The 72,089-nt window shown below is 38.5% G+C and overlaps 2 protein-coding genes across 2 annotated transcripts; both read right to left on the bottom strand.

Annotated features, from left to right (window-relative positions):
* Window positions 1-36,385: 36,385 nt before the first annotated feature.
* Window positions 36,386-36,727, bottom strand: LOC138875180 (17.3 kDa class II heat shock protein). The gene has a single exon (XM_070154004.1). It carries the CDS (start codon window positions 36,725-36,727, stop codon window positions 36,386-36,388), a length of 342 nt encoding a protein of 113 aa, XP_070010105.1.
* A 4,240-nt stretch (window positions 36,728-40,967) lies between these two features.
* LOC138874599 (17.3 kDa class II heat shock protein-like) lies at window positions 40,968-41,817 on the bottom strand. Its single transcript, XM_070153327.1, has one exon. The coding sequence runs from the start codon at window positions 41,643-41,645 to the stop codon at window positions 41,172-41,174; it is 474 nt and encodes a 157-aa protein (XP_070009428.1). The 5' UTR covers window positions 41,646-41,817; the 3' UTR covers window positions 40,968-41,171.
* Window positions 41,818-72,089: the final 30,272 nt, after the last annotated feature.

Raw genomic sequence — 72,089 nt, 5'->3', positions numbered from 1 at the left:
CCTTTGAAAATGCTTTATGATTCTTCTCATGACTTATTAACATGAGGTTTATAAAAGAGGGCCCTTTTATATATATCGACACTTAATGAAGAAGACGTCTCAACTTCATAATGGTGTTACAATACGATGAAAGAAATAGGAATACACATGTTTTGTTTGAAACAACTTTGACAAGTTTTTATTCATGGACTTGGACAAGCTTTTGAATATTACATGTATTAAAATACATCTATAACTTTCTCGTAACTGTTTTTCTTGTAACAGATTTTTACAAAATAAATATAAAATAAACAAGGTTTTTCTTCATAACCCGTTTTAGTACATAGTCATGACCCTATCTTCATGTATTAAGAAGGGTTTGAGAGGTGACTCCGTTGTTCTCATGAGTTTGAGAGGTGACTCGGTTGTTCTCATGGGAAAAAACACTATGATGATATAAATCTCCCTTTGTTCTATTGGGAAAGAACACTATAATGAATGCTGAAAACTCCATAACTTTTGCTCAACACTTGTCACTTTGTAGCTTCATTTTTCTCTTAAATCTTGCTCAATCTTGTTCGATTTTCGTTCAATTTTCGTATTTGTTTTTTTTTGCACGTATCTGTGTATATGTAGTCCCCCAAGTGTTTGAGTGGTGAAGTATGAAGCCTCGAGCACTTGTTTGTTTCTCTCAATTTTGGTCCTTTTCCTGAAACAGAAAAACATACGGGACTCGGAGGTGCGATTAGAGATGAAGACTGCCTAACCCGTGTATATTTCCATCAGATTAATTTGTATCCCTGGGCTGGGAATTTTAGAATATTCCATTTTGTCGTGCAGGTCGTGACTCATCATTTGGTACGAGTTAGGGTTTTTGTCTAGCATCTAAAATCGTTAGTAAATTTTAACAATTCAAAGAAAAATTCTAATACTACGATACCTGATCGTAGGTACTTTCTCAGAAATAATATCGCTTTAGGTGGACAGCATTCCAATGCGAGGGTAGAACCTTGTCATCCATTGTCTCCAACTCGTATGCTCCTTTTCCCGCAATGTCACGAACTCTGTAAGGTCCTTCCCATGTTGGACTTAGCTTTCCTGAATTAGCAGTTTTTGTAGATTGGAACACCTTTTTAAGCACGAAGTCCCCAATTTTAAAGAATCTGAGGCGTGCTTTCCTGTTATAATACCGTTCAATTACTTGCTTTTGTGCTTCCATCCTTATTAGTGCAGCTTCTCTTCTTCCTTCGAGCAAATCAAGATTCACCCGCATCTCTTCATCATTTGATTCCTCCGTTGCTTGAACGTACTGTGTGCTCGGTTCTCCTATTTCAACTGGAATTAAAGCCTCCGCACCACAAACCATTGAAAAGGGTGTTTCTCCCGTGCTTGTTTTTGTCGTTATATGATAAGCCCATAATACTCCAGGTAATACCTCAGGCCAATTACCTTTTGAATCTTGTAACCTTTTCTTCAAATTGTTGATAATGACCTTGTTTGTGGATTCTGCTTGTCCATTACCCACTGGATGGTATGGTGTAGATGTTATCCTTTTAATTTGCCAACTTTGAAAAAATTCAGTGATTTGAGTTCCTATGAATTGCGGACCGTTGTCACACACGATTTCCTTTGGTGCTCCAAAATGGCATATTATATTTCTCCAAATGAAGTCTTTAACTTCCTTCTCTCGTACCTGTTTAAATGCTCCCGCTTCTACCCATTTAGTAAAATAATCTGTAAGTACAAGTAGAAATTTCACCTGACTTTTGCTTGTGGCAATGGTCCTACGATATCCATTCCCCATTTCATAAAGGGCCACGGGTCTATAACAGGGTGCAGTAGCTCAGCTGGTCTATGCATATTATTGCCGTATCTTTGACATTTATCACACTTGGACATGAAACCGTTTGCTTCTTCTTCCATTTTAGGCCAATAATACCCTGCTCGAATCAGCATTTTTACCAACGACCTTCCTCCTGCGGGATTTCCACAATGTCCTTCGTGTACTTCTCTCATCACATATTCTGTTTGGGAAGGTCCGAGACACCTTGCTAATGGCCCACCGAATATCTTTCAATAAAGATTCCCTTGATGTAAACAGTAACGAGCAGCTTTTTTGCGAAGTGCATAAGGTTTTCTTTTGTCAGCAGGCATGGTTCCGCGCTGTAGAAAAGCAATAATTTTGTTTCTCCAATCCCATGTTAAATGATTAAAATTTACCTCGTTCTTATCAGGTTTGAGAACGGAATGAAATAAATGTACGACTGTAGCATTTGCGTCGTTTGCTATGTTTGCTGCAGATACAAGATTAGCTAAAGCATCTGCCTCCACATTCTCATCTCTTGGGATCTGCACTACTTTCCAAGTTTGTAATTGCTTTATTAGTTCTCGTACCTTTTCGAGATATTCTTGCATTCGTGTCTCCCTGGCTGTATAAGTCCCCAGCATTTGATTGACCACGAGTTGAGAATCACTCTTGATTATAATCTGTGTTATGCCGAGTTCTCGTGCCAATTCTAGACCTGCAACTACAGCCTCATACTTTGCTTCATTATTAGTTATAGAATGACATTTTATAGTCTGTCTAATAGCCTCACCCGTAGGTGGTATGAGAACTACCCCTAGGCCTACTCCTTTTATATTAAACGAACTATCAGTGAATAAAATCCAAGTCCCCGGGTTTGCACCATTAAAAACTTGTAATTCTTTTTCTGCTTCTAAATGCATCCCTTGGCTAAAATCAGCTACGAATTCGGCTAATACTTGAGATTTTATTACAGTCCTAGGTTGATAAATGATTTTGTATTCCCTTAATTCTATAGCCCATTTTGCTAACCTCCCTGACAATTCATGTTTATGCAGAATGTTTCGTAATGGAAAAGCAGTAACTACAATAATGGGATGACATTGAAAATAAGGTCTTAATTTTCTAGTTGACATGATCAAAGCTAATGCTAACTTTTCTAGTTGTGGATATCGTGTTTCAGCATCTAATAAAGACTTGCTTACATAATAGATAAGAGATTGTTTACCTTGGTCCTCACGGACTAAAACAGCACTTACCACGACTTCTGACATGGCCAAATAGATGAGTAGTTTTTCTCTTTCTTTTGGTTTTGCCAATAGTGGTGGATTTGACAAGTAAGCTTTTAAATTTCTAAGGGCTTGTTGGCAATCTTCGTTCAATTCAAAATGAACTTGCTTTTTGAGTGGGGAGAAAAATTTAAAGCATTTTTTTGAAGATTTGGGAATAAATCTTCCCAAGACCGCAATTCTTCCTGAGGCAACCCCAAATGCACATTTCTCTGGATTTACCTCAATACCACGGTTGGAAACGAGAAACCCCAAAAAATTTCCTGAGGCAACCCCAAATGCACATTTCTCTGGATTGAGTTTCATATTAAATTTTCTTAAAATTTCAAATGTAACAGATAAATGAGAAATATGATCACGAGAATGTTGAGTTTTGACGAGCATATCGTCTATATATACCTCCATGGTTTTTCCTAAATGTTCTTGGAACATTTTGGTGACCAACCTTTGATAGGTTGCTCCAACATTTTTGAGACCAAAGGACATTACTTTATAACAGTAAGTCCCCCTGTCTGTGATGAAAGAAGTTTTTTCTTCATCACTGGGGTCCATTTTAATTTGGTTGTACCCCGAATATGCATCTAAAAACTCAAAAGTTCATGTCTTGCAGTTGCATCAATTAACTGATCTATATGCGGTAGAGGGAAAGAATCTTTTGGGTAGGCTTTGTTAAGATCTTTATAATTCATGCAAACCCGCCACTTACCGTTTTTCTTAGGTACAACAACTGTGTTTGCTAACCAATTAGGATACTTTACCTCGCGTATTGACCCAATTTTTAATAGCTTTTGGACCTCATCTTGAATCACCTGATTTTTGAAAGCTCCTTGCTTTCTTTTCTTTTGCTTTACTGGTGTGAAGGATGGGTCTTCATTTAGTTTGTGAGTCATCACATCCGGTGGTATCCCTGTCATATCAGCATGGGACCAAGCAAAACAGTCCACGTCAGCTTTTAAAAATTCAATCAACATACCTCGCATGTCTGAGCTTAAATTGGCTCCAACATAAACCTTCCGTTCAGGCCATTGCTCAAATAATATCACAGCCTCGAGCTCTTCAATTGTTGTTTTGATATCTTCATTCTCTTCAGGTTCCTGAATTGTATCAGGTCTCGAATCTAAATCTGTCTTTTCTTGTTCGATTGAGGTTTGATCCTTGATACCTTCAACTGTTTCCTGTAATTGCTATTTTTCTTTATTTACGGTGCTCGTATCTGTTACAGCGTTGATACTTCTGGTTGTCTGCTGATTCCCACGAATTTGGTAAATTCCCCACGGTGATAGGAATTTAATAACTTGATGTAGAGTTGATGGGACAGCATCCATATCATGAATCCAAGGTCTCCCCACGATCATATTGTAAGTCATTTCCATATCTACTACCTGAAATTTAGTTTCTTTAACAACACCTATAGCAAAAGTTGTTAGAATTACTTCTCCTTTTGTTACCACACTTGAATTGTCGAACCTGGATAGGGTATGCGCCTTAGGTATCATTTTGTCTTAAGCTTGCATTTCACGTAATACCCTTAATAGTACAATATTCACGGAACTTCCTGGATCAATCAAAACTCGTTTTACATTAGTATCATATACAAGTAAAGATATTACCAGTACGTCGTTATGTGGGGTCATTATTCCTTTGGTATCTGCATCATCGAAAGAAATACTTTCGTTTTCTAAAACTTGTCGTACCCGCTTCCCGTGTGTTATCGTTACTTTACAAACCTTGTTGGAAGTCGTATAAGTTACATCGTGAATATCTTCACCCCCACTTATAACATTCACGGTTCTCTTGGGTGAAGGGGGTTTTGGTGGCTCCTGCCTATTTTTCATATAGGCTTGCTTACCTTTCTCACTAAATAACTCAGTGAGATACTCTTGTTTCAATAGATGATCCACTTCACTTTGTAAGAATCTACATTCTAAAGTTTTATGCCCGTGATCATTGTGGAATTCGCACCAATGGTCTGGATTGCGTCTATTTGGATTTAACCGCATCTCTTTTGGCCATCGTACCTTATCTCCTATGCTCCTCAAAACAACTACGAACTCGGAGGTAGTGACATTAAAGTTATATCCGCCGAACCTTGCCTTTAAACTACTGTTATTATCACGTGACTCTTGTCTGTTTCGGTCATTTCTGAACCTTGATGAAGAACCAGATTCCCTGTTCCTCGATTTTTGATCATATCGTTGACTATCCTGCTTTGATCGTGAGTCTTTCCCTGCAGGTCCCATATATGGATCGTACCTGTTTTTACCTGATCTTTTTTCGGTTTCTGATCTCCTGGAATTGCTCCTCTCTTCATGACGAAACTGAGGTACGGTATCTTCCTCAATTCGCAACTTCGTACTATACCTGTTATAAACGTCATTCCACGTGGTTGCAGGAAACTCTCGAAGGCTTTCTTTAAGTCTTCTCGTGGCTTCTGAGCTTTTGTCATTTAAGTTGCTTGCAAAAGCTATTGCAGCCCAGTTATCAGGTACACGAGGTAAAGTCATTCTTTTACGTTGGAATCTATCAACAAAATCCCTGAGCAACTCGGAATCCCCTTGCTTGATTTTGAAAATATCCTCCATTCTTTTCTTAACTTTTTGAGCTCACGAGTGTGCTTTAATAAAAGAATCTGCAAGCTCAACAAAAGAATTAATAGAATTTTTGGGTAAAAGAGAATACCAGGTTAATGCACCCTTGGTGAGTGTTTCTCCAAATTTCTTGACCAGTACTGATTCAATTTCTTGTTTGGTCAAGTCATTGCCTTTCACGCCTGTTGTAAATGCAGTTACGTGATCATGTGGGTAGTTGTGCCATCATATTTCGAGATGTCTGGCATTTTGAACTTTTTAGGGATTGGAAGGGGAGCAGCACTTGGTTTCCAAGTTTGTTGTGAGTATTTATCCACATCCACTCCTTTAATTACAGGGGAAACTCCAGGTATTTACTCAATGCGCTCATTTTGTTCCTTAAGCTGTTTCTGCAAAGTTAATACTAAATTTTGCAAATGAGAATTATTTGAATTACCTGGTTCACCTTCCTGTGGTTCACTGGGGGTTCCTCCATCTCTAGAATTAACAAGGCCAGAATGAGGATTCTCCAATGTATTATTATTAGGTGTAGGTGTGGGTGGTGCAACAGGTAATCGACTAACTAGAGCCTGAAGAGCTTTGTTAACCCGTGCATCAATTACTTTTTGTAAAGCTTCATCCACCCCTTCAAAATGTTCAGATTGCTCTTGTTGATCAGCACGAGATTCAGGAGCGGGAGTGCCTTCACGAGATTGACGTGGTGAATTTTGAGGGGAGGGAACCACGTCGATGTTCTGTAAATCTCCTTGATTTTGATGGATTTGATTTTTATGGTTTCCCAAGGTGTTTTCACTATTATTGTTGTTTGACATGATGATAACAACGGCTGGAATGTAGCTTAAAAGAGAAGATTATCAGATTCCCGGTAACGGAACCAATTTGTTTAACTAAAAATTTGAGTCTTTGGTCAAAGCTTTAGAAATATAGAGAAATTCGGGTTACTGATAATCTAGAGACGAAAATAATAAAAGACTTTAGAGAATAATAAGTAATTTTGTATTTCAGTGTAATCTCAATAATATTTCTTGTCCTTACAGATGTTGAGTCTTTCTCCTTTTATAGTTGATTCTAGGAGAAGATGTAATGTCTTTGTCTTAATGAGGCAATTATGAGCAATAAATGACATTTAAAAGAAACGCTACACAATCATTTCTATTTAATTCAGATTCTCTAACGTATTTGATATTTAATGTTGTATTTAGATTCTTTTACGTCATCAGATTCGTATCTTCAACTTTTTCCGATCTTTGATCTTTAAATGACTCGAATAGGTATGAGACTCGTACCTACTTTAGTAACGGTCCACACCTATGTTGCTTTCTTTTCCCCATATCTGTTGTCGCCCGTGCCTCTTGGCTATTTATTGCGTTTTGACCTTTTGACCAGTCCACGTGTCATGACACGTTATCTTCAATATTCAGACACAGTTTTTTCCCAGTACAGTTACTGTAGAGAACATTTGCAGTTCTTCATGAAATTAGGTGTGAGGAGTTGTTGAATGAGGAGCTAGAAAAGGTGAAGTTCTAATCATGCAAGAGTTGGAGAGTTGGTCTCTCCTGTGAAACTCAAGAAGAAGAGGGAGCTACTATGGATAATAGGTAGCTCATATTTGATAGGTAAGAGATGAACTTCTCACTTCCTAGGTAACTATTAGAAGTTTTGTAGGTGCTTTAAATTTTAATGAATGGTCATGTATTTCGTTGATTGGGGTATCAAAATTTTAGTTTATGAGACAAGCTGATGGATACTTTTTGGTTTCACATGTATTGGAATATCAACCTCATAACTTATAGAAGAGTATGTCAGACAAATGAATGGTTCACATTTCTGACCTTCGGGATAGAACACAAATTGAAGTGAGATATGTTTAAGTGGTACTTTTTATGTTTTATCATTTAGTATCTTAAATACAATGAAATTGATCCAAGAAGAAAGTTCTTGACCTAAATGTCGACATAGGCCAAAGGAGGTAGTGACAAGATGCAATGTAATGCAAACGTCCCTTATGCCAAATTGCCAATTATCTGGGGTTCAGGGACCTAACAGGCAGTGAGGAGTATGCAATTTATATGTTGTATTTTTGCCTTCTGAATTCTTTTTTCGCTGTAATATTAGAGCTTCTTGCAAAATTTTATGTGTGCGGCTGAAGGAGGTGCTGATATTGATGCATATACTGAGGAAAAGTACGTGCACTGGTATAAATTGGTACTGTCGTATTATACGGTGAGGGAACTTGGTTTCCTTGCTTGTCGCTCTCTATTTCCATGATATAAAACTATAAATCAAATATTTTGGTTTTTTCTTGATGATATGTAATTTCTGAAATTATGTTGTTTTATTATATGTTAGTGCCGGATATGAATCCGTTCAAAGGTTTATGCAACACCGATGTCATTAAGATGCATGATCTGGTTGATTGGGAATTGTGGATGACTCATATTAAGAGGCAAGAAATGATCTTTTCGTTTCCTCAGTAAACTGTTAGAAGTTTTTTTTCTGTTACTTTATTTTTCATATATTTGGTCATGATATTTTATTAACTGTGTTTTAGTGAATATTGTATATAAATATAAAAGAAGTGGATGGTACCTATTCGTTTCGGGCACATTGTTATATTACTCATGAAGAATTGGCTGCAAGAAAAAATAATATAACTTAAGAGATCTTTGCCAGACAGTTATCTTTTCTTCATGTTTAAGTAATAATATTTTCTTCTCTTTGTTTCTCTACCGTTCTGAAAAGATCAATGTGCACAACATAGAAGATATGATCCTCATTTTTTTTCATGACTTAATTTGTATTAACATGTTTTGGTTTGTGTAAAGAGTAATTCTAAGATTGAGAGATAAAGTCTCTCTCACCCCACAACCATTTACTTTTCAAAAGGAAAAAAAGACTTCTATTCTGGTTATATCTGAGCACATATTTTTCAGGTGTTTAATTTAGTTAAGAATGCAATGTATAACAAGTCGAGCAAATGCAGATGGAAGTCGACTTTGAAAACAACTACTTAATTTCCATATTTCATAAAAAATATATAGGTAGAGTGCTTATAGCCTTATGGTGGACTAGAACTACAGAAATTTGGGTTTGATGTATTTTCAGGAACAACAAATGGTAATGTATGTGCATAGAAAATCAAATATGTACAAAGAGTTGAACTGTTAGATACTGATAGCTGCCTCTTTTGGTGGTAAGTTCGTGGCCTCCCAACTGGTTTGGCGGATTTAATAGAAGCAATTGGTTCGAGGACTGAATTTCTTGGAAGTTGCCATCATATTCAATATTTGAGACATTCTCACACAATCATTATTTATTGCTTCTACAGGTGTCTACACTGCCGTTATCATCGAAGACTGCAAAGAAAACTGATCATAGCATTATGAATGCATCACATGTTGTCTCTATGTAAATAATATTCTCATTGATGTAAAGAATTTGTCATCTTCAACCATGCAACATCCAAGAATGGATATTTTGTTTCTATATGGATGTAAATAGTTGTGACGATCAGGCCAGCCGTCTCATGAGTTACCGCTCTGTTTTTTCCATTTCTGCTTCTTATTATTTTGTTTATCAGTTCTATATGTAATCGGGTTGGTTGGCTCGAGTTCAGAAAGGATTTGGTAAAGTTTGAGACACTTAGTCTCTTTTGAGGAAGCTTAAGTTAGAAAAGTCAATCGGATGTTGACTTACGTGTTAGAGGGCTCGGATGTGAGTTCTGATGGTTCGGATAGCTTCGGGAGGTGATTTGGAACTTAGGAACGTGATCGAAGTGTGTTTTGGAGGTCCGAAGTAGATTTAGGCTTGAATTGACGAAATTGGATTTTTGGCGTTTTCCAGTTGATAGGTGAGATTTTGATATAAGGGTCGGAATGGAATTTCGGGAGTTGCAGTAGTTCCGTTGTGTCATTTGGGATGTGTGTGAAAAATTTCAGGTCATTCAGACGTGGTTTGATATACTTTTTGATCAAAAGCATAATTCGGAAGATTTTGTAAACTTAGGCTTGAATCCGATGTGTTTTGGTTGATTCGATGTTGTTTGAGGTATTTTGAAGATTGGTACAAGTTTGGATGGTGGTATGTGACTTGTTTGTGCCTTTGGTTGAGGTCCCGGGGGCCTCTGGGTGATTTCGGGTAGTTGTCGAAAAGAATGGCAATTTGAGATGGTAGCTGAAGTTGTAGAGTGATATCATAATCGCATCTGCGGTTGGAGGCCGCAGGTGCGACCCCCGCTGATGCGGAAAGGAGTCGCAGAAGCGGAATGAGGCTAGGAAGGCTGTGACCGCAGAAGCGGTTGTGTAATCACACCTACGATGGCGCAGGTGCGGAGTGTGCATCGCAGATGCGGAATTTAAGACTTAAGTGAAAAATCGCAGAAGCGGTTCATTGGCTAAGTTCTCTATTTTTGTAGACGGGAAGTGAGCTAGGACAGTGAATTCAAGGGTAAATTGAAGAGAATCAGTTGTGTAAGTTCCCTAAGCTTCATTACTTGAGTTTATGATCATTTTTCTATTGGTTAATCATGATATTAGGGGAGATTAAGGGTTAAAATTGGGGAAACTATGGCTTGGTATTGGAGCCTAGACTTGAGGATTTGAGGGGCCATTTGGGGTCGGATTTTGGGACTTCTGATATGTACGAACTCGTGAGGAGATAAAGAATCTATTGATGTAAATTTTATCGAATTCCGAGACGTGGGCTCGGGTGTTGGGTTTTGGTAATTTCGGGATTTGTGTTGTAAACTGATAATTTTCGCATGGGCTTCATTCCCTTAGCATATTTAACGTCGTGATTCTGATTTTGGATAGATTCGGCGCGAGTTGAGGCCGATTCGAGGGGCAAAGGCATCGCGGGCTAGAGTTTGGACCGGATTGAGGTGAGTAATGATTGTAAATGTTGTCCTGAGGGTATGAAACCCCGGATTGCACATCGTGGTGCTATATTGAGGTGACTCACACGCTAGATGATGAGCGTGTGGTCGCGCACCATTGGGGATTATGACTTAGTCCATCTCGAATGACTGTTTTACCGCGTATTTGATTGAAAACTATTTGTTATCATCATATTTTGGGATGAATGCCATATTTGGGCCTCGTGCCAACTATTTGGACTCTTAGGGGATTTTTACTGATATTTTCTCACTGATTTGATTTTATACTTGTACTCAGTCATGGTATATTCTACTGTTTTCATAACTCAGCCATGTCTACTCTACTTTAACACTTAAAATGATATTTTAAATGATATTTTGGGCTGAGCTTCATATTTTACTGTTGCCCGAGTGGCTTGTGAGGTTCTAACTGAGTAAGGCCGAGAGCCTATGTTGTAAGGAAATACTGATTATGACTATGAGGCCGAGGGCCTGAGATTTGTACGCCACGAGGTGGCTTGTTGATATGAGGCCGAGAGCTTATACGATTATGCCACGAGATGGCTTGATATTGCGCTTGGGCCGTAAGGGGCCCCTCCAGGAGTCTGCACACCCCTAGTGAGCGCGGGTACCCATTGTTATGTGAGATATAGCCCGAGGGGCTGGTATTGTTTATGATATTGCCCGAGGAGCGGTTTTTTGTTGACATTGTGTCGAGGGGCGGTTCTTTATGAGTTTACCTTTGCTAGTTGTCTGTCACTTACTTGCTTAATTGTTAAAAAGGCATTTTTAAGAAGTTTAAACTAAGCTAAAGTGACTTCACATATTTTTATTGCTTCATTGTTTTTACTGGCTTTTACTGCTTCTTTATAGCCTGTTGACGTGCCTTTGCATGGTTTCTTATTACTCAGTCTGCATTTATTATTATTACTCACTGAGTTGGAGTACTCACTTTACTCCCTGCACCCCGTGTACAGATTCAGGCGCATCAGGTCCTGCTTATGAGGGTTGAGAACTGTCCAGCAAATTTCAGAGATTCACTAGGTAGCTGCCTAGCGATTCGCAGCCCAATGCTTCCCCCTCTATCTTATTTCCTTCTGTTTTAGTTATGTAATAATGGAGTAGACTTGTTCATACTTGTAGTATTATTTTAGATGCTCATGACTGGTGACACCCTATGTCGGGCTATATCTTTTTTCCGCAAACTATATTATTTACCTTATTTTGGGATTTATGATTATGATTAAAACTTAGTTTTATTACTTAATTTCTTAAAAAATGAATTGGGAACGTGTCGGCTGACCTTGTCTTCACGAGAGGCGCCATCATGACCGGGTTCGGGTCTAGGGTCATGACAAGTTGGTATCAGAGCCTAGGTTACATAGGTCTCACGAGTCATGAGCAGGTTAAGTAGAGTTTCGCGAATTAGTATGGAGACATATGTATTTATCCTTGAGAGGCTGAAGAACCTTTAGGAAAAGCTTCACATTCTTGAAATTCTTGTCGTGCGAATTTGTTGATCCGAGAGCTAAACTTCTATTATTCTATTCTCTCACATATGGTGAGGACACGCGCTACCGATCAGGATGGATGACCACCAACTGTGGTCACTAGAGGCCGAGTACGCGGTCGTGGTCGCGGTAGGGGCAGGGGTGTGGCCCGTACAGCAGCTAGGGCAGCACTTGCAGATCCACCAGCCGCCCCAGTTCAGGATTGGTCCCAGTTGTGGACGCTCCAGCTCAGGCACCAATCATGCCCATTGTGATTCCGGGTCTTCAGGAGGCCTTGGCTCAGATTCTATCAGTATGCACTGGCATAGCTCAAGCGGTCTTAGTTACTACAGTCGCAGCTACTTCTCAGGTCGGGGGAGGAATCAGACTCCCGCCGCTCGCACACCTGAGCAGGTCATGCAGGGACTTCAAACACCGGGGGTATATCTAGCCTAGCCGGTTGCAGCTGCTCAAGATTATGTAGTTCCTGCCATGCCAGAGGACGAGCAACGTAGGTTGTAGAGGTTTGGCAGACTTCAGCCTCCAACTTTTAGTGGTGCAGAGGGCGAGGATGCCCAAGGTTTCTTGGATAAGTGTCAGAGGATGCTTCGTACAGCGGGTATTATAGAGACCAACGGGGTCGCTTTCACTACTTATCAGTTTTATACAGCTGCCTTCACTTGGTGGGAGGCTTTTGAGAGACGTAGGCCTGTTAGAGCAGCACCCTTTACCTGGCAGCAGTTCTTCGTTCTCTTTCTGGAGAAGTATATGCCGCAATCTCGTAGAGAGGAGCTGCGCAGGCAGTTTGAGTGGTTGCATCAGGGAGAGATGACTGTGCAGTATGAGATGAGGTTCTCCGAGTTAGCTCGTCATGCTATTTGGTTGGTTCTGACAGATAGAGATAGGATTAGGAGGTTTATTGATGGCCTCATTTATCAGCTTCGTATTCTTATGGCCAGAGAGAGGATGACTGGTTCTACTTTTGAGGAGGTTGTAGACATTGCTTGAGAGATTGAGTCAGTTCGTCGTCAGGAGAGGGAGGCCAAGAGGCCTCGAGGATCTGGTAGTTATAGTGGTGCTCCTTCGAGAGGTCAGTTTCAGCACGGCAGAGGCCATCCATTCAGGCATGCTCAGCCAGGTTGCCCAGGTTATCGTGGGGCGTTATTGGGTCATGTTCTCACAGTTCTCATCAGGGCCAGTCTGCCCTTCCAGCTTAGAGTTCGTACCGTGCTCCATCAGTTCAGGGCTCTTCTATGCCAGGTGCATCTGCTAGTCATTCTGGTGCTAGGGGTTCCCTTCAGTCCCCATCTCCAGCACCTGAGAGTTGTTATGAGTGTATAGAGATGGATCATACGTGGAGGCAGTGTCCTCGTCGCCTTACGGGTTCATCTTAGTAGAGGAGTCAGCCATCGACTTCAGCGCCAGTTACTTCACCATCACCCACCCAGCTAGCTAGGGGTGGAAGTCAGTCAGCTAGGGGTCGCCCTAGAGGGGGAAGTCGATCAGGTGGTGGTCAGGCCCATTTTTATGCACTTCCAGCTAGACCCTATTTATTGCTTCTGATGTTGTTATTACAGGTATTGTTTCAGTTTGCTAGATGCCTCTATATTATTTGATCCCGGTTCCACCTTTTCTTATGTGTCATCATACTTTGCTCGTTATTTGGATATGCCTCGTGAGTCCCTTGTTTCACATGTTCATGTATCTACTCTGGTGGGTGATACTGTTGTTGTAGACCGTGTGTATCGGTCGTGTGTGGTGACTATTGAGGGTCTGGAGACTCAAGAGGATCTATTGTTATTATGTATGGTAGACTTCGATGTCACTTTGGGCATGGACTGGTTATCTCCGTGTAGTGCTATCCTGGACTGTCATGCTAAGACAATGACATTGGCTATACCGGGTGTGCCACGGATTGAGTGGCGAGGTTTGACTGATTATGTTCCCAGTAGGGTTATTTCATTCTTGAAGGCCCAGCGTATGGTTGGGAAGGGTTGCCTTGCGTATCTAGCCTTTGTGAGGGATGTCGGTGCAGAGACTCCCAATATTGATTATGTTCCTGTTATGAGGGATTTTCCCTATGTGTTTCCTACTGACCTGTCGGGCATGTCGTCGGATAGGGACATTGACTTTGGTATTGACCTAGTGCCGGGCACTCAGCCCATTTCTATTCCGCTGTATCGTATGGCACCAGCGGAGCTGAAGGAGTTAAAGGAGCAGCTTCAGGAACTCCTTGATAAGGGGTTCATTCGGCCTAGTATTTCACCTTGGAGTGCGGTGGTTCTATTTGTGAAGAAGGATGGCACTATGAGGATGTGCATTGATTATAGGTAGTTGAACAAAGTAATAGTTAAGAACAAGTATCCTTTGTCTCGCATTGATGATTTATTCGACCAGCTTCAGGGAGCGAGAGTGTTCTCTAAGATTGATCTCTGTTCAGGTTATCACCGGTTGAAGATCAGGGACTCGAATATTCTTAAGACAGCTTTCAGGACCTGATATGGTTATTATGAATTCTTGGTGATGTCTTTTGGGCTGACCAATGCCCTAACAGAGTTCATGCATTTGATGAACAGCGTGTTCCGGCCTTATTTCGACTCGTTTGTCATAGTCTTCATTGATGATATTCTGGTGTATTCGCGTAGTCAGGAGGAGCACACAGAGTATTTGAGAGTTGTGTTACAGAGATTGAAGGGGGAGAAGCTTTATGCAAAATTCTCCAAGTGTGAGTTTTGGCTTAGTTCAGTGGCTTTCTTGGGGCACGTGGTGTCCAACGAGGATATTCAGGTTGATCCGAAGAAGATAGAGGCGGTTCAGAGTTAGCCCAGACCGTCCTCAGCCATAGAGATTCGCAGCTTTCTTGGTTTGGCGGGTTATTATCGCCGGTTTGTTCAGGGATTCTCATCTATCACATCACCCTTGACCAAGTTGACTTAGAAGGGTGTTTCATTTGTATGGTCGGATTAGTGTGAGGAGAGCTTTCAGAAGCTCAAGACAGCCTTGACCACAGCTCCAGTGTTAGTTTTGCCATCAGCTTCAGGTTTTTATACCGTGTATTGTGATTCTTCGAGAGTTGGTATTGGGTGCGTATTGATGCAGGGGGTAGAGTTATTGCTTATGTTTCAAGTCGGTAGAAGCCCCATGAGAAGAAATACCTTGTTCATGATTTGGAGTTGGTTGCCATAGTTCACGCGCTGAAGATTTGGAGGCATTATTTGTATGGCGTGTCTTGTGAGGTGTTTAATAATCATCGTAGCCTCCATCACTTGTTCAAACAGAAGGATTTCAATTTGAGGCAACGGAGATGGTTGGAGTTGCTAAAGAATTATGATATTACTATCGTGTACCATCCGGGGAAGGCCAATGTGGTAGTCGATGCTTTAAGCCGAAAGGCAGTGAGTATGGGGAGTTTGGCATATATTCTAGTTGGGGGGAGACCTCTTGCAATTGATGTTCAGGCCTTGGCCAATCGGTTCATGAGATTGGATATTTCGGAGCCCAATCGGATATTGACTTGTGTGGTTTCTCGGTCTTCCTTATATGATTGCATCAGAGAGCGCCAGTATGATGATCCACATTTGCTTGTCCTTAAGGACATAGTTCAGCACGATGATGCTAGAGATGTGACTACTGGCGATGATGGGGTGTTGAGGATGTAGGACCGGATTTGTATGCCCAATGTGGATGGGCTTCAGGAGTTGATTCTGGAGGAGGCATATAGCTCGCGATATTCCATTCATCCAGGTGCCACAAAGATGTATCAGGATCTAAGACAGCATTATTGGTGGAGGAGAATGAAGAAAGACATTGTGGGATTAGTAGCTCAGTGTCTCAATTGCCAGTAGGTGAAATACGAGCATCAGAGAACGGATGGCTTGCTTCAGCAGATGGATATTCCAGAGTGGAAGTGGGAGAGGATCATTATGGATTTTGTAGTGGGACTTCCACGGACTTTGAAGAAGTTCGATGCTATTTGGGTGATTGTGGATCGGCTGACCAAGTCCGCGCACTTCATTCCTGTATGTACTACCTATTCTTCAGAGCGGTTGGCAGGGATCTATATACGGGAGATTGTTCGTTTGCATGGTGTCCTAGTTTCCATCATTTCAGATAGGGGCACTCAGTTTACATCGCAATTTTGGAGGTCTGTACAGTGAGAGTTGGGTACTCAGGTTGAGTTGAGCACATCTTTTCACCCTCAGACGGACGGGCGGTTCAAGCGTACCATTCAGATATTGGAGGACATGTTGTGTGCTTGTGTCATCAATTTCGGAGGGTCATGGGATCAGTTTCTACCACTCGCAGAGTTTGCTTATAACAATAGCTACCAGTCGAGTATTCAGATGGCTCCATATGAGGCTTTGTATGGGAGGCAGTGTAGATCTCCAGTTGGTTGGTCTGAGCCGGGTGAGGCTAGGCTATTGGGGACAGACTTGGTGCAGGATGCTTTAGAGAAAGTGAAGGTAATCCATGAGAAGCTTCGTACAGTGTAGTCGAGACAAAAGAGTTATGCTGATAGGAAGGTTCGGGATGTGTCCTACATGGTTGGTGAGAAGGTTCTGTTAAAGGTCTCGCCCATGAAGGGTGTTATGAGGTTTGGGAAGAAGGGTAAATTGAGTCCTCGGTTCATTGGGCCTTTTGAGGTGCTTCGGAGGATTGGGGAAGTGGCTTATGAGCTTGCTTTGCCACCCAACTTGTCGAGTGTGCATCCGGTATTTTATGTTTCTATGCTCCGGAAGTATATTGAGGATCCGTCTTATGTTCTGGATTTTAGTACGGTTCAGTTAGATGATGATTTGACTTATGATGTGGAGCCAGTAGCTATTTTGGGTCGTCAGGTTCGAAAGTTGAGCTCAAAGGATATAATTTCAGTGAAAGTGCAGTGGAGAGGTCGGTCAGTGGAGGAGGCTACCTGGCAGACTGAGTGGGAGATGCGAAGCAGATATCCTCACCTGTTTGAGGCTTCAGGTATGTTTCTTGACTTGTTCGAGGAGGAACGTTTGTTTAAGGGGGGATGTGATGACCCGGCCAGCCGTCTCATGAGTTACCGCTCCGTTTTCCCCATTTTTGCTTCTTATTTCTTTGTTTATCGGTTCTATATATGATCGAGTTGGTTCGGTTCGGGTTCGAAAAGGATTTGGTAAGGTTTGAGACACCTAGTCTCTTTTGAGGAAGCTTAAGTTGGAAAAGTCAACCGGATATTGACATGTGTTATAGGACTCGGATGTGAGTTCTGATGGTTCAGATAGCTTCGGGAGGTTATTTGGGACTTAGAAGCGTGATCGGAATGTGTTTTGGAGGTCCGGAGTAGATTTAGGCTTGAATTGGCGAAATTGGATTTTTGGCGTTTTCTGATTGATAGGTGAGATTTTAATATAGGGGTCGGAATGAAATTTCGGGAGTCTCAGTAGTTCCATTGTGTCATTTAGGATGTGTGTGCAAAATTTCAGGTCATTCAGATATGCTTTGGTATACTTTTTGATCAAAAGCGTAATTCGGAAGATTTTGGAAACTTCGGCTTGAATCCAATGTGTTTTGGTTGATTCGATGTTGTTTGAGGTATTTTGAAGATTGGTACAAGTTTGGATGGTGGTATGTCACTTGTTTATGCCTTTGGTTGAGGTCCGAGGGGCCTCGAGGTAATTTCGGGTGGTTGTCGGAAAGAATGGAAATTTGAGATGGCAGCAGAAGTTGTAGAATGCTGTCATAACCGCATCTGCGATTGGAGTCCGCAGGTGCGACCCCCGCAGATGCGGAAAGGAGCCGCAGATGCAGAATGAGGCTAGGAAGGCTATGACTGTAGAAGCAGTTGGGTAACCGCATCTATGATGGCGCATGTGCGGAGTGTGCATCGCAGATGTGGAATTTAGGACTTAAGCGAAAAACTGCAGAAGCGGTTCATTGACCGCAAAAGCGATACCGCAAAAGCTGTAAAAGGGCCGCAGATGCGGAGTCCCTGGACCAAAAGTATAAATGTTTCCTTCGCAAATTTTTGGCTAAGTTCTCCATTTTTGAAGACGGGAATCAAGCTAGGGCAGTGAATTTAAGGGTAAATCGAAGAGAATCAGTTGGGTAAGTTCCCTAAGCTTCATTACTTGAGTTTATGATCATTTTTTCATAGGTTAATCATGGTATTATTAAAGATTAAGGGATAAAATTGGGAAAATTATGGTTTGGTATTGGAGACCTAGACTTTTGATATGTATGAACTCGTGGGGAGATGAGGAATCTATTGATGTAAATTTTATCGAATTCCGAGACGTGGGTTCGGGGGTCGGGTTTTAGTAATTTCGGGATTTGTGCTGTAAATTGATTATTTTCGCATTAGCTTCGTTCCCTTAGCATATTTGACGTCGTGATTCTGATTTTGGATAGATTCGGCGCGAGTTGAGGCCGATTCGAGGGGCAAAGGCATCGCGGGCTAGAGTTTAGATCGGATTGAGGTGAGTAATGATTGTAAATGTTGTCCTGAGGATATAAAACCCCGGATTACACATTGTGGTGCTATATTGAGGTGACTCACACGCTAGATGACGAGCGCGGGGTCGAGCACCGTTGGGGATTGTGACTTAGTCCATCCCGGATGAATATTTTACCGCGTATTTGTTTGAAAACTATTTGCTTTCATCATGTTTTGGGTTGAATGCCATATTTGGGCCTCGTGTCAACTATTTGGACCCTTAGGAGATTTTTACTGATATTTTTTCACTATTTTGACTTTATACTTGTACTCAGTCATGCTATATTCTACCGTTTTCATAACTCAGCTATGTCTACTCTGCTTTAACACTTAAAATGATATTTTAAATGATATTTTGGGCTGAGCATCATGTTTTACTGTTGCCCGAGTGGCTTGTGAGATTTTGACTGAGTAAGGCCGAGGGCCTATGTTGTGAGAAAACACTAATTATGACTATGAGGTCGGGAGCCTGAGATTTGTACGCCACGAGGTAGCTTGTTTATATGAGGCCGAGAGCCTATGTGATTATGCCACGAGATGGCTTGATATTGCGCTTGGGCTGTAAGGGGCCCCTCCAGGAGTCTGCACACTCCCAGTGAGCGCAGATACCTACTGTGATGTGAGATATAGCCCGAGGGGCTGGCGTTGTTTATGATATTGCCCGAGGGGCGGATTTTTGTTGACATTGTGCCGAGGGGTGGTTCTTTATGTGTTTACCTTTTCTAGTTGCTTGTCACTTACTTGCTTAATTGTTAAAAAGGAATTTTTAATAAGTTTAAACTGAGCTAAAGTGACTTCACATATTTTTATTGCTTCATTGTTTTTATTGCTTCTTTATAGCATGTTGACTTGCCTTTACGTGGTTTCGTATTACTCAGTCTGCATTTATTATTATTACTCACTGAGTTGGAGTACTCGTTTTACTCCCTGCACCCCGTGTGCAGATTCAGGCGCATCAGGTCCTGCTGGCGAGGGTTGAGAGTTGTCCAGCAGATTCCGGAGATTCACTAGGTAGCTGTCTGGCGATTCGCTGCCTAGTTCTTCTCCCTCTATCTTATTTTCTTCTGTTTTAGTTATGTAATAGTGGAGTAGACTCGTTCAGACTTGTAATATTATTTTAGATGTTCATGACTGGTGACACCCCGATGTAGGGCTATGTCTTTTTCCGCAAACTATATTTATTTACCTTATTTTGGGATTTATGATTATAATTAAAACTTAGTTTTATTACTTAATTGCTTAAAAAATGAATTGATAACGTGTCGGCCGGCCTTATCTTCACGAGAGGTCCATCACGATCGGGTCCGGGTCTAGGATCAGGACAATAGTATCCATCAATTAGTATTATCAGTTACGTACTATTGTTATTTGATCTGATAGTTACTTAAATGCTTCAATTTTTGCAAAATAAAGTTGATCAAAAATAAAAGATTCAGCTTCTAAATTATTGGGCCCGTGGCATGTGCTATCACTACCTAGTACTAAATATAAGTAAAAGTTTCTTTATCTTTTACAGGCATATAAGTTTCGGATAGGCCTATTGCCCCTAGAGAGCACGAGGTCTAAAAGTGTATGCGAATTATGCACGTGACACATAATCTCAATTAGGGATGTACATAGGTCGGGTTGGTTCGGATTTTACAATGACCAAACCAAACCAATTGTGTCGGGTTATTAAATCTAAAGACCAAACCAAACCAATGAGATGTGTCATGACATTATCCTAAAATATTCAACAATAAAGACAATAAAATTATGTAATATAAATATTGCTAATTAAAAAGCCATAATAAAATTAAATATAATCTAAAAGTACTAAGTCATGCTAAAATAAATTAAATAGACTAATAAGGGAGTATTAATTACATGACCAAATGCTAAAGAAAAATAAAAAAAAGTTATGCATTTTCATCTAAATTATTGCAAAACAAAAAATAGATATTCAATACATTCCCGTTCGTAATGTTAAATTGAATGTCTTTTGTTAGCATTAGTATTGATTTGATTTTGTTTTGGGCTTTTGTTAGCATTATTTAATTTACTAATATTAATGGCTATAAAACTTATTGGAGCATACAAAAGTTCTAAGTCCAACCTTGAAATAATACCTTAAAAAATAAAATTATGAAAATTTTTAAGAAATATTTATAAATTACATCACAATAAGTATATTTATATATCTTAAATTTCTATATATGTAATGTCGGATTGGTTTGATTTCGGTTTGACTTTATTTAGTTAAAACCAAACCAAACCAAACCAATTATGGTCGGGTTTTTTTTTCCAACACCAAATCAAATCAAACCAAATCATAGTTGGATTTTTTTTCCGGTTTAACTCGAATTATCGAGTTGGTGCGATTTGTTGGTTTCTTTTGTACACCCCTAATCTCAATTAATAGGTCTCGCTCATATAAATCTTTCTCTTAGATTGAACTTTATTTTCCACTGAAAAGTAGGTGGATTTCAGTGTTTTGAGGCAGCTTCCTCCATGTATTTTAGATATACCAAATTCCATTTGAACACTTTTATATACCACCTTTGCACACCTATATATGTATGACCATCTCAAACATAATTTTCTCATTTTATGTTGGGTATGTGCTAGCTCCTTGTATCTAGATAGTAGAAGTACTGGAGTTCTTACTGTTAAATCTTAAATCTACGCATTGGAACTAAAAGAAATAAATAATTAAGAGTGGTTAAACGATGCGAACCAATACAAGGTGCTTAACTTATTACCCTATTATCTTCAACCACAAAAGCTTGGACTAATTTGCTCACAATCTATTTAAGACTCAACAAGGTTTTAATCTACAATATTTAACCTCACCTTACTCCTCTCTTTGTAATTGCTTACTCCTCTCTTTCCTATGTATGACCATCTCAAATTGCTTACTCCTCTCTTTCCTATTTTTTTTTTACAGCTAACAGGCTATATATAAGTTTTAAAAAAATTATGTGAAGTAAAATAGGTTTGATTTTTTTTTAATAAATATAGAGAAGAATAATTTGCAAATGCTATGATTGTTACCAAGAAAATTGCATTTGAAATGAATATCGAATACGAATTTCGTAAGAAATATATGACATATAGGAACAAATAATTTAATAAAAATGTTTATAATGAAATCTCAAAATCTCTCGGAGAGTCTTTTAGAGTTTTTTATTATTATTATTATTATTTATACATGGTAGATAAGACATTTTTTTATACTTCAAAATAGATTTAAGCAATTCGAAGCATATTAAAATATTTTTAATTTTCTATTTAGCGGTAAAAAATTGAGATCACTAGATGAGAAAAATTTGAAAAAATATTGCCTTAATGTAATGGTCCTTAAGCATAATAATCAATCTGATATTGATGGTTTAAATTCATTATTTGAATTAAAAGTGTTAAGAAAAATAGTACAATTAGAAGATAATAGTTTAATTGATATACTCAATCAAATAAAAAAAATTGATTCTTTTCCAAATGACTATATTACTTATAGAATAATGTTAATAATTCATGTTAGTGTTGCTTCAACGGAAAAAACAAATTCTAAATTAAAATTGATAAATCTAACCTAAGATCAACAGTTGTGTCAAGAAAGGTTAAATGGATGAACAATATTACCAATTGAGAAAGACTAATTAGAAGCAATTAATTATAAGAAAATTATTAATAACTTTACATAAAAAAAAACTATAGAAATAGATTTCAAATAAAAAAATGATAATTCTTTTAAAACAAAAAGTTAAGGCCTCTCATAAAATTTGACTTTAGGCTACAAAATTTATTCCTTACACCGGTTACTTGGGGACATATTTGAAGATTGTAAAATGATAGATGACAACTGAAGAGGAACCATACTTCTACTGTAGCTGCAAATTACTGAAGTAATCTGCAACTCTTGTTTCAAATATTCAAAATCTTTGTACATTGCCAGACGGCTTGGCAAAAATAGTATACTAAATATCCTCTCCAAATAGAACCTCCTTTTCCGAAAATACACATCAGGACCGCCTACCATTCTTCTATCTTATTACTCTATACTACTCACAGCGTCTGTTCTCGCGATAATCCAAGATTTTACTGTTTCGGATTGCAATAGATATTGTAGAATCTTTAAGACACGCTGTCATAAGCGTTCAACCAAAGACTGAATTTTTTAAAACAATATTATCAAAACCTTATTTCTACATATTTCTCCAAGTGTGTATGACCAAAATCTGCCTCAAGAAATTTAACATGAAGAGGTATTACGAAAAGTAATTTGGTCGAGGTAGACTAGTACATAATTTTCATAGTCGGACAACTAATGATGGCCGAGATCAAATGTCAGGAGCAATAGTAACAACTAGTTTTGTAATAGGATCTTTTAGAAGAATATTCCATTGAATATTTCTGTACTTGTATTTTTAGGGTTGATTAGGGATATGTCTCATATAAATAGATAGAGAGAAAGGTAAAAGACAAGTAATATTCTCTGATAAGAACAACTCGTTGAAAAGTAGGCTCTATCTAGATAAAATACAAGCATTACCTTTCTAAAGAGATTCGATTGTCTATTATTCCACACTTTTCCATCAGATCCGAGAAGGGTCCCAATATTCTAGTATTTATCTATCATTCATCCTTGTCAGAAGAAGGAATTATCCACCTCATTCAATATTGGGTGAATTCTTCTCCTTATTTACTTTAATGTTATTTATTGATCGATAGTCCATCATCATTAATCATATTGGGACATTGAATGCACACCATATTTAATTTCCTCTCACTACTGCCCTTTTATTATTTGTGACCACCAATTATAGATCTGAGACTATTATCATTAATTAAGTTTAACCCCTCATTACACAAAATTAATTAGTTTAACCAAGGGTTTGTAATTTTTGGTCAAACAATTTGGTGCCATCTCTGAGAATTTTCTAGCTAAATTTTTAGTTTCTTTTAGATCTATAACTAGCGCGGTTCCAAAAAGAAAAATCAAAACTCCCACTTCCTTGTACACACAGATCTGATATGGCAGGTAATAGAGAAGAAAGAATGAAGGCAAAACCAATCTCGCCACCAACCTCTTAAACACCATCAATGAGGTTATTGAAACGGAAGGCGAAGACATAACGCCTAACATCTCTCCTAGGCGAGGCAGGTCTCCCATTCCACACGGCAGTATCACGGCGTCATGCGACAAATGAGCTTCCACGTCCACAATGGAAGAGGCACCACCAGTAGTGAAAAAATTACTTGAGGCGTGGCTGACAAATACGCTGACCAGCATCCTCGATAAGCCCGCCCATGAGGCGGCTATAGAAAACACAAGGACTTGCATTACACCAGTAATAGCCGAGCAGCACGGCCCTCACCCTCCAATAACAGATATCACTCATAATGTTAATAACGCAGGTGACGACACCCTCACAGCCAATCTGAGGAAGATGGAAGAAATGGAAAATGAAAACAAAATCCTTCAGGATCAAATGAGAGAGCACCAAGAAAGAGTCGACAAAATGTCGGGTGCCCTAAAACTCTTGCCGAAAAGAGATGGTGGTCGGTTTGTTGAACAACCCTACAGTGATGAAGCTGCCCCGCATATACGACGGCACAACCGACCTCGAGGACCATGTGACTCACTATGTTATGGCGGTAAAAGGAAATGATATCGCCAAAGAACAAGTATCCTTCATTTTGTTGAAAAAGTTCGGTGAGACCCTCATTGGAGGAGCATTGACTTGGTACTCAAAACTGCATGTGCGCTCTATCGAAACATTCGAAGATATGGCCGGCAAGTTTGTAATGGCCCATGCTAGGGCCAAAAAAGCGGAGGCAAGAGTGAACGATATATTTGCCATCAAACATCGCTCAGAGAAGGATTAAGGGACTTTCTCGCCCGTTTCAACCGAGTACGGATGACATTGCCAAATGTATCAGAGGGCATGGCTATAGTAGCTTTCCAAAACGGGCTGAACAGGAATGGTTCATGGGCGACCAGAAAATTGCTAAGTCGACTTATGAAGTGTTCTCTAACCACTTGGGACGAAATACACAATGTCTACTATATCGAGGTCCGTGCTGATGTAGATGAACTGAATAGGCTGACCCATCGGTTGACCTTGGTACAGGCCGAGCCTAGGAATGATGGAAGAAACGATGCTATGAGGGATCTAGCAGCTCCACGACCCAATCGAGGAAGGCATTAGCCATATGTCAGAAGCACCATCATGCCCCCCTCCCGCCACGAAGAAAGATCATCTAGGCCAAGGACAGGGACTCAATGGAATGAGAGAGGTGTGCCCCCTTTATTATCCACTCACAATTTTTGTATGTCGGCTTCAGAAATAATGTACGTATTGGAGAAGCTCGGACCGAAGGTGAAGTGGCCGTAAAAGATGAGGTCGGACCCAAGCACCATAAAGTCAAACGCCCTTTACGAGTTCTAACAAGAGCGAGGTCACAAAACTGAGGATTGTATCGCTCTAAGGTAGGAAGTTGTTTAACATGCTTCACCAAGGGCACTTGAAAGAATTTCTGAGCGACCGAGGAAGGACCAACTTTGCCCGAGGACGTGAACAACACCAGGGACCGCCAAAAACACCTTCCCCAAATCGCACCATTCAAATGATCATCGGAGGTGGCGATAACGCATCGATCAACATCGTAAAATTCACCACAACCTACAATATCAAGCGGTCGATCACTCATGAATGGTATGACAAACTCGAAGAAATTATCATCTTCGATAAGCTGGATACTCACGGTTTAAGTTTCCCTCACTATGACGCCCTTGTTATAACTTTACAATTATTAGATACAGATGTAATACGCATTATGGTGGACGATGGAAGCGGCGTGTGCATTATCCATCCTCGAGGATAAGATAATGCCACGCTGCATCGCGTTAACTGGTTTTAACAATGCAGTTGAACGAACATCTGGAGAAATCACACTCCCCGTCCTGGCCGGCGGCGTCATCTTGGAAACCACATTCCATATCATAGATCAGGATACCGCATACAATACCATAATAGGACGACCTTGGATACATGCCATGAGGGCCATTCCCTCCAACTTATACCAAGTCATCAAATTTCCAACCCCGTGGGGAATATTCAACATACGGGGAGAACAACGCACATCTTGAGAGTGCTACCATATCGCCCTAGATTGTACAACTACCCAACAAATGAAGGGAAAAGCAAAAAAGGCATAGCAATTAACCGGGCCAAGGTCGAGCTATGAAGAAAAAGAGAACGTCATCAAAGATCTGAAATAGTGAAGGTTGTGGGATATACCATAGAAGACCTCGATGCAGATATGCCAAGAAAGCCTACGTCGGCTGCAGACTTCAAGATCCAGGTAAATTCTGTCAATTCTAAACTGCTAACGCAGACTTGTTCGCTTTTTCCCATGCAGATATGCCAAGTATCCCAAAAGAGATTGCCACACATAAATTGAACGTCGACCCATTCCACCCCCACTGATACAGGTTAGGCAAAAATTCAATTCCTCCATAAATGATGTAGTCCGCGAGGAGGTCAAAAATTACTGGAAAATAGTTCCATTAGGGAATCAAAATACCCCCAATGGGTTACCAATGTGGTCATGGTGAAAAAGAAGAACGGAAAGTGGTAAATGTGCGTGGACTTTACAGATTTAAACAAGGCGTGTCCCAAAGATTCATTCCCACTACCTCATATCGACCAGCTTATTGACGCGACGACCGGGCATGAACTGCTGAGCTTCTTAGACGCCTAGTCGGGCTACAATCAGATCCTCATGGAATAGGAGGATCAGGAGAAGACTACCTTCATCACCCACCAAGGAACGTACTGCTACAGAGTTATGCCCGTTGGACTAAAAAATGTGGGGCGACATACCAAAGGTTGGTGACCAAAATGTTCAAAAATCAACTCGGCAAGACCATGGAAATTTACATAGACGATATGTTAGTCAAGTCCAAAAGGAAAGAAAATCACATCGACCATTTGAAAGAAGCATACGAAATACTCAAATGGTACGACACGAAGCTAAACTCTGAAAAGTGTGCATTCGGCGTGGCCTCGGAAAAATTCTTAGGATTCCTAGTATCACAACGAGGCATCAAGGTCAACCCCGACCAAATCAAAGCCATAGAAGGAATATCAGAACACTTAACCAGCAAAAAAGAAGTTCAAAGGCTGATTGGTTGTATCGTCGCCCTGTCAAGATTCATCTCACGATCATCCAATAGAAGCCACAAGTTCTTTGGCGTACTAAAGAAAGACAACGGTCTTCAGTGGACCTCGGAGTGCATCCAAGCCCTGAAGGAGTTAAAGGCTTACCTGTCATCATCGTTGGTACTCTCTAAAGCAGAACTTGGGGATCACCTCCTCATCTACCTTGCCGTATCTGAAGTGGCAGTGAGTGCGGTCCTAGTCCGAGAAGATAAAGGTTCACAATCTCCAATCTATTGCATTAGCAAAACCTTAGTCGATGCCGAGACGAGGTACCCCTACCTCAAAAACTTAGCCCTGGATTTGGTCGTAGCTTCACAAAAGCTTAGACCCTATTTTTAGTGCCACCACATTTCGATAGTCACAACTTTCCCTTTGAGAAGCATTTTACATAAGCTCGAGCTATCGGGCAGATTAGAGAAGTGGGCCATAGGATTAAGTGAGCATGATATCACATATGAACCGTGAACGACAATGAAATCAAAAGCCTTTGATGACTTCGTCGCCGACTTCAGTGCAAATATAATGCCCGAAGAAAAGAGGTCGCCCATGCTTCTCCACAAATGCAAGATCTATGGATTTTGTACATAGACGACGCTCTAATGCATCGGGTTCTGTAGTAGGACTTGTGCTTGAAGTCCCGACTGGCAAAGTGATTTGTTAGTCCATAAGATGGCCGGATATGACTAACAATGAGGCCAAGTATGAGGTCGTGATTGCAGGATTGAAGCTAGCACTCAAATACGGGGCGAGACGGGTAACACTACGTTGAGACTCTTAACTCGTCGACAACCAAGTCACAGGGACTTTCCAAATCAAAGAACAAAGGTTGCAAAAATACCAGACCGAGATCTGTAAGCTGCTGCCCTAGTTTGATGAATACCGGCTCGACCAGATCCCTTGGGCACAAAACATCAAAGTAGATAGTCTCGCCAAATTAGCGGCAGCCACTAAAAACATAACCGGAGAAGGAAACGTGGTCACCCTCCTCCACTCATTGATAGATCAAGTCAAGGTAAGGACTATAAATTTGACTTGGGACTAGCGCAACCGTTTTGTTTCATACTTGCAGGATGGCGTACTCCTAGATGATAAAAAGGAAGCCAAGAAGCTTCGGATGCAAGCGGCGGGATATAGTATCATTCAAAACAGCCTATACAGGAGGATGTTTGGCGTCCCCCTAGCGAAATGTTTAGGCCCAAATCAAATGTGGCGTGTCCTAGAGGAAGTCAACAAAGGCCACCGCGGGGCCCATTCCGTCAAGCGAGCTCTGGTCAGATGACTCATATGAGCCGATAACTACTGGCCTACTATGAAAAAAAAGGCCACTGACTTCGTGAAAAAGTGAGAGCAATGTAAAAAATACGCCCCAATGATCCATCAAGCGGTCGAGCATCTCCACTCAGTCACTTCGCCATGGCCTTTCATCAAGTGGGGAATGGACATCGACGGCCCCCTCCCCGCGAGGCAAGGTACCGTACGATTCCTTTTGGTTTTAACTAACTATTTTTCTAAATGGGAAGAAGTAGGAGCATTTTCCCAGATACGCGAACAAGAAGTGATCGACTTCATATGGAAAAACATTGTGTGCCGCTTTGGCCACTCTAAAGAGATCAGTTGCGATAATGGACCCCAATTTGTTGGAAAAAAGGTCATCGTGTTCTTCGAGAAGTGGCATATCAAAAGAATACTCTCCATGCCATATCACCCCGTGAGCAACGGGTAAACGGAGTCCTATAATAAATTAATACTGATAATCATGAAGAAAAAGCTTGAGGACACCAAAGGACCATGGCCGGAGCTATTGCCAGAAGTACTTTGGGCCTACTGCACAATGCCAAAGATGAGCACATGAGAGACGTCCTACTCATTAGCCTATGGGACCGATGCAGTAATACCAGTCGAAGTAGGAGAGCCTAGTATGAGATATTCCCATGAGAGCGGGCCGAGGAACTACGAAAGCAGAAGGCAAGAGCTCGACGAAGCCGAGGAGCGGAGGGATGACAAAAAGGCAAAAGTAAAACCACTCAAAGTCGGGGACTACGTGTTCAAGGCCAAAACACAAGCAAGTAAAGACCCACGGAAAGGCAAACTAGGAACAAATTGGGAAGGTACAAAATCACGATAGCAGCAAATAAAGAGTCGTTTCAACTAGAAACAATAAAAGGAAAATTACTTCCAAACAACTAGAACGTCGCTCATCTTAAGTACTTCAACTTTTAAGAAAAAACGTCCTCTAAGTCGTACTCATTTTTCCTCACTTGGGTTTTATCCCAATTGGATTTTCTCAAGGAGGTTTTTAACGAGACGACAAGGGGGATGCTTCTAGTTGAAATACAAACGGAAAAAGGACATCGGGCAGTCAATTCATTACTCAACCTCTCAACACGTTTCCAGGTAGCCCAATGAAGGTACTGGATAAATAGGGACTGGAATGCCGGCATGAAAAACATGTAAATTTCTCCAAATATATGAGCAAAACACAAGTGTATGAAATTTGCCCATGTTTTGGCAAGAGCAACATCGCCTCAATATCTACTCGGAATCCGGCCGCAATTAACTCACATTCGACCTCGTTCGAATAAACTAAAGTGACATTCGACCTCGTTCGAATTAATTCACATTCGACCTTGCTCGAATTAACTCACATTCGACCTCGCTCAAATTAACACATTTGACTTCGCTCGAATTAACACTTTTGACCTCGCTCGAATTAACTAAAGTAACGTTCAACTTCTAACTAAAGTGACATTTGACCTCGCTCGAATTAACTCACATTCGGCCTTATTAGAATTAACTAAAGTGGAATTCGACCTTGCTTGAATCAACTCACATTCGACCTCATTATAATTAACACCTATCGGCCCCGGCCATGACCAAAACCAATTTTTTTACGGTTAAGGCAACCAAACAATAAAACAAAAGAAAGAAGCATACAAGACCAAACAGAGGAATAAATCAGATACAAGCAACGAAAATAGCGTTTAATGCTTCAAAAATATTCTTTACAAGGGCTAGACAGACTCCCACAAAAGTGTGCACAAATATTACAAACAAAAAGAATAATTACTCGCGACCTAACCCAGTAATGCCATCTCCACCATCGCAATCACTATCAGGATATTTGTCCACGTACCACACGCCCTGCTCAATCCCATCAAAATCTTCCTCGCCATTGTCGTCCCCCGGTGTAGCAAGGTAATAACTGCAGGCGATCCGAGCTGCACGCGCCTTAGTACGAGCATCCTCAAAATCAGCCTCAAGAACTTTCCCCGCCGTCATCAAATCTATGAATATATCCAGCTGGGCCTCGGCGTGTATCCACTTCTCATATAAATCCCGCAGAACATCAGGATAAGCAGAAGTGTGAAAAGAGGATGGTTGAGCCAACAATTACGTCTTCTCGGCCTCAAGAACGACGATTTGATTGCCAAGGTTCGAGACCACTTTTTCTAGCCCCCCTATTTGCTCTCCGAGCCGCTCTTCTCTGAGTCTGGCCATCTTTAATTGTTTGCCCACTCAGATTAAAGAACACGGATTGCGTCCTCCAAAGCCTCCACTTTTGTTAACGCCGCCAACCGAGCCAACTCGTACTTCTCCAAATCCATCGTCTTCTCGGCAACTTCACCACTCAAAGAATCGGCCTTAACTAAGCATTGCTCGAGCTCGGCCCGGAGAGAAACCACTTGGGCCTGAAGGTTCGCACATTGTGCCTCAACTCCCTTGCTTACTTCGAGCTCCTCTTCTTTGTCCCTCAACGCCCCATCGAGGACGTTGCACTTTTCGATAACCCTCATCAACTCGTTATCTTTCTGCTTTAGCTCGTCCCTGATGGCTTGGAAGTTGCCACTCTCGCCAAAACCGCCTACAGATCTCGCGGTACTTGGTACGATATTCGAGGTATTTCCTCTCCATCTTCTTAAAAATGGTTTTGCACCTCTCTTCTCGGCGAGCACTCTCAATCTCCAGAATAATGGTCTGAAAAGAAAGGAGGAAAAGAAGAAGAAAATCAGTCAAATCAAAGAGTAGAGTGCAAGGCACGAAAATTAGAAAGGTCGAAAAACTTACACTAAGGGCGAGGCATGAAATGCCCGATGACAGGGCACCATCCTCTAACGTCTCGAGGGTCCTGCCCTCCACATCGGAGCAAAGGGGACCTAAGGAGGGAACTACGGCCTTTGTATTCACCAATAAGTCCCGAACCATAGGAACCATGATGGTCTTCGAGGACCCATCTAACCTAACCTCAACGCGAGTAAACTCCTCGCTCGACATCTGGATCTCGTCAGAATCTAGACGGGACCCCGTCTCATAGCTGCCCTCGGTAACCCCTTCGCCTCTCTCATAGGCAGTTGTGGTGGGAACGTCGACTGGCCTCGAGGACGATGGCTAAACTCTCAGTACAATGCCTCTGACTTCCATATGTGACCCGCCAACTCCAACCCCAGCCTCAGGAAAAGGCATGCCTTCCACGACCCCCGTTGATAGAGGGACTTCAGACGGCGGGCCAGCGTCAGTTTCAAACATGGCAGTGGTCGACTCATGATCATCCCTTGAAGAATCCACTGCTCGGATGGTCCCATTACCCACATCCGCCGACCTCCTTTTACGAGGAATCAGGTGTTCCTCACTCGGCGATGATTCGTCTATTAAGTACACCATGGGAAAAGCCGAAGTCTTTGTTGTTGAGAGCACCGACGGTCGACTAGTCAAAGCTGGAGGCCAAGCAGAAGTGGTTGGTTGGGTAGGCTTGTCCGCAGTCGCAGCAAGAGCAGATCCTGTCGTAGTACTCACTTGGCGGAACGCAGGAGTAGGAGTCCTCGACCTCCTCGAAGCTCTTCAGCCTAACAACAAAAAGAGAAAAAAGACGCTTAAGAGGTCAATCCCCACAATGCGATAAGAAGCAGGCGACCTGTAGACATGTAATTTTTGACCCTCCCCAAGATTTTATATATTTTAGCATGTAAATATTTATTTTACGCCTAATATGGCTATTTCAACTCATTTTGACTCTTTTACTTTATTTTGTTACAAGAAAAATGAAAGTCACAAAAAATATATTTTAGTTTATGTATTTTTCATAATTTGTTTAAAAAAAATATAAAGTATAATATATAAAAATGGTACCTTATTTTTATCTTTACATAATTTCGAAAACACAAAAATAGTTTCATGTTTAGTTTAATTAATTAGGATTAGCTTTGGATTGTGTAGTATTTTTATCTTACTTTAAAATGAGTCAATTAAGGTGTTGGATCATAATTTTAAGAGTTTTAGAACTCAATTCTTGGCCCAATTCGGATTAGTCCATTAAGCCTAGGGACCCTTCTAGACTCTTCTTTGGAATAAAAAATAAATAAAGAAAACCCTAAGGACTTAACAAAAAATACCTAGGGACTAATGGGCAAAATACACAAAGATACACCTAGACCTAGACTCTACCTATAAATAAGTTCTTAAAAAATCAAAAGGAGAAAAAAAAAGAACGAAAAAAGGCTGAACGAAAAGCTGAGAAGCTGCGCAGTACGACCCCCCTTTACGTCGTCTTCTTCGACGAACCCCCCCCCCTTCCACGGACATTTTCTTCATAACGGACCTACAAGCAGCCATGGATTGAAACCACCATGAAACACCGAGAACACACAGCAACACACAAAAGAACCCTAGAGGTCTTCTTCTTCATGAGAAAGGAGAACCAGCATCCCTGAAGAGAAAAAAGCTTCGGCCATTGCACAAAAGAGATCGGCGACCCACCCCCTGACTTCGTCGTCTCCTTCACACCCCAATGCCTTCTTCAGCCATTAAAGACACCAAACCAACAGTTTTTGTCGCCGGGCCTCCGTTCACCGCGAAGCTGCCATCTCCGGTGAAGCTTCACCTCACAAACGACCACCCTCCATAGCCACCCATGAAACAAAACAGCTAGTAAGTTTTATCAACTCAAGCTCGTTTAGCATCTCTTTCCGGCGAGCTTCGAGTTCGTCGGAGGTCATTGTCCGAGTTTTCGTTTCAGCTGTTCGTCGAGGTACTATCGTTGGTTTCCGGTTCGAGTTCCATCCGAAGGTCGTTGGATTTGAGTTCGCAGCAGGTGGACGAAGATTTTGGTATTTGTTTGTAATGCAATTTCGAGAGAATTCATCATCGATGTCGTGAAAGTGAGGTTGTCGATTCAAGGTTTGTTGAAGTCGAGCGTTAGTTCGCGTTCCTGCCCCTTTGCTGCTGAATCTCGTGGAGATTTTGGGGTCGAGACAGCTTACTTATTGTTTCTACAATTGCTACTTAAGGAAAAAGGTTCATCCTTCTACTCTCGTTTACATTTTTGAGTTCTATATATGTGAATATATCATTTGAAGCATAAAACTTGTGGAAATTATTCACTGTGATGTAGATTTTTGTCATTTGATCATCTTTTAGTTGGATTTATCGATTATTTTGATTCTATTTTAATGGTGTAGTTCCTGAATATGTGATCATGGTTAGTTATTTTACTTGTAGTTAAAACTCGAAAATTGCTTGTTAATTGAACAATGTGGGTTAATATTTTCAAAGCAAGAGTTTCTCGATCATGTACTGAGTAGCTATATTAGACACGTTTGGCTGCGTTTTGGTTTGAAGCTTTGGGCCGCAATAATTTATGCCAGGCCCAATTTGATAAGAACAAAAAGCTGACCCATTTTCCTTAATTGTTCCATGATTCCTTGCCTTACAATACACCTCAAATATAGTTAGGAAATGATTCATAAAGTGCGTAGTTGTTTTAGGTGCGCTATTTAAAAATTACTTCCCTAAACTCGGGTGCACATTTATGTGACCCAAATCCAAATCTCAACAATGTTATATGAAATGTGTGGCGAACTACGGGTGCATTTATGTGACGTGGTTCGAGACATATTTTAAATGACGTTGCAACCTTCCTAAAAATGAATAAAAACGGCTATAAAGTTAAAATCGAACCATAGGCTAAAACATGTACTAAAATCAGATAATAGGCCAATTATAACAGTTGAGCGACCGTGCTAGAACTACGGAACTCGGGAATGCCTAACACCTTCTCCCGAGTTAACAGAATTCCTTACCCGGATTTCTGTGTTCGCGGACTGTAATACAGAGTCAACATTTTCCTCGACTCGGGATTTGAACCGGTGACTTGGGACACCATAATTATCCCAAGTGGCGACTCTGAATTTAAATAAAATAATTCCGTTTCGATTGTCACTTTAAGTTGGAAAAAACTCCCTTTTATACCCTTCTCGGGGGTGTAGGTAAAAAAGGAGGTCTGACACAACAAGAAGGCCGCAACAACGAAAACTTAAAGCAAACGACTCACCGATTGCTGGAGTCTTGGGCCCAAGCTTTTTATGAAAACCGACCATTCGCGAATCCCCGCCGTATGGGACAAGACCTGGCTGACCCAACCAATGTCTGCAACCAATAGAGGGGGATCGGCCTCGGCTGAACGAAGAAAAAACAGAATGATTAAGTTGCGGCCAAAATAAGAAAAATAAGCACTTAGCAAAAATACTTACGGGCATAATTCCATGCCTCAAGAAATCCATTGGCATTTGTCACTACGTCCTCAGTCTTGACGTAGAAGAAATTTAGCCAGAATCGACGATTTGCGTTATTGTCCATCTTTACTACCAGGCTTTTACTTCCATGGTGACGAATATGCAACATCGCCCCTTATGGAAATTGGGCGCAAAGAGATGCATCAGGTTGCGAAGAGAGACTCTGCGGAAGCCAATTCCATGCACTTCGTCAGCATGAGGATGAGTTTGTATATGTAAGGAGAAAGCTGGACCGGACAGATGTCGTAGTAACGGCAGAATTCCTTCGCCAATAAGGGAAAAGGAAAAGAATAGCCTACATAGAACATATATGCGTAGAATGCGCAATATCCGGGGCGGTGGATCTGCACCATATCGCGACCAGGCGGTACCGGTTGATGTGGGCCGAAATTTTGAACTTAGCCCTGAAGTCAGCAGGAGCAGCCACATCTATCTCAAATTCCACGGCCTCAGGGCCGTCCTCGAGCCGCTTTGAGAAGTCGGACCTAGCCTTCTCGTTGCGAGGGAATTATTTCCTCCACCGTAGGGAAGCTCTCGTCTTCTACAACAATGGCGACTCCATCGTCATGGGTAGGCATGCTCACTGCCAAGGGAGCCGGTTTAAATGCCCCCAGAATTAGAAAATGTATTAACCATCTTTATTTGTTTATATATGAAGAAGATGCAAGCACAAAGGAGGTATGAATAGCGGAAGTCACTAAAATCAGTGAAGATGAGGATATGAGAGTAAGGGTGTAATGGGAGCAAGAACTCTGAACAAAGAAGGAAGAAAGATACACCAGGGATTCAATACTTGAGAGTGCAAAGAATAAGGCAAAGGATCTCGTATCCCTATTTATAAGAACTCGGGCATCAATATCGAGGAAACAAATTGTCAATGCCCAGTGCAGGTATCGAAATGGCAGAGGCACAAGAAACGATACTATACATCGGGAAAATGCGTAATCATTACGCATGGTATCATGACGTCACTCTGAATCGACGCGACTATAAGAGACGGCTCGCAAAGTGCCACGTAGCCATCACGTCTGAAACGTTACTATTCAACATACTCGCCTAAATTTCTAATCGTGATTAACAAAGTCCGCTCATCAAGATCGTCTAGAGTCGACCTCAATAAGCGAAGGGACTAACTGTATAGGTCAAAATCTGCCTCAAGGAAATTTAACATGAAGAGGTATTACGAAAAGTAATTTGGTCGAGGTCACCTAGTACATAATTTCCATAGCCGGGCAGCCAATGATGGCCTAGGTCAAATGTTAGGAGCAACAGCAACAACTAATTTTGTAATAGGATCTTTTAGGAGAACTGTACTTATACTTTTAGGATTGATTAGGGGTATGTCCATATAAGTAGATAGAGAGATAAGGTGAAAGACATGTAATATTGTCTGATAAGAACACTCTTTGAAAAACTGACTCTCTCTAGATAAAATACAAACATTACCTTTGTAAAGATATTCGATTGTCTATTATTCACACTTATCTATCAGATTCGAGAAAGGTCCCAATATTCTATTATTTATCTATCATTAATCTTTTTCAGAAGAAGGAATTATCCACCTCATTCAATATTAGGTAAATTCTTCTCCTTATTTACTTTAATGTCATTTAATGCTATTTATTGCTTGATAGTCCATCATCGTTAATTATGTCTAGCCATGGAATGCACACAATATTTAATCTCCTCTCACTGCTGTCATTTATAGATCTGAGGTTGTTATCTTTAATTCCTCATGACACAAAATTAATTAGTTTAACGAAGGGTTTGCAATTTTTTGGTCAAACATAGACATAAAGGAGTTCAGATAAAAAGAAATTGCATTCTCCATATTGAGATAATTGCACTTATGCATTGGATAGGAACAATTGCACTCTCTATATTGATAGTAGTCGAAGAAACAAAACTAGATAGTAGTAGCATCTCCCCTGCAGTAAACAAGAAGAGATGGCACACCTAGACATTTAGTTCTTCACATTTCATCATACTTCAAAAAACATGGGAAATATTAAAGACAAACAGAGGGAAAGACCACCACTCCTAGATCTCTACCATTTTATTACCATCAAAACAGAGCATTTCCCAATCCCATGTCCAAAAAACAGAGTAATTATTAACTACTCTAATATCTCATGCAATTTTGACCTCGATAGTTTTGGGTTTATTGGGCTCTGGAGGAGGAAACTTCTGGACAGTAACAGTCAAGACCCCGTCTTGACAAACAGCAGAAATGGCATCAGTATTCGCATTCTCCGGCAGAGAAAATTTCCTCATGAATTTTCCAATCCTTCTCTCCATTCTAATATACTTAGCCCCTTCTTTCTCTTCTTCTCTCTTCATTTCTCCACTGATCAGCAGCACGTTGTCATCTTCCACCTGCACCTTAATATCTCCGGATTTCAACCCTGGCATGTCCACAACGAAAACATAGGAATTAGGGTATTCCTTCACGTCGGCTGGTGTTGCAGCCATTGCCTTAGCTACGTATGCACGAAGTGATGGGAGTCCGTGCATAGCTACTATTTTGCTTAAGTCCGGATAGTTTAGGACCCAAAAGCATGCTTTAGTTGCCATATTTGTAACACTATTGTTAAATTAGATTACGTGAATCATATCGAACTTGGAAAATGAATTTCTAAAAAAGTTAAACATTATTTTCTTGATCGTTAAAGAGAGTTTGACATTACTGTGGATAACTGCTTTCCTGATAAATTATTGATTAACTGCTTGATATGTTTATTTGTGTTTGACCGCGTCACATGTATGATTCGCGATCGGGGTAATAGATGCATCTATGGTCCGTGTCGTTCGACCCTCCGGCAGTGCACACTTTACTTTATGTTGAATTGGGCCGTACGACCTCGACATTATTTGCGCATGTTATATGCTTGGTACTTTCTGAGGTTTGAACTGTTTTAAATGCCTTGAAACATAGATTGTTAACTGAAATATTATCTATGAAAGAACCTGTTACCAACTGTTATTATTCCATGACATCCATGCTTAGCATAACACTTAATTTATGTTATTATTGATCCTAGTAAGTGCCAAGTCGACCCCTCGTCACTACTGCTTCGAGGTTAGACTGGATACTTACTGGATACATATTGTTTATGTACTCATACTATGCTTCTGTACTTAAATGCACAGGATCTGAGGCAGGTACATCTAACTACCAGTCTGGCGCACGTTCCTGACATTTGACCGAGATTCCACGGTGAGTTGCCCCCTTTGAGCCATTCAGCAGCTTGCCGAAGTCTCTTTTTTTGTTATTACTGTCTATTCTGTTCAGGCAGTAGGATATTTACATTCTTTTGTATATTCTACTAGCTGCCCTAATACTTGTGACAGTAGTTCCTGGCACACACATTAGTAGTATCATTTTGGGTTGTATTTCTATTGTTATGAAATTGTTAATCGTCGACTGTTTTAAATATAAGTTAAGTGAATGTTGGGATGTTTAATAAAGTAATTGAGAACTCACTAGTTGTTAGGGTTGGCTTGCCTAACTACGGTGTTGGGCGTCATCATGGCCTAAAATGGAATTTGGATCGTGACAAAAGGGTCATGTACGCATTCTCGCGTCTCGATGCCTTTAAATTTATAATAATTATGTTTTAACCACGTGTACATTCCGTATCTTAGTTTAATATCTAACTTCAAAGGAATACCTTGTGTGCATACTGTATCTAGATCAAAATAATTAATAAAATATAATAAATTAAATAAAGTGGTAATGGACAAGTCATAATCAATTAAATACAAGAATAGACAAAAAATTGATTTAGGTCTTACATTAGTCAATAGAGCGACCGTGCTAGAACCACGAGACTCGAGGGGTGCCTTACACCTTCCCCTTGATCAACAGAATTCCTTACCCAGTCTTCTGTTTTCGTAGACCATAAATTAGGAGTCAAACCTTCCTTTTGATAAGGGATTCAAGATAAAAGGTGACTTAGAACACCAAAACTCAATTCCAAGTGGCGACTCCAAATAAATAATCACTTTTCAAAACGTCACTTTAATTGGAAAAACTCTTCTAACTCAACCTCGTAATAGGGTTGTGGGGAAAAAAAAGAGGTGTGACAATTTAGGGAATTCATCGACTTTGGTGATGATAGATATTGGTGCCAATAATCTTCATAGCAATACTCCTACAGAATTTGGAAATCTTATTATTTTGAAAGAAATATATCTTTGTTCAAACAAGATATCAGGTTAAATTCCTAGTTCTGTCTGCAATATTTCTGGTTTAGAAAAGATTGCACTTACTGTCTATGTTGCGCGAACTCTCCAAAGTGTTGTTGTAGCCGTGTCGGATCCTCCAAAAATACACTAATTTTAAAGGATCGGACACGTACCCAGCAACATCTTTGGAGAGTCGGAGCAACATAACTTACTGTTAATGAGCTCTCTGGAACTCTACCTTCTAACATCGGTCATAACTTTCCAAATCTTGATGGCCTTTATCTTGGATTAAACCAGTTTAGTGGGAAAATTCCTTGCTTCATTTCCAATATCTCCAAGCTCATTTATGATTTACCTTGATCTTGGCCGCAAATCGCAATCTTGGAAACTTACAGCAGCTTCAAGTGATTAACTTGCAAGATAATCAATTGACAAATGATCCTTCTACAGGGGAATTAATTAGATTTCCTTTCTTCGTTGTCGACCTGCAAGCACATAAAGCGTATACAAACAGCATATAATGCATTTGGTGGAAATTTTACAAAGTCCTTAGCTTTCAGCATATATTGACAGGTTCATCGCATTTGGAAATGGCATCAGAGGTGAAATCCCTATTGAAATCAGTAAGTTGAGTAACTTGTTGTGGTTAAGCCTTCGAGGGAACGAATTGATTGGTTCAATTCCTCAAGAAATGGGAAACATGAGAAAATTGCAAACGTTGGGATTTTCTTCAAATAAAATTAATGGAACCATACCCGAAAGCTTATGCAATACGGAGGTCTTATATAGTAAAATTGAATTGAGTGAAAATCAGCTTTCTGGGGAAATACCAAGTTGTTTAGGGAATCTTTCTTCTTTAAGAGAAGTTTATTTACATTCAAATGCATTGAGTTCCAATATTCCACCAACTTTTTGGAGTAATAGAGGTAGTATACCAGGTCTAAGTTTGACCTCCAATTTTGTTAATGGTTCTTTGCCTTTAGGAATAGGAAGTTTAAGAAGTCGAAGCAATTTAAATTTATCAAGAAATCAATTCTCAGGACAAATTCCGAGCTCAATAGGACAGCTACAGAATTTGGTCAATCTTTCATTGTCAATGAATATATCTGAAGTTCGTGTACCTGAATCATTTGCAGACTTGGTTACTCTTGAAAACTTGGATATATCCGGAAATAACCTTCCGGAATGATCCCATTGGTAAGTTTCCAAATGGAGGACCTTTCGCAAATTTGACAGCTAAATCTTTAACTTTTGTTCCTATATCAGTTTCACTAGCATTAATAGGTATAACCATTTTCGTTTTGGTTGCTAAAGTACCGAGAGAGAAGTATACTTACGGTGGTCTTTGCATTGTGTTTCAAAGTACACTAAAGGAGTTTAGCTTAGTTCTTGAACAAGGTTCCGAGAGTAGCTGAACTGCTGATTTGATTCTTATACTTAGTAGTATACCACTATGACCTTCAAAGCAGTAGATATATACTTAACAACAATAGATTTGCAAAGGTTAGACTTATAGCTGTAACATGGTCAGTGACGGAGTCAAAATTTTTGTTAAGGATATCAAAATATATAAAAGTAAGCATACCAGGAAATTAAGGGGATTCAATACATAATAAATATACATATATTAATTTTTTACCTACTTACACAGTTTATTTTTCGGCAAAGGGTATCATTTGACACCTCTTCCTATAAGGTGGCTCTGCCAGAGCCACTAGCCACCGAACATGACAAACTGCATTCTTCAGTTCTCTGGTTATTGCTATAAGGTGGCTCTGCCAGAGCCACTAGCCACCGAACATGACAAACTGCATTCTTCATTTCTCTGGTTATTGCTATAAGGTGGCTCTGCCAGAGCCACTAGCCACCGAACATGACAAACTGCATTCTTCAGTACTCTGGTTATTGCTAGTACTCCCTCCATTATAATTTGTGAACCTATTTAATTGGACATAGAGTTTAAGAAAAAATAAAAAAATTTGAAATTTGTGATCCTAAACAAGTCAAAAAAAATCCTGATTATAAAAGCTTCTCATTAAAGTTGAAATTGAAAGTTTAAGCTTAAATATTTCCAAATTTAGAAGGGTTCACTCTTTCTAGAACGAACCAAAAAAAAATAGATTAAAATAAATTGAGATGGAGGTAGTAATATTTATTCATTGTGGTGATAGCGAGTAGTAAATAGTATTTCAGTTTGTTCACTGTCCCGATAGAAAAAATAATTGCACTCAAGATATCTACATAATCGTATTCTATATATTTATCTCCCATTATTTTATATTAAATGAGGTACTTTACTTTTTAGTATGTTTCAAAATAAATGACACATTTTTAAATTTGAAAATAATTCAATTTTAAACTCTTACATTTTATTCTTTTATCCTTAATGAAAAACTTTTATAGCCACATAAATGTCATGACCCCATAAACTTTTAAAATCACAAATTTCAAAAATATTTTTTTTTTAAACTTCGTGCGTAGTCAAACTAATTCATATAATGTGAAACAACGGATAGCAATCACAGACTGAAAAGTAGCATTTCACTTGCATTAAACACAAGATATAGCATACTGACACATTTTTCCATTCATCATACTTATAAAACATAGTAGTAGATAACCTAAAGACAGAAAAGCAAAAGATCGCCGCTCCTAGATCAAACATCAAAACAGAGAACTTCCATTCCCAAGTCCAGAAAACAGAGTAATTAATAACTACTGCTATATCTCATCCAATTTTAACCTCGATAGTTTTGGGTTTCTTAGGCTCAGGTGGCGGCAACTTCTGGACAGTCACAGTCAAAACCCCATCTTGACAAACAGCAGAAATCGCATCAGTATTTGCATTCTCCGGCAGTGTAAATTTCCTCATGAATTTTCCAATCCTTCTCTCCATTCTAATATACTTAGCCCCTTCTTTCTCTTCTTCTCTCTTCCTTTCTCCACTGATCAGCAGCACGTTGTCATCTTCCACCTGCACCTTAATATCTCCGGATTTCAACCCTGGCATGTCCACAACAAAAACATAGGAATTAGGGTATTCCTTCACGTCGGCTGGTGTTGCAGCCATTGCCTTAGCGTCACGTACATAGTTCCTTGATGGGGCGTTGACGGACTTGTCGGAATCTTCACCGGCGGCGTCCATAAGGTGCTGGAGAGTGTGGAACAGTGGTGTGTCAATTCCCATTAGCCTGAAATCCATTCTCCTCTTCTTGGTTGACTTGGTTCCAATGATCCTGGGATTTTTTTGGATGTGGAATTTTGTGAGTTTTAGAATTGAATTGCTGGGGATGTTGAGGGAAGAATGAAGATTGGGTGATTAAATAGTGGAAACAGGGAAGCTTCTGGAGAGAAATAGAAGAGGAAGGTGGCAAGTTTCTAGGAGTTTCTGTTTAGACGTTGTCCATGTTCTACATTCGTCTAGAATGTGGTCGAGTTACATGTCGTTCAAATTGCTAGCATGTAATGTATTTTACATTTTTACTCCTCTCCGTTTGGGCTCTTTTTTTATTTGTCTTTTAACTTTTAGCTCTATTCATTTGTCGTGCAAAAATAATTTATATAACCATATCACGTGAAAATAATTATTTTATAAATATTTATAGTAGATTAATTAATTTATTATTATAATATATTAAAACACACTGATCATTAAAATTATCTTTACCTAACAGTGCAGATAACTTAAATATTTTTTTTGTTTTGCTATATAAAAGCAACATTTTGGACAGGGATGCGTAAGTTTCAAACAAGGTTTGATGGAAAGTGAAGTGAGACTCAAATAGCAAAATATATTAGGAAATTCACATAGATATCTTAGGCTATTCTCCTAGGAACTTAGATCATTGTTGGGATAACTTACTATCAACCATACAACAAGTTCACAAGTTTCTCCTTCGAGCAATGAACCATCCTCCCATACACCATATGTCCATATCTAGCGTGAGACGAATACGATAGCGCATGCTCTAGCTAGCAGTGGAAGAAATAGTACATGGGCCTCCCATGAATTAGCTGGGAATGAAGATACTTGTTGGAAATATGAAATATCCTTCGTTATTTGCTTATTTACTTTTCTGTAATGATTTTATTGAGATTGAATCAATCACAATTAGTCCTTTTATATAATGAACTTCCTTAATTTTTCGTATTTAAATTGAAGATCCTTTCATTAGTCAAATCTATATATCTATATCTATATAAATATATAAAGCAGGGGCTAAAAAAAGGTGATGTGACACTTTCATAGGCCAGTATTTATATTTATCTATTTTTTCCTTTTTTCACAATTTTATTTTCCTTTTATTTTTATTCTACTAAATAGAACAAGCAAAACGGTTTCGATTAATAAACACTCCAAAAGACGCCTTTTCATATTCCACCAGAAAAGAGCCACCCTTGCGATTATCTATCTTCCTGATTAAACGATCTCTCTCTCCATTGAAACTGATGGCTTGACTTTTTTTTCCCCATTGTAGAAAACTGATTTTTTTACCTATCTCTTAATCCGGCAGAGGACAATCCGCAAAGCCACACTTAATCTTCAACAGAGTAAGCACATAATATCAGTCGACAGTACCTTCTCTCTCTTTGCTACTGCTTCTTCTTCCCCTTTTCCCGTTTCCATTTGATAGTTCTATCTATTTGCCTTTTCATGTTCCCATTGTTCTGATTATAGCTGCAGATTTTATTCATTTTTTCTTTGTTGTGTAGTACTTTGCTTTTGGGGCTTTCTTTATTTCACAATTCGTTGTTTTTCTGCTTGCAACTTTGCATGCAGTTCAAATTTGTCTAATTGATTTGCTTAATAGAACCACTTATTGGTTGATTCTCGTGTTGATTTCCTCTTTTAGGTTTCAGCATTCGCTCTCTATGATCCAGTTTCATTTATTTACGTCAACGATTTTGAGCAAACCTATTCTCACCCGTTTGTGTTGTATGATTTCAATTTCTCTTTAAATTTATTTAACTATTTTGGTGAAACACTTCGCTTATTCGTTGTTATTGCGTTGATTATTCCCTCTTGTATTTTGATTATTTATAGTCTTATAGCAGAGATGTGGCAAAGTGCAGAACCAGGGCCTACATAGGTCACTCTTAAAATTTATGGTTCATTTACAAATGAGGTACTATATTTGTTTTGCCTTTTGATTTACTTATGTTGCAGTTGGGTCTAATGTATGAGGGAGAAAATGAAATTGTCTTTTAAAGTAGATGTATTACAAGTATGTATCAAAAACTTGCCATGATTTCATAGAGATTGCTTCGAGAGGGTATTATGATATGTCAAATTTCACAGAGTCATAACAGTTTTTTCCCTCATATCCTTCTGACGTTGTCAGATTTTATATGATTTTAGATCTTTATTTATACTATTTTTTGGTTGGATTTCATTGTTTGGGTTGGAGATCCAATCGGTACGGGAAGAGCTGGAGAATAATCTATTTATTGCTATATTGTAGTCTAAATGGATTTTTGACTACATTTAGCAACACCAGTTAGAACTACTGGTGAAAGTTGATTTCCCTAGTACTAAGTTTCATAACAATTCATGTCCTTTGAATTCTGACTTGCTAGAGCGTGTTACGATTTTGTTTTAGATTTTTCTTCTACTGTAGGTCTTCAATGAAGGGCATATGACCTTCTGAGAAAAAGTAGTTACTAAAGAATTTAGCCCAAAAAAAAGGTGTGTTGATAATGTCTCCCTTTCTTCCTCTTCTTCCTCCCAGGTAACACATACTTCAATTACATGCATTACTTGTGTAATGCTTTTTTAGAGTTTAGATCCTTAATGAGTATGCTTCTTATTGTAAAACTGTAGGGCTAAGCGAGCGTGTTTAGCATTCCTAAATTTGAGAACTCAAGTTCAGAGAAATACCAATTCCATTTGCTATACACAAATGGGATACTTGGAATCTCATTCTCCGTTGGTCATTCCTATTTCCTACATAGGCGCAGGAAAGCACGAAAGATAGAAATTTCTATCATGATAGCAATTTTGACTAAAGATATTGAACTGGTACTTGTGCATTTCATTTGTATTACTTTCTTTTTTTCATAAAAACCTTTTACTACATTGTATAGAGAAATTATTTTTGAAGCTTTTAGGGAAAACGACTTTTTGTTGTTAGAAGGCAAATTTGTGATTATCGGCATCAAGTGTCGTCCTCTTAGGTATCCAAAGATAGAGTACTATGTTATGTTGGCAGCAGTTGAAGTCCACCATTATACCAGAAGTGAATTTATCTTCTTATATATGTGTTTCTAGATATCTAAACTCTGTTTTATGTCATGCCGGCTTTTACGTATGGTAAGAGTTGGTGTAAGAGGACTAATGCATCTTCTTACTGCTGTATCTCGTACCTAATTTTGAATTAATCTGTCTAATCCCTTTCGCCTGAAATAGTATTTGTAACACACTTTTATTGTCATTTTCAGTTGTTCATTGTGGAGCAATGTGTCAACGGGTTGCACGACAAAATATGTTTTCGAAGTAATTGACTGCATTTAAGAGAAGGATATGTTTCTTCTAAAAGAGCTCATCAAAACTCATAATTTTCAAAAAAAAAAATATTTATATTAGATACAAGTACTCACTAGAATATTGAATTCAAAGATCAGTGGTTGTACTTTATACTTTATCTGTATGAGTAGTTCTAATTAATTGAGTTATGTTAGTGTGAGAAAGTAAGAAAGGTTGGCCATCAGGACTCTTACTAACTTATGATGTGATGCAATTTGTAATTTCTTCTATTTAATTTGTATTTCTATATCAGCTTGGATGTAATTATGGTATCGTAAATAAAAAAAATTATTTTTTCTTAACAAAAATATCTTGGTCTCTTAGTGGCATTTTGGATTGACATCCATTGGGAAAGCTAAATGCATTTTATCGCGATAGGCTAACACAATCCGATTCATTGCATCACTGAGTGTTTCTAATTACTATATAATATTTCAAATTTTAGGAATGAGCGTATATGCACAATCATCTCAATATTAGAGTAAACGGCGGACTTTGTGCAGTAATAAGCCATATGTTTCGGTATGATATATATGTAAATAGTTTCCCTTTTTCAATAATCACCTTTAACTAACCATTCTGCTCTTTTGTATTCCATATAATACATGTAAGCATTCACTTCATATTCTGCGTTTGCATTACTTTAATTGAACAAGATTATATTTTTCGCATTAAAGTCACAACGAAGCACTTAGTTCCTCCAGAGCTCCAGAGAGCTAGACATATCTATGGCACTTCTTAAGGTATTGAAATTAGTTGTTTTGTTGTCTGTGGTTTGTCGAAAGAGTAGTATAATGTAGGCCATTAACAAAAGAGTAGGCTTTTGTCTCTCAGACAACTATTAGAACAGGTACAGTGTAGTGTGCCAGCCTTCAATTTCCCAAGCTACTAGACATGTACTGATTATACTCGTAATTGATTAAGGAATGCTTCAAAAAATATAGTTGTAAAAAAATCAGTTTTAACTTTTCAAAAATTGTTTAATTTAGAAAATAATTGTTTGATATTACTAATGTTCTTTAACAATCGATGCGAAGGCGGCAAATTCACTAGTATAATTATAATTGAGGGTCCTAATACAGGTTATGTGACACTCCCATCTAGCAGAAACTCAACTTTTCTTTTTCTGTGATTTTTTACGATTTTCTCTGATTTTTCACCATAAAAAACCAAAGTCACCATATACGAAAAACATACAACGCTTCAAAAACAACGGTTTCTTTTCCTAACACATTCTTTACTTTCTTTGTTCCCCTTCTTCTCTTCTTTCTCTGTATTCATCCTCTTTATCTTTCTATTTTCCTATTATCCTCTTTGATGCACCTTCATAGATTTACTTTAATTCCTTAGCTAATCTTTAAATTCTTTTCTCACCGCCGTTTCCAATTGCTTTTTCAAGTTACTTCCGCTTTGATTGTTCATTTTGCTCCGTCTTTCACTTACTCCTTGCCAGCGCAGAACAAGTGGATAACAATTGCTTATTTTGACGCCCATGAAGTGTTTGAAAATATGGCCCATAGTTGACCTTGCCCACGGATTCAAGATATGCTGCAAATTTACTCAACACTTGCCGGTCTGTAATCCTTTCAAAGTAATGTTTACCAACTATGCTTTCTTTGCATATCTTTTCAGCATTTTAAATGTCAGACCGTTGAAGTTTGACAATTCAGTTGAGAACATCATTTATTTTTCTTTTTAGGTTGATAGATGGTATTGCAAACTAACAAAAGGCTGTCAAAAGATTCAATTTTACCTTCTCCATTCGTATTTGAGGTACGCCCCAAAGATTCTTAACTGTTATGCTTTTTGCACAATTGATAACCATGAGTATAAAGATATAATATACATAACTTTTTCAAATTTGATAATTAAGGGCGTCTCTGATACGTAGTACAAGAATTTTGCTTTACTTATAAAGATTTATCATATGTGTATATAATTTATTGATGGGTGAAGAAAATTAAGGAGGAAGAAAACTAACTACCCTACAATCCATATCCATGCAAATACCAAATTGGAAAACAAAAACTAAAGGAAAAACAAATAAAGATTAAGACTCACCAACGGTCATTGCAGCGATGAAGAGATGAGCGAAGGTAGTTAAAATACTAAATCGATATCACAGAAATAGTGCTAGAAATAAGAGAGAAAAAGAAAAATACAAAATCCAGAGAAGAAGATACTCATAAAAATGCACATATGAGGCGACATAGGCAGAGTTAAGTGCAATCAATCATTATTAATGGTTAAGGAGATTTTTTTTATTTAATAGTGATGTCTGATGACCATTGAACTTAATTTTTATGTCCATAAATATTGATTATAGTTTACTCATATGGAGTTTAGAGTGGCGAAGCCAGAAATGTTTCTAAGGGTATTCAAACGTGAAAGAAGTAGAAAAAAATTCCGACAAAGGGTGTTCAATATAGGTTTTATATATCTAAAATTAATATTTTACTTATATACACAGTGTAACTTTTCGTAATTTTTCGGCGAAGGGTGGTCAGTTGACCATCCTTTGCTCAAGGTGGCTTCGCCCATGGTTTAGACTATATTAGATTTTCATTGTAATCTCAGATATTAGTACTCGATAGATCCTGTTACTTCTTATTTTCATTTTATTTTATAGAATTCTTGCTATATTAATATTATTATACTGTTATCCTCTGCTGGAAAATCCCAAAAGCCTCATTACTTTGACTGTTTCTTGGTGATGTTTAAATGGATCTTACGCTCATCTATTCTTCTTCTTGAAGTCTGGATGTGTTATGTTGAATCTGTCATTTTGTTGACAGGTTGGATTATCCTCTCGCCTGACTAGGTACCTGGCACGTGATGTTACAGCTCTTTAAGATGCTGCCATTCAGGTAGTCATTGCTTTGGCTTAAGATTTTGTTTCAGTCACAAATATGTTTAATATTTTGTTAGGTAATTTAGCAAATATTAGTTCTTCATTTTCCCTGGCTGAGTTTCCTTTCACTCTATTTTTGACTTGTAGGAAGCTTATTTAGGTGGTAATAACCTTCAATTTTCAGATTATGTCTATTATTTTATGGAAAACGTGCAAAGGTTGCATTTTTTCTTGGGTCTTATATAGCGGTTCTATATAAATTAAAAGTTACAATACTCTTTCTAGTGGAATAATAAAAATATACCTGCTTTGTATATTGTGTATAATTTTAAACCAGAAGGACACCGGACATTTACATCACTTTATTGGGGAATGAGGCCGGTAATGTGCTTAGATGTATGGTTCTCCTTTATAATTGAGTACCACCAATATAACACAACACAAATTGTTTAATTGCCACGAGGATAGTGTATTAGTCTTCTTGAGTTATCCTTCTTCTCTAGCATTTTATTCCGTAATGACAATTGCAGTCATTTGAGATTATGAAAGTAGAGATTTCACAAAATTATCATGGATGCTTATGAGAAACATATGATCTTCCTCCCTTGAGTTTTTCGTTATTGAATATGAATTTTTTGTATATACGGAAAGTAAGTAATGTTCACATTATCTTTGCACGTGTATGGAACTTAATTAAAATTTGTCAATAATTTATATATAAATATAAAGCTAAAAAATTAAAATCTAATGGGGAACCTCCCCATGCTCACGGATGTACTATTTATCTCTCTTTTTTTTTTTTTGGAATTTCCCCATCTACATGATTCTTAAATAAACCCACAAGGAAAAACACATCACTTTTGAATTGCTTTACAACTTCTTCTTTTTTTAAATGTTTATTCGGTCGGGTGATTTATACACAGTTTATTTGCCTTGGTGCAGTTTATTCAGTAGAGCAGAGATGAGCAACTTCGTCAACATTGAATTTCTCTTTGGATCAGTTTGTGTTTCCTCAACTCTCAGTATATTTTTGTTTCCACATTATTACCTCCACTTTATAGTTGTAAAAAAGTAAATTGTCCATAAGTTTTCAAATAAACTATAGTAAATATTTATCCTGAAATGCAAATTTGGTTCGTTAGGTTCCTTACTTCTTTGGCGAGAACCAAAATAAATATGTTAGGAATTATGTTAAGATATGTTTTCCCTATAATTATAAAGAATTTTAGCTTTCTGATTTGTCTTTAACTATTACAACTATTACATATATTACCTTTAAAATTTGACTCGGATAGCTGGATTAATTCATTGGTTTATAAACATATGTAACCTTCATATTTGACTGTAACGCTAAGCCACATTGCAACCACTAAAACTATTTCTAATTTATTTGTTTAATCAAATTTCGTATTGTCAAATGTTCATACTGATTTCTTCTTTTTAGGTTTTACAAATCACTCTTTACGATCACGTTTTGCTTCTCTCAGTCAGCAATGGCGAGCAACACTAATCTCCCCATTTTGTGCTTTCTGATTTCAACTTCTTTTTAATTTTATAATTGTTGCTTATCAGTTTTGGTTGCAATTATTTGTATAAAGTGATTAAGTTGTCGCTTTGAGGAAAGCTCTTCTCAACATCAAAGGGTGTATCTTAACACTGGATAGGTGGACTTCAAAATCGTAAGATGGCATCACTTACCAATTATGTGAAGTTCATAGCAGGAGATTTAGAAAATAAGATGTGCGCTAAATAAGATATGAAGGGACTGTATATTGGGGAGCTTATACAAACGTGTGTGGGCTTTCTGTTAAGCATAGACATGATTTTCTCAATCTACATGTCTATTCATCAAATAAATAGCACTTCTTTTAATTTAATCAATATGTATGGTCATGGATCATCAATAATGATACATCTAATGCCATTCCCATGACTTAAGCTACTCATTTGATACATTTAAACCACTTCTCAATTGGTATTAAAATTCGAAAATGATTGTGATGGAGAAATTGTTTAAGAAGGCTGAATGCATTTTGGACCTCTATTTATAGTGTTGTGGGATGTTTCATGAGAGGATGTGCATTTGTGAATTTTCATGTATTTAATAGCTTTAAAGATCTAATGTGAATGGAAACGTTTCATATTAATCTCATCCTTTGGTGAAATGCTCATATTTCCTATTGCCAAGGCTAAACCAATTTCTTTTTGTTTCAAAGAAAACGTTTTACTGTAAGTTTAAATATTCTTCCTCAAATTTAAAAAATGAATTTATGTTTTTAAATAACCGCACGAAACGCGGAAATTTCGCTAGTAATAATAATAATAGAAAAACCATACAACTAGCATAATGAAAGGAGGTCAGCCATGAGGGCAACATGTTGGTAGATGTGTTCATGAAAAACGAAAAAGCTGAATCAAACCGAAAACACACTTAAACCATAAGAAAAAGATCGATATATTTTGGATTTGATTTGGTTTTGATTTTTAATTTAAAAACAGATAAAATATGATTTGATTTTGATTTTAAGCAAAAAATAATCGAAAAAATCGAATCAAACCAATACTATATAAATACCTATTTAAAAATTACAATTACATGTATATATGTATATTTTTATATAAGTTTAATAAAATTTTACGGTAACCTCTTAGAGTCTTGATTTGTAATCTAGTTTTTTTGCCTCTATAGTAATTTAGTTCTTTGTCTTTACTTTTTAGTTTGGTTTGTAATTTTTATTTTGATAAGTCCAAGAATCTATTTTATGTTAAATAACTTATTTTTAATTGAGTCCTTAAATTATTCATCACTATTTAGTTCAATTATCATCAAAATATTTTAATAAATAATAAAATTCCTAAAGATTATTGGCTTGGTAGTATTATGCTAGAATATAGTCGGTAAAATATGTGCATGATAATGTATTTCACATTTTTTAAAAGAAATGACAAAAATACAAAAAAAAAATCGATAAAACCTGAAGCGATGGAAAATGACTCAATTAGATTGGTTTGGTTCCAATATTGAAAATTGGTATTATTTTGGGAGAAAAACTGACCCAAATCGTATCATGAGCACCCGTACTTAGGAATATACTACCCCAATTGCGTTAATTTTTTTGACATTTTCATTTTTCTTAGAAAACTGAAATGAAACAAAGCATTATATTCGAGTTCCGTATTTTCGGTATAATAAAATACAATTTTGCTTGTCATGATGTTTTTAATTGTATAACATAACACATAAATTATTACCGTTATATCAAATTAAACCACATTGTTACTGCTTATTCAGACACTCATGAATTCCCATCTATTCTTGAATTCGGGATGTCCTCACTTTATTTCATTGCTAATATTATCTTTTATTGCTTCTACAAGTTTCAAAATTTCTAGCTTAGATAACCAACCGATTAAGAAGGTATAATACCCTCTGAATTAAACTAACATTACTAACCATTATTTGGATCATGCATAAGTTAAAGTTATATTTTTGACAAGGAAAATGATAAAAAAATGTGTCCTTTTCAATTCGTTCTTAGTCAGTACCTAAACCAAAATAGTATTAGTAAGTATTTCAGATGCCATATTGGCAGGGCGTATGCAGAAATTTTTGTAAGCGGTGTCGAAATTTATAAAAGAACTGGAATGTTACTTTGATTATCATACTTTTAGACAAGAAATAACCTTAGTTTATTGATTTTGTTAAGTCTTTAGTTAAAAAAGATTTTGAATTCAACTCTACTTCATCACAATTTTTAACTACAAAGGCTCTCTCAAATATTTACAAAAGAAAAATGTGCTAGTTGAGGTTTGAACCTTTGACCTCTTAGAGCAAAATCAAGCACAAAACCAACACACCAAGGCACAATTTATGTCAAATGGTATCATTTTTTCTTACTTATCCGTTTCCGTACAGTATTAATACATATATTTAGTAAAATTATCCGACGAAGCGGTGTCGCATGACACCGCTTGAGGAAGCGTGCATCCGCCCCTGCATATTGGTCATGAAGGAGAATGTTTAGATTGTCCCTCTTCAATTGAGGGTTTTCTCTCTCTACAACTGAGAGCTTTTTCCCCTCTGTGGGGTTTTATTCCTCGACTAAACTTACCAAATCTACAAGAAATCACTTCAATTTCACCTCTCAATCACACCCTCAAGTATATTTCAATAAATAAACCTATCAAAATTGCTACTTTCATCCTTTTTGTTCCCCAATTTTTGCAAACTTCTGTTCTATATACCAAATCCTAAATCATAAGTATCAGGAATTTTACAGTGCGAAGATGGAGAAATTACAGAACGCCTTCATAAATTTATTCTAATGGAGGAAGAAAAGGAGGTTGTGGCAATAGCGTTTCCAGATATTCAGACAAGCATGAAAGAATGTGAAGTAAGCCTTCTTGGTAAGGTGATCTCTGACAAAAAGGTGAATTTTCATGGAATTAGGAACGCTATGACTCTGGCTTGGGGAAACCCTATAGGATTACAAATTAAAGAAATCAAATGGAATTTTTTCCAGTACATTTTCAAAGACAAGGAAAGTTTGGATAAAGTTAAACTTGGTACTCCATGGTTATATGATAGATACCTCTTCAATATTCATCCTCGGAAACCAGGATTTGAGAGTGACTCTCCAATTTTTAACGAGAGTAATATGTGGGTTCAAGTTTGGAACATTCCTTTACACTGGATATCAAAGGATGTTGGTCGAAAAATAGGGCATGCGCTAGGAGGTATCTGTAACGACCCGAACCGTCGTTTCCAGTATTTTCGTCTCGTATTCCCCGTTAAATGCTTATTCATATTTTAATATGTGTACTTGATGAATTTGAGTCAATTCGGATCGAGTTTGGTATGAAATGGGACAATTAGTCTTTTTAAGGAAGAATTAGTTTGGAAAAGTCAACCGGACGTTGACTTGTGAGTTAGAGGGCTCGGAATTGAATTCTGATGATTCGGTTAGTTTCGGGGGATGATTTAAGGCCTAGGAGCGCAATCGAAATTAATTTTGGAGGTCCGGTGAAGAAATTAGCTCATTTTGGCGAAGTTAGTATTTTGGCGATTTCCGGTTGATAGGTGAAATTTTGATCCGACGGTCGGAATGGAATTCCGAGAATTTCTGTAGCTTCGTTATATCATTTTGGACTTGTGTGCAAAATTTGGACTTGTGTGCAAAATTTGAAGTCAATCGGACGTGATTTGATAGGTTTCGGCATCGGAAATAGAAGTTGGAAATTCTAAAGTTCATAAAACTTGGATTGGAGGTTGATTCATGATTTTAGCGTTGTTTGATGTGATTTGAGGCCTCGAGCAAGTCCGTAATGTATTTTGGGACTGGTTGGTATTATTGGTCGGGGTCCCGGGGGCCTCGGGTGTGTTTCGGATGCCCAACGGGTCATTTTTGGAAGATTTTTGCCGTTTTGAGCATAAATGTAATGATCTAAAGGTTCATTTTTAGTTCTAGAGATCCAAATTTGATTTTGAGACTTCCAGAATTTAAATCATGAATTATAGGACTGATCTGGAAATTTTGGTTTAATTTCATCAAGTCGCGATTGGGTTTTTGACGTGAAATGTGAGTTAATTGTTTAACGAGTGAAATGGGTATTGAACTAGGCAAACGAGCTCCAAATTGAGTTTCGATTGAAGGGCTGTGTTCATATTATTATTTGTGACTCATAGGAACAATAATCGTCTAATTCCGAGTTCGTATGATGGAGTTAGAGTAATTTTAGTGAAAAATGGTTGTGCTGCAAATTTCTTAAAAGCTGCTGTATTTTCTGCAGCAGTGAACAGTACCCGTGCGTGAACAGTAACCGCGCGGGTGAACAGTGAACAGTGACCTCACGCGCATGAAAAGTGCCCCCGCGTGAACAGTACCGAAAATTTCTGGACAGATTTAATGTCCAGCAGTCCGAGTTTGGTCATTTTTTTTGACTTCCAAGCTCGAATTTTGGGCGATTTTTAGCAAGAAATCTTGGGAAATCTTGAGGTAAGTCACTTGTGATTATTTCTACTCCATAATATTGAATTATCATCGAATAATCCGACTAGATTACATATTTTTGAGGAGTAAATTGAAGATTTAGGCCTAGGGATTTGAAAATAAGATTTGAAGATTTGAGGGGTCATTTGAACTCCTATTTTGGTAAATTTTATATGTACGGACTCGTGGAGAGACGAAGAATCCGGTGATGTGACTTTTGTAATATTTTGAGAAGTGGGCCCGGGGCTCGGGTTTTGCGAATTTAGTGAATTTCGATATTTTTCGAGTCTTTTCGATTGGGTTATATTCCCTTAGCCTATTGTAATGTATTCATTGTGGTTTTGACCAGATTCGACGCGCGAAGAGGTAAATTCGAGAGGCAAGGGCATAGCGGAGTAGACATTGGACCGTCTTGAGGTGAGTAATGATTTTAAATGATGCACTAAGGGTTTGAAACCCCAGATTGCACAACATACTGCTATGTTGAGATGAGACATGCGTTGTATGACGAGCGCGGGGTCATTTACTATTGGGGGTTGTGACTTGGTCCATCCCAGTTGATATTTTTACCGCGTAATTGATAAAGATTTATTGTTTTTCACTATGATTGGGCTTATTGCCATATTTGGGCTTCATGCCAATTATCTGAAATCTTTTGTGAATTTACATCACTATTTTCCTCACGAATTGAAATATTATTTGAACTCAGTCCAATTGAATTATATTATTTTGTGAACTCAGCTACATTTATACTCAACTCGAGATTTAATGATATTTATAATGCTGTTGAGCTGAGCACTATTGTTTTACTGATGCCCAAGAGGCTTATGATTATTTTCTGGACTGATTGAGGCCGAGGGCCATACGTGAGGATATGTTGAGTGATGTGAGGAGGCTTTCAGGCCTTGAGTGTTATATGAGGAGGCTTTCAGGCCTCGTGTGTGATGTGTGAAGGCTTTCAGGCCTATTGATATTGCGTTTGGACTGTAGGAGCCCCTCCGGAGTCTGTACACACCCCCAGTGAGCGCAGGGTACCCAGGTGAGTTGGGAGTGGGCCCGAGAGGCCGTTGCTTGTGTGTGGTGATTTGGGAGTGAGCCCGAGGGGCTGATACTATACTGAGATTTACATATTGACCCCGAGGGGCAAGCTTTTGATTTATCCTTTCTGTGGAAATTATTTGTCTCTACTGTTTTAAAAGAAGAATTATCTAATACTCACTATTTTACTGTATAACTGATTTTACTGCTTGGGATAGCGCTATATTGTGCCGTTATGAGATTTCATGTTTTCAGTCGTTATTTATTTTTAATACTCACTGGGTCGGAGTACTCACATTACTCCCTGCACCATGTGTGCAGATACAGGCAGAGCTGAGTTCGCTCCTGAGCGTTGATTCTTTCCAGACCAGGCGGTGACTAGGAGTAACGAGGTAGTTGTTGACGTCCGCAGCCCCGTTTTCTCCCTTATCTTTGTTATTTATGATAATTCCAGACTTTGTAAAATATTAGTAAACTCTGTAGTAGCTCATGACTTGTGACACCCCGATTTCGGGCTGAGTTGGGAGGATTTTCCTTGTTCTATCACGTTTATTTCGCATTTAAGATTATATTGCCCATGATTTAGACTTATTCCTGCTAAGTAATTATAAAGAGATGTAATGTTTTGTTGATTGGCTGGCCTTGTCCTCACGAGAGGCGCCATCACGACCGGGTTGGGATTTTGGGTCGTGACAGTATCATTGATATTTTCATTCCTAAAAATCGAAGTAAAGAAGGTCAGTATATGAGGCTTAAAGTCAAGACGAATATTAATAAGCCACTGCTTAAAGGGAAATAGATCAAGTTAGGCTTTGAAACTATAGGGTTGAATTAAGATATGAAAATCTACCTTATGTTTGTTACTATGGTGGTGTTCTATGATATAATGATAAAACCTCTATACAGAGGGAACAACATTTACGATTAGGAAATCTTAGAAGTGACCAGTTCGGGAGATAGCTACAAGCAGAGAACAATACATATTTCTCGGAAAGTCAAAAGCATCAAGATTTTAACAATGATAGAGTGGGACGACATACAATGATGAGGAATTGTAACTATAAATTGGTTGAGGAGAAAAGATCTAAAGGAACCAGGGAAGATTTGCAACATATGGAAGATGATGGGGACTCGATGGATACGCAGGCTGGTATAGAGAAAGAGAATGTCCGGATGGAGCAAAATGGATCACAGGGGAAGGAAGTCATGGATTTGCAAGCAAATGATGATGATAGTTTGAATGACAAAGTGGAATTAAATCGGGTGCATTCTCTGGATGAAGAAACAATCCAAATCTATAGCAAAGATGCTGGCCAGTTCCACACGAACACTTTGCAAAAAACTAAACTTCCAGTGTGTTCATATTCACAATCACTTTTGAAAGGACAAGGTGATATTGCAAGGAACCTTCATGATAGTGCGATTATACCAGCTAAAAGGTTAGTTGCTGATGTTTGTATACATGTGTTTGGGAAAGAAAACAAAGAGTAGGATGGTATTGAGAAGACGATATTACAGCACCAAGAGAAAGCTACTGGTGATGAACATAATAGAGTAAATGGGAGTGATGTTGTTACTGGGAATGAAGCAGTCAATTTAGAAGGTCCTAATATGCTAATTAATATCCGATTATGGAAGAGTTCAGTTTAATGGGGGTAAAACGGAACGATAAGGAGATAGTTACACCTATAACTATTGTAAAATGTCAAAAGAAAGAGGTAGTGTGGGAGGCCAGCCTGGAATGGTTTCCCTTGATGAAATAAAGTTGTTGGCATAGAATTATCGAGGGTTGGAGGGATCCTTGACAGTTCCCTGTTTGAAGGAGAAAATGTATCTCCACTCCCTGGGAATGTATTCTTTTGTGTGATACGAAGAACCAACAATCACGACTTCAGTGGCTACGACAAAGTTGGGATGCAAAATTCATACATTGTGGACCCTGTCGGACTCTCTTGTGGACTCGCCTTACTCTGGAATGAAGACACTTTGATAAGTAACATTTACTCTTCATCCTATTTTATTGAGTTCTCCATTTATGATAATGAAAAGAAGATTAGTTTTTGTTGTATTTTTGTATATGCTAGTACAGATAGAGAAACTAGAAAGAAACAATGGGCTGAACTTATTACTAGATCAATATCTTGGGGAAACCATTGGATGTTGCTAGGGGATTTTAATGATATTATTGATAATTCTAAAAAATATGGGGGAACTATGCGGGCTCCTTGGACTTTTAAGAATTTTAACAACTTTATTTATATGCTAGGAGCGGTAGACCTTGGTTATAGAGGGAAACCTTGGACTTGGTCTTGTTACAGAATTAATGAGGAACTTATTCAAGAATGCCTAGATAGAGTTTTGGTATCACCTGATTGGAGATTAAAATATGATCAGGTTGTGGTGCTTCATATTCAAAACGATGCTTCAGATCAAGAATTAATTATTTGTTCCACGGATGGACTAAATGATCGCTGGAAAAAAAGATTTTATTTTGATAAAAGATGGATTGGTAACTCTGAAGCCCATGAATTAATTAAACAACTTGGGTAACTGACTCTTCTGGGGATTGTCAATCTAAGATGTGTTCAAAGATAAGAAAATATTGAAATTCTTTAATCTTATGGAGAAAGAAGGGTGAATCAAACTCTATGATAAAGATTATGCAATTGAAAAATCTTATTAAGTTCGCATAAATTAATCCAAACGGACCTGATCTATCTGTCATATCAAAGCTAAAAAATGAGTTAGTTAAAGCTTATAAGGAGGAAGAAATTTATTAGAAGCAAAAGTCTAGAGTTCAATGGTTAAATGAAGGAGATAAAAATACTTCTTTTTTTCATATGTCTACTCTTCAAAGAAGAAGGAGGAATCTGATTAAAGGAATTGAGAATGTATCAGAAGAGTGGATTTGTGATAAAAACGGTATGGTAAAGAAAATTGAGGGTTTCTATAGAGAATTATTTACTACTTCTAATCCTTCCTCCTTATCTCGTGTTCTTCAGTCTATTCCAACTTCTATCGATGAAAACATAATTTGGGCCTGATTAGTGAAGTTACTAATGAGGAAATAAAAGAAGTTGTTTTCTCTATGCATCCTAATAAGTCCCCTGGTGTTGATGGAATGACTCCACTATTTTTCCAGCAGTTTTGGCCGTTAATTTCCCATGATGTCTGTTTGGCAATAAGGTATTTTTTTGAGATAGGTCAACTTTACCCGTCTGGAATCAAATTTTGATAAAATTGGTACCAAAAATAAAAATACCTACTGTAGTGAATCACTATAGACCTATTAGTTTATGCTCTACTTTGTATAAGATCATTACAAAAATTCTGGTGAAACTCATGAAACCTTTGATGCCTTTACTTATCTCTTTGAATCAAGCTGCCTTTGTTGGAAAAAGACAAATTATGAATAATGTCGTGTTAGCACATGAATTTATGGGGTTGCTGAAAAATAAAAGGAAAGTTAAAGATAAGTTAATGGCTTTAAAGTTAGATATGTCTAAAGCATATGATCCTGTGGAATGGCCTTATATCCAGGAAATGATGTGACAAATGGGTTTTCACCAAATTTTTGTAAATTGGGTTATAACTTGTGTTATGACTGCTTCCTTTTCGTTTTGAATGGAAAGGTTAAGGATTGTGTAAAGTCATCTTGAGGATTAAGGTAGGTGTCATGTTGCGACCAAAACACTCACGCAAGTGCACGCGATAGACAAGTAATATAGTAGTGAGTAGAGTATCGTTCCCACGAGGAATTGTGATCAACTTATCGACTGATGTAGACTCAAACAATTATCAATTCAAGCTAAATTATCACAAAATATATAAAGAACCAATTTACAACTTACTTAATAATTGCACAATAATTCAACACAAAATTACTACACCAATTTCACAATATGTTTATAACAATTTGGATAAATATATTCCAGGGTCATGGACTTGCTAGAAATTATGCTACTATTTTAGCTTAAAATGGATTTATTGAATTATCCGGGTTATTGATTATAGGGTTGATAATATTCATAAAAATCTTTCGAGTTCTTATGCATCTCTTCAAGTTAAACTAATACCTATATGTCTATGGTATTAATATTAGCAAGAATGCATTTACAACTCCTCTTTTTCAACCAAGCAAGGCAATTAAGTATAGTTCTATCTTAATTGCGAATCTTTTACCCGATGTCCAGGATCTGTATCTTGCTCTATTTGATTCTATATGCAATCAAGAATTTCCTTTTTCAAGTTTTACTCAAGATTCGTAAATAGTATTTTACTGTTAGCTACGCAGTAAAATAATTAACAGCAGAATCAAATAAACAACTCATAACGATCAAGATCTTCAATCTAAGCTTCAAACAACAAGATCATCTAACACCCATGACCCAAGAATACTAGAGTTTTTAGCTACTCATAATCATACAAAAATCAACAATAAAAGTCTTAAACATAATATAAGTAAATACAAGAAGAAAGTTTAGAAAAACTCTTTTAGTTCTTGCTTCAAGATTGTAATCCTCTTCTTTTCTTCACTTCAAAGTTGAGTCTTCTCTTCACTTTCTCTCTCTAGGATGAATAGTATTTTTGCACTTCCTCCCCTCAAAATCTGATCTCCCCTCAATAATGGAGTTTTTGCTTTATGTAAATTGAGTGGGATTAAGAAGGAATTCCAATTTTACCCCTAAATAAAGTCTCTTCGGGTCGGTAGTGCGCAGTATTCTGCCTCTGCTCCTTATACGCGCGAACTACAGAGTTCGCGCACTACTTTGCGCAGTATTCTGCCTCTGCTCCTTATACGCGCGAACTTTGTAGTTTGCGCAATAGTTAGCGCGCCTCTGAAGCTTGATTTTGTCTATTTTTGTCCGTCTCGTCCTTGCGCACACTCAACTCCTAGGGGTTGTTCTTGCTCATAAATCATCCCAATATCCTCTTGAAAGCATCATTTAGGCTTCTCATCCTGCAAGGTATACATATTTTGAGTAGAGCCTGTTTTTCCATCAATTAACCATAATATGACATCGGAATATAATCAAGCAGAAGTATAAACAATAGCTAAATCACCTAGATTTCGCCTATTATCAATACCCCACACTTAATTCATTGCTAGTCCTCGAGCAATCAACTAGAGAATTCTTTACTCAACCCTTTCCCTTAACGCCTTACACCTAGAACAATGTACATGTATTATGTTTAACAGTGAACAATCCTAGCCTCAAAGTCGACTCTCAAGTGCCATGCAATATTCACACTTCCTCAAAGTACTCTATATAGAAGTCAAGACTTGCTTCTCCGTCACGATTCATATGCCCTCACAATTACATCAACAAAATCTGAGTTCACTCCACCACATTCAATTCATATATTCACATATATCAAGGAAATCACTCACTCTCACAACAGAGGTCACATGCATGCAATTGGTACCATAAGCTTGCCCTAAATGTAAATCTCTACTAAGGTAGGCTAGCTCGATCTAAAATCAATTAGGACTTTTTCATGGTTGTAATGTGGGCTAAGGGACGGGTAGGATGTATTTAGGAATAGTGACTCAACCCCTAAGCACTTTAACACATCACATGAGCAATTTTCAGCATAAATTCTTCAACCCACTTCTCATTTATACACAATATCATCCCACAAATACGCCCTTCTTCTTTAAGCACTCTATTAATTCATTCCCACTAGCTAGAGCAAAACACAATGTAATTTTTCTTGTCACTCAATTTCTGCTAGTGGTGTATTCATTTACAACATAAGTGCACCTTTCATCCTTTTATTTGTTCCACTCAAAAGCCACCCCACACTTATTTCCTTCTTACTTCTTTTAGCGCTCTTCTCACAATTAAAGTGCTTTAAGAGGTAAAAGGATCAAAACACTGTCAATTAAGAACAAAAGGGTATAGGCTCGTAATGCGGGTGCCAAACAAAAAGTCTGAAGGCTCAAAAGGGTTAACTAGGGACAAATTTTATTTGTGATGAGCAATTAAGCTCAAAAAAAAGGTCAAAGAAAGCTTAACATCATTTTTCAAACCAAGCATCACCTCAAATTTCGCTTCAACTCACATACCGGGCAAGTTCTAGACACAAGTACAATACATGGACTACACAAATACTCACCACACATGGCATATGACTCATTCCAGATCAGCTCATCAAGACACTCCATTACGAGCATTCAATTCAGTACAAACATACAAATTAAGGCACTTTCAGTAAGATTCAACAATTAGGACTAAGCGTTACACTCTAGGGTCTATTGTGTTCAGGTGTGTCAACGTTATGGGTTCACTTTTCTATAGCTTATAACTCCTTATTTTAGTCTACAAATAAAAAGATATATATATAAAAACAGAAATTTAAAACTACCTATGCCCGGTTCAAGATAAATCCTTGGAAAAGAACTGCGGCTTAAAGAAAAACCATGGGGGAATTGTTATACTACCTAAAAATACAAACTAAAAACAAAAATCTTTTTGTTGTTTTCTATGAGCTCAGTCCCTCAAGAACTCCTATCTAAAAGAATCCCGCCATCGGGCCGCGCCAATATAACTACTAAAAAAATATGTTTAAGAACAATTACTCCAACAATACTAAATCACCAAAACATTTAAAAATAAAAGTGAAATAATCACGCAATCCCAAAACATTCCAACAATCCAAAACAATTGAAACAATTGTACCACACCACCAACACATTCCAACAATCCAAAACAATTGAAACAACCTAAAAATCCATAATAATTACTACCATCCTCCACCCCACACTTAAAGAGAGACATGTCCCCATGTCTTTCATTATGAACAAGAGATGAAGCAGAGATACTTCCCCGAGGAGTCACTCTTGATCGGACACGGTTTCGGGATTCACGTTGCACGTACGCCTCAAAGCTCGCAGCCAACCCATGAACTTCTTTTCCGACTTGACTTGTCGGCCAGCTATTGCGTCCACACGAGTGTTCAAATCATGCATGAAAGTGCGTATATCAGCCACCTCTTGTTCCAATATGGTGGACCGGGATACTCTGGCACTTCTTGAAGAGGATGTTGCGCGTGATAGTGCTGTAGCTGATCTTCTGGGTGCTTGAGCCAGTGCTTCTCCCTCCACCTCCATTTGCTCTTCCTCCTCCGAAGCGTCCGAACCACTTTCATTCTCTCTACCTATCTCTGCTGCTGAGGCTGCCTCCGTGGTGTTCGGGCTAGGTCGGATCTTGTGGCTTTTTCTTACCAGCCCGTCCACACGAATGTTTTCAGGCACCTGCACATTCCTGCAAAGCCTAGTCACCAAAGAAGGGAAAAAGAAACTATACTGGCGTTGGGGGCATCTGATAAACATCTCGTCATGGATCACTTTGGCCATGTCGAAGGGATGGCCCTTGATGAAACACCAAATCAACGCAGCCCGGGGTCCATTCACCTCTGTAGTATTTGTGAAAGGGATAAGACGACTGTTGATCACGTACAGCCAGCACTTCGCCTCTTGAGTTAAGACGGCTGAATGGAACTTCTCTCCAGATTCTAGCCATTCTACTATTTTCCCTGGTTCACAAATTTCATCAAAGAAGCGCTCTCACTTGGCATCGGTTGGATGGCGCCCATATTCATAAAAGTCTGAGTTCTCAGGCAGAGGGCCAGGCAGTTGATAAGCTGCGCGTATCGCCTCAATGGAGGCATCTACCTCCTTCTGGCGCACTGTGACCACCTGGTGGACATGCTCGGGTAGATTGGCATAGAATTCTCGTACCACCATTTCATTAGCCTCCCCTGGCTCGTCAATGAAAGCTTTCAAACCCCGCTTCATTAACTCATTGAACATGTGGGGGCATCGTTCCTTGACCTTTTGGATGTTGATGCCCCTTTACGGAATTGCCTTCTTAGTCGCCTTCTCTGTAAATCGGTTATAAGCCCCAAGGGAGACAAATTTGGTGCTATCATAGGATCGTGCTGAAGCTGCCCTTTGGCGGCTTGATGATGGACCCGTGGCTTGGCGCTTTTTCGTTGGTGCCATAATACCTGCAAAACGTGGACATATTAGCTTAGCCCAACAAAAGTAGTGTGACTTGCTGCGGTTACTCAGACTTCACATGCAAAATTAGACACAACTACATAATCATGCTCATTGAGGCCTTTCCACAAACACCTTGTGGGCAGTAGGCTCTCACAGCTTTTTTTAATGGTTTTGCAATAATGGCTTCCCACAAAGGTTCATTCATAACCCAATTCAAGTCCTACGCACCCCACACTTACAACAAACTAACCCCACAATATATTTTACCAAGTTTGAAACCCAAATCACAAGATACAACTATATTAATGGCTTAAAATTCAACAAGAAACTTAAAATCTGAAAATAGCAAGAGAAAAACATAAAACTAAAGAAAACTAAAACTAGGGTTCATACCTTGTTAGAATTCGTGAGGTGGGGTGAAGCTGCTAATGATTTTAGGGAAGGAGCCCTAATGATTTTGAGATATGAGATGAGTTCTTGAAGTTATGAAAGTTAGGGAGTTTTGTTGGTTTGGAAGAGATGATTGTGTTTTGGGGGTATTGGGTTTGGTTTAATGAAAGGGGAAGGGGTATGAACCAATAGCCTTTTTAATTTACAAAAATAAAAGAAACAAAAAGAAAAACAAAAACAAAACACAAAATAACACGCCTGAAAAGTTCCAGGCTGATATGCGCGTCCAGGTGCGCGAACTATCGCGCGAACTATACTTCGCGCGTCTCAGTTAAACCTGGCAGAATGGTGCGTGAAGTATTGTGCAAACTATATAGTTCGCGCGATAGTTCGCGCGTTTCAGTTACACCAGGCAGAAAGGTGCGCGAACTTTCGCGCGAACTATATAGTTTTTTTTTTAAACAATCCACTAGGCATAGCCTAGGGTTGGTTTTTATTAATATATAAAAGGAAAAACAAAGTGTCATGAAAACTTAAAATGTGCACGAAATAAATTTTGTAAACTACATAATACCTATTATCAAATTTGAGTATATTACTCAAATTTGATATCACACTTTGTATAACTAAAAGCCATGCATTAGTATATGCCTTTCTCCTTCGCATTTGCTTCTATCCAGTTGCAATCACTCGAACTAGTGGTGCCTTCTAGGAAACTGGATGCGTGCGTTTACTCTTCTGTTCCCACTCGTATACTTGTTGTTGCTGCGCCGAAGACACTATATAGTTCGCGCGATAGTTCACGAAGAAAGTTTTTTTTTTTTTTTACCTTAGAATCTGCCCTTGTTCACCTGCATTTATTAGTACAAAAAAAATTATATATTCACAAATACCACAATCGTTGGGTTGCCTCCCAACCAGCGCCTTATTTTACGTCGCAGCACGACGCCATATTGCATTATACATCAGTTAAATCTACTGAGGTTTCGTGACGTTGAATGTCACCACCCTAATAGTGTTTAATTCGTTGACCATTTACCAAGAACGTGCCTGTTGAATATGTTTCGCAATTCAAATGTTCCATGAGGAGTTACACTTACTACAACAAAAGGGCCTGCCCAACGGGACTTAAGCTTTCCAGGAAAAAGCTTTAGCCTTGAGTTGAACAAGAGAACTTCTTGACCCGGCTCAAACTCACGATGTTGGATGTGTTTGTCGTGCCACTTCTTGGTCTTTTCTTTATATAACTTGGCATTTTCATAAGCATGCAACCGAAACTCATCAAGTTCATTGAGTTGTAGCAGTCTTTTTTCTCCAGCTAAGTCCATATTCATATTTAGCTTTTTGATTGCCCAATAAGCTTTATGTTCTATCTCAACAGGCAAATGACATGCTTTTCCATAAACCAACCTGTATGGAGAAGTACCTATTGGAGTCTTGTATGCAGTTCGGTAAGCCCACAATGCATCTTCTAACTTACCGGACCAATCTTTCCTATTTGCGCTCACAGTTTTCTCCAAAATCTGTTTTACCTCCCTGTTTGACACTTCAACTTGACCACTCGTTTGAGGGTGATATGCAGTAGCAACCTTGTGTCTTACACCATATTTTGCTAGAACATTTTTCAACAATTTGTTGCAAAAGTGTGTTCCTCCATCACTTATCAACACCCTTGGAGTTCCAAAGCGTGTGAAAATGTGTTTCTTCACAAAACTTACCACTACCTTCGCATCATTAGTAGGAAGAGCAATGGCCTCAACCCACTTAGACACATAATCCACTGCAACCAAAATATATCTGTGCCCATTAGAATACGGAAATGGTCCCATGAAATCTATTCCCCAGACATCAAAGAGTTCTACTGCCAAAATATTTTGTAAAGGCATCTCGTGCTTCTTCGTGATCGTTCCAGTTCTTTGGCACCTGTCACAATTTTTAACAAAAGCATGTGCATCTTTAAATAATTTTGGCCAGTAAAAACCTGATTGCAAAACCTTTTGTGCAGTTCTGTCTCCCCCATGATGACCTCCATAAAGAGAAGAATGACAGTCATGCAATATTGCATTCATCTCCTCCTCAGGGACACACCTTCTTACCAATTGATCTGCGCATTGCTTGTATAGAAAAGGCTCATCCCACATGTAGAATCTCACATCATGTAAGAACCTTCTTCTGTGGTCAGCTGTGAATTCTGGTGGAGTCACCCCACTTGCAATGAAATTCACATAATCAGCATACCACGGGGTTTCATCCGAAGTGATGGCCAGCAAATGTTCGTCAGGGAATGTTTCTTTGATTGATTCTCCTTCAGTGACATGGCCTCTATTTTCCAGCCTGGATAAATGATCTGCAACCTGATTCTCTATTCCCTTTCGATCTCGAATCTCCAAATCAAATTCCTACAAAAGAAGAACCCATCGAATTAACCTTGGCTTGGCATCTTTCTTTGCAAATAAATACCTTATAGCTGTGTGATCTGTGTAAACTATGACTTTTGTCCCCACTAGATTGGATCTAAACTTATCAAATGCCCATACTACTGCGAGCAACTCTTTTTCAGTAACAGTGTAATTCATTTGAGATGGATTAAGAGTTCTACTCGCATAGTGAATGGAACAAAATATTTTCTCTTTCCGCTGTCCCAAAACAACTCTAATGGATATATCACTTGCATCACACATCAATTCAAATAGAAGTTTCCAATCTGGAGAAATGATAATCGGTGCAGTAACTAATCTTCGTTTTAGCTCATCAAATGCTTTCAGACAAGCATCATCAAACTTGAAAGATGTATCTTTCTCAAGAAGCCTGCACAAAGGAGATGAGATTTTTGAAAAATCCTTGGTGAAACGACGGTAAAAACCCGCATGGCCTAAGAAACTGCGAATGCCTCTAACTGATGTTGGTGGAGGTAATTTTTCAATTGCTTCCACCTTTGCTTTATCCACCTGCAATCCATTCTTGGACACTTTATGCCCTAAGACTATGCCTTCACGTACCATGAAATGGCATTCAATTTAGTACCAAATTTGTTTCTTCACACCTAGCAACGACCTTATCAAGATTCATTAAACATTCATCAAAAGAACATCCAAATACAGAAAAATCATCCATAAATACTTCCACAAATATTTCAACCATATCAGTGAAAATAGTCATCATACACCTTTGAAAAGTCGCAGGTGCATTGCAAAGACCAAATGGCATTCTTTTAAATGCATATGTCCCATAGGGACATGTAAATGTGGTCTTTTCCTGGTCTTCTGGGGCTATAACAATTTGATTATATCCCGAGTAGCCATCCAAAAAATAGCAGTATTCCTGCCCGGCTAATCTATCAAGCATTTGGTCAATAAAGGGAAGGGGAAAATGGTCTTTTCGGGTAGCATTATTCAATTTTCTATAATCTATGTAAATCCTCCACCCAGTAACAGTTCTAATGGGAATCAAATCATTATTTTCATTTGTCACTATGGTCATTCCTCCTTTCTTTGGAACACATTGGACTGGACTTTCCCATTTGCTATCAGATATTGGAAATACAATACCTGCATCAAGCCATTTAATCACTTCTTTTCTTACCACCTCTTTCATGTTCGGATTTAGGCGGCGTTGTTGTTCTATGCTTGGCTTGTTCCCTTCCTCCATGAGAATTTTATGCATGCAAAAAGCTGGACTAATACCTCTTATGTCGGATATTGTCCACCCAATTGCTCTTTTATGCTCACGTAGTACTCTTAACAATTTCTCCTCCTGCAATTCAGACAAGTCAACAGAAATAATAACAGGTAATGTTTCAGAACTACCCAAATAAGCATAATGAAGGTGAGAAGTTAAAGGCTTTAATTCCAATTTGGGAGCTTCTTCAACTGAGGGCTTCAGAGGAAGACCATCTGGCCTGTTCAAAGGTTCAAAGGGATTAAAACCTTTTATGTATTTATATGTTGCATTCAAAGTATGTTTCATCTCCTCAACCTCATCATTAATCTCCAAACTTTCAAACAACACAATTGTTTTTTCTAAAGAATCCTGCAAATATACACATGGGGTGATAAGTTGCTCATCAATCTCCATGACAGATATCATAGACAATTCTTCATACTGCCGAGGAAGTTGAATTGCTTTATATACATTAAAAACAGCTTCCTCGTTGTCAACTCTCATGATCATTTTTTCTTCTCTTACTTTAATTATATCATCACCTGTAGCCAAGAGAGGTCTTCCCAATATAATAGGAACTTTTTCATCGGCCTGAAAATCCAAGATAATGAAATCAGCCGGGAAAATAAATTTCCCAATTTTCAGTAGCACATCCTCTATCACCCCTTCCGGGTAAGCTATGGACCTGTCTTCTAGTTGCAACATCACTGTGGTGGGTTTTGGAACTCCCAAACCCAATTGTTTGTACAAAGACAATGGCATCAAATTTATGCTTGCTCCCAAATCACAAAGTGCATGACCTACATCAACATTGCCTATTCTCACAGGGATAGTAAAGCTGCCAGTGTCCTTAAGCTTTTGAGGAAGCTTATTTTGGACCCTTGAAGTGCACTCTTCAGTAAGTGCAACTGTTTCAAATTCAGTCAGTCTCCTCTTGTTAGCCACAATGTCTTTTATGTATTTGGCATATTTTGGAATATCACGAATCGCATCTACCAACGGAATATTCAACTGAATCTGACTCAACATAGAGAGAAATTTGTTGAACATGCGATCGTCATTCTTTTTCTGCGATCTTTGTGGAAAAGGTGGTGGTGGCCTTGGAATATTCACAGGTGCTGAAATTGTATCATCTTTCCTTACTTCCTGTGTTGCTTTGGGAATCAATTCACCCTCAGGTACAGGCTTGTCTTTTCTCTTCTTTGGAACTTCTTCTAATTCCCTTCCAGTTCTAAGTGTAATTGCACTAACTTGCGGATTTTTCTCTGTATCACTTGGAAGAGCACCTGCAGGCCTAGTAATTTGATTTGCAGCTAGTTGTCCCAATTGTCTTTCAAGATTTCTAAAGTCCGTTCTGAGTTGTTGATTGTCTTGCAACAATTTTTTCAACAAATCATTTGTACTTTCTTCTGCTTGCTGTGGCGACCTTTGAGGTTGATTAAAATTTCCTTGGGGTCTAAATTGATTTTGATTGGGTTTATTCCCACCCCAAGAGAAATTAGGATGATTCCTCCAATTTGAATTGTAAGTGTTCCCATATTGGGCTTGTTGATTCATCGGACCTCTGTTTTGTTGCCCAACATAGTAAATAGATTCAGGATTCGTTGGGCACATGTCACTTGTGTGATTATCGCCACACATTTCACAACAAACTGACATTTGTTGAACCTGCTGCATTGGTTGTGATGGTCCCATTGTCATTCTGGTCATTTGATTTGCCAATTTTGCTAAATCTGCTCTCATGGCTGAAATGTCATCCAATTCAAATAACCTTGCTTTCTGTTTCATTGCTCTCCTTGGTTCTCCTTCACCTTGCCAATTATGATCATTAGCAGTAAAGTTATTCAGCAGAAGTTGTATTTCACTGTATGGTTTTGCCGTGCAACTACCTCCACAAGCTGAATCAAGATTCATTTTGGAAGTTTCGTCTAATCCATCAACAAAAGTATGGCCCAATACTTCATCAGTCTGACAATGATGAGGATAATCCCGAAGTAGTTTCTTGTATCTTTCCCAAGCTTGGCGAAAAGTTTCACCATCCCGTTGTTGAAACCCAAGAATCTGACTCCGCAAAAACTTTGTCTTTTTAGTGGGGAAAAACTTGATTAGGAAATTCTTTGCTAAATCATCCCAATTGTGGATTTAAATAGCTGGCTCTTTTTGCAACCATTCTCTAGCATCCCCCAATAATGAGAAGGGAAATAAGGTCAGCCTGACATAATCCTTGGAAACATTTGGATAATTGTAAGTATCCGTTATTTCCAAAAAAAATTGAATGTGCCTTTGTGGGTCTTCATGAGATAGACCAACATATTGCCCAGTGGACTGTATCAGCTGCACCATGTACTGTTTAAGCTCAAAGTGACCGGTGATTTCAGGCTTTACCATGGCCTGAGTCATATTAGCAAGTTTGGCCTTGCTGCTTCTATCACCGCACGTTCTTGATTACCCGCCATTAATGTTGGTTGTGGTTGAACTTGAATGCCCAACTCTCTTTCTGTTTTGTTTTTAGCTTCCCACTCCTTCCTTGTTCTATGAATTGTTCGTTCAATTTCAGGATCAAAAGGGAAGAGGTTGTTTGTGCTTCTACTCCTCCGCATTCAAGAGAAGAGCCTACGCAACACAAACAAAGTAGATGAAAAATTTAGGTTTTTATTAACAGCTAATAAAATCTTAAAAACAGTCAAGTAGCTAATTTCAATTCCCCGGCAACGGCGCCAAAAACTTGTTGCAACCAAAACACTCACGCAAGTGCACGCGATCGACAAGTAATATAGTAGTGCGTAGAGTATCATTCCCACGAGGAATTGTGATCAACTTATCGACTGATGTAGACTCAAACAATTATCAATTCAAGCTAAATTATCACAAAATATATAAAGAACCAATTTACAACTTACTTAATAATTGCACAATAATTCAACACAAAATTACTACACCAATTTCACAATATGTTTATAACAATTTGGATAAATATATTCCCGGGTCATGGACTTGCTAGAAATTATGCTACTATTTTAGCTTAAAATGGATTTATTGAATTATCCGGGTTATTGATTATAGGGTTAATAATATTCATAAGAATCTTTCGAGTTCTTATGCATCTATTCAAGTTAAACTAATACCTATATGTCTATGGTATTAATATTAGCAAGAATGCATTTACAACTCCTATTTTTCAACCAAGCAAGGCAATTAAGTATAGTTCTATCTTAATTGCGAATCTTTCACCCGATGCCCAGGATCCGTATCTTGCTCTATTTGATTCTATATGCAATCAAGAATTTCCTTTTTCAAGTTTTACTCAAGATTCGTAAATAGTATTTTACTGTTAGCTACGCAGTAAAATAATTAACAACAGAATCAAATAAACAACCCATAACGATAGATTCAAGATCTTCAATCTAAGATTCAAACAACAAGATCATCTAACACCCATGACCCAAGAATACTAGAGTTTTTAGCTACTCATAATCATACAAAAATCAACAATAAAAGTCTTAAACATAATATAAGTAAATACAAGAAAAAAGTTTAGAAAAACTCTTTTAGTTCTTGCTTCAAGATTGTAATCCTCTTCTTTTCTTCACTTCAAGGTTGAGTCTTCTCTTCACTTTCTCTCTCTAGGATGAATAGTATTTTTGCACTTCCTCCCCTCAAAATCTGATCTCCCCTCAATAATGGAGTTTTTGCTTTATGTAAATTGAGTGGGATTAAGAAGGAATTCCAATTTTACCCCTATATAAAGTCTCTCCGGGTCGGTAGTGCGCGAACTATTGCGCGAACTACAGAGTTCGCGCACTACTTCGCGCAGTATTCTGCCTCTGCTCCTTATACGCGCGAACTTTGTAGTTCGCGCGATAGTTAGCGCGCCTCAGAAGCTTGATTTTGTCTATTTTTGTCCGTCTCGTCCTTGTGCACACTCGACTCCTAGGAGTTGTTCTTGCTCATAAATCATCCCAATATCCTCTTAAAAGCATCATTTAGGCTTCTCATCCTGCAAGGTATACATATTTTGAGTAGAGCCTGTTTTTCCATCAATTAACCATAATATGACATCGGAATATAATCAAGCAGAAGTATAAACAATAGCTAAATCACCTAGATTTCGCCTATTATCATGTCACGACCCAACTTTCCCTCCGTTTGGGTATCGTGATGGCACCTAGTATTAGGGACTAGGTAAGACTAACTCATACTAAAATACCACAATAATAAATGAAATTTAACAGTCTGGAAGCAGAAATCTCTACAAAATTTATAATTCCAAAAAATCGGTAGTACAAGTCATAAGCTCTACATAGTTAGCTACCACTTCTAAATATAACTGTTTGGAAAAGAGTGAAAACAATTGAATACAAGCAAGAAGTTGACTTAGAAGCCTGCGAACGCAGTAGCAGGTTTACCTTGAGTCTCCTTAGAAATGATCCGCACATCTACTAATGATCGATACCTGGATCTGCATAACAAAAATGTGCAAAAGAGTAGCATGAGCACAGTATCAAGACTAACCTTGGTGGAGTAGTGACGAGGAACAGCCAAGACACCTACCGGTCTAATAAACTGTACAAATATAGGAAAAACGGAACATGATGTATATATAAAGACTACACGAAATGGCTAACAATACTACAATCACAATAAGGAAAGAAAACAACAAGTACAGCGGAAATACCAAAATAATGACATAGAAGAGCGAGCGAAAATACAAACCCAAATCCTAAATTCACAATACAGTAAAGGTAAGCAATAACTCAGATCCGACGACAGTGTTCATATCAGGTCTTATCCAACAATTTCCACGAATTACCGAAACTCGGACAAATTACAGCTCACGAGTCCCAGTACCTGAAATCTAACACGTGACATCCTGTGCCCCCATCACACTCACTTGCTAACTAGATCCACTCTCATATATATAACAAGTAAACGAGGGTATGCATCTATACTCAGCAAAATCAGGAGGACTTCACATCCAATAGGAGTGTTCAACTACGTGTATGCTTGTGCAAGTGCTTTAACATAGTTCCTACCAGCTAATAAGCATAAGGAAAAGAATGGACAGCACGTAAGATGTTTCGTCACAACTTTCGCGAGATAAAGCTCATACAGGTAAGCGTACCACAACACAATATCAAACAACAAGAATGCCCCCAGGCCATCACAAATCATCACAATCAATCCCT

The sequence above is a fragment of the Nicotiana sylvestris genome, chromosome 8 (assembly GCF_000393655.2).
Source record: "Nicotiana sylvestris chromosome 8, ASM39365v2, whole genome shotgun sequence".
In the NCBI taxonomy this organism is placed as follows: Eukaryota; Viridiplantae; Streptophyta; class Magnoliopsida; order Solanales; family Solanaceae; genus Nicotiana; species Nicotiana sylvestris.
This window is presented reverse-complemented; position numbering and strand designations above follow the sequence as displayed.

What these genes read in the sequence shown, in the direction of transcription:
- LOC138875180 (XM_070154004.1), bottom strand. Translation starts at nt 36,727, where the DNA reads ATGGCTGCAACACCAGCCGACGTGAAGGAATACCCTAATTCCTATGTT.
- LOC138874599 (XM_070153327.1), bottom strand. Translation starts at nt 41,645, where the DNA reads ATGGATTTCAGGCTAATGGGAATTGACACACCACTGTTCCACACTCTC.